Source organism: Suillus clintonianus (assembly GCF_016758775.1).
Source record: "Suillus clintonianus strain FC179 chromosome Unknown DEU56scaffold_98, whole genome shotgun sequence".
Taxonomy (NCBI): domain Eukaryota; kingdom Fungi; phylum Basidiomycota; class Agaricomycetes; order Boletales; family Suillaceae; genus Suillus; species Suillus clintonianus.
The window spans coordinates 5,775-75,719 of record NW_024539322.1 but is presented as its reverse complement, the minus strand read 5'-3'; the positions used below and the strand labels follow the sequence as shown (position 1 = coordinate 75,719).

Sequence of the window (69,945 nt, the reverse complement as noted above, 5' to 3'; positions counted from 1 at the left end):
GGCTCTCAACTCTATATATGCGGTTGATGTGTATACGCTCCCAAAAAGATTACATGTCCTCCTCTACAACCTCCACACCCAACATGTGCTCCACTTCATCTAATTCTTGCCACAGCTGGATCAGGAAGTCCCATTTTCCCTCCACCATCAGTTTCATGAGACACCTATCCTGACATGACATTTGAATGGGGGGATGGGGCAAAGCAGTACATGTGGCTGCAATTGTGCATGCTCATGATTATCCTGTGTGACCTGATGTGCATGATTCTACAGAGCCTGACAAACATTGTGGTTAGAACTCAACTGGTTCCCATTGCAGACACTGTCACTTTTAAGACCGTGCTCAAGGGGCAGATCTGAAGGGCTTGGCTTCAGCTCGTGTGCTGCGCCCCTTACCCGAGTATGTGCCCTTAATTTCCGAAGGTTAGAAACAAAGCCCGGTGGGCTTCAAAGGGAAAGTCTAGCAGGAAACAGAGGGTTGGTCTGGTGGAAAATGGGGGATTAGTCCAGCGGGAAATAGGGGATGGATCCACCAGCAATACAGAGGGGAAGGCTGGTGGAAAACTGAGGATTAGTCTGCCAGAAAATAGGGGATTAGTCTGACAGAACTACAGAGGGAAAGGTCAATGGAAAAACAGGGGATTAGTCTGCTGGACAGGAGGAGATTCTCCTGGCAGAAGATAGAGGATTAGTCCGCCGGAAAATAGGGGCTTAGTCAGCCAAAAAAATGGGGGATTGGTCCGCCGGAAAATAGGGGCTTTAGTCCGGTGAAAATGGCGGACAGAACAGACAGATGGAAAAACAGAAAGACTGAAAGTGTTAAGACCGTGTTCAACGGGTCGGACCGGAGGGGCTTAGCTTCAGCTTGTGCGCTGCACTCTTTACCCGAGTACGTGCCCCTAATTTACGGGGGGTAGATATTGTCGGCCGAGGGGTATGGATAGGCCAGACAAGAGAGGGAAGGCTACTTGAGACTTTGTCCGGGTAGAAACTAACAAGGGACAGACTACCTGAAGGTAGAGGCGGAGGGGTTTAGCCTTGGGGATATAATCCTGAGGCTCGGAGGGTCGGACTAGGATGACAATCCTAAGAGCCGAGGGAACACAAGGAATGAACTGAGTCTAAGATGATATTCGAACTGAGGAAATACTACGGGTTACAAAGGGTTTATATACTGTAGTGTATCCGACGGGTATCCGGCCAAAGTGCAGTCTTCGGATCATAGGGCTATGTAGGAAATGTACTAATGGACATGAACTGCTGCGGACAATCGAGAATGGAGCTGGATATTAAATGAAACAAAGGGGACGAGTTAAATGAAAAGGAAATGAATAGACTAATGGAAGGATCAGAATGAACCCGGACATTAACTGTCAGAAGGATCCGGGCATATAGGGGCTGCAAGAAGCATATACAAATGGGGACATGGGGAAAGGAATTCTAGAATGGATCCGAGAGAACAGATGGACCGGACCGGACGAGAAGCTTCAGGTACAGAATATGACAGAAAGACTGAAAGGCAAGAAGGTGGAAGCTAGAGGTAAGACTACACTAGACAATGTCTGGAGTAGAAACTGACGGAGGTAGACTACCACAAGGTAGAGGCAGTGATATAGCACAGGGAATCAATCCGAGAACTCAGAGTTTGGACAGGGAAGTGGACCCGGGCCCATGGAAATGGATCTGGATCTGAGGAAACAGCAATGAGGATAATCTAAGGTGATGTCATATCCCGTTCCTGAACCTTATTGTCCAGCCCAATCAACACAGTTCCTCAGACCCAGTCCAGATTTCATATCTGTCTCTGTTTCTACTTCCATTACCCCATTTGTATGTTCCCTTTATTCTTACCCCTATATGCCTGGATCAGTTTGACAGTTAATGTCCAGCTCCATTCTCAATCATATCTCATATACCCAGATCTCATTGACAGCAAATATCCAACTCCATTTCTGATCACCCCTATAGTATTCTCCTTGCACCTGTCAACTTAACCTTTCCATATGTTCCTCGTGTTGACCGGGAACTCTGCTACCTATGTCCTGTCGGATATCGCTATGGTATATAAACCTGTGTAACATGTAGTATATCCTCAGTTCGAATATTGCATTAGATTCTGCTTGCTATCCTCTGTCCTACTCTATGTCTCGGGATTGATTCCTGGTAAGACTATCTCTGGTTCACTTCAGCTTGTGCACTGCGCCCCTTACCCGAGTACTTGCACTTGAATTTCCTAGGGTTAATATAAGTGTCCGGCCAGCCGAGGTATATGGGATCCAGTGGGAGATGGGTCGGGAATGTATGTAACAAGGTAGGGCTACACTAGGCGGAGCCTAGAGTAGAATCGGCCGAGGTGAACTACCCAAAGGTAGAACCAGAAATAGTCTTACCAGGAATCAATTCCGAGACTTAGAGTAGGACAGAGGATAGCGAGCAGAGTCTAATGTGATATTTGAACTGAGGATATACTACATGCTACACGGGTTTATGTACTATAGCGATATCCGACAGGGACATAGGTAGCAGAGTTCCCGGTCAACACGAGGAACATATAGAAAGGTTAAGTTGACAGGCACAAGGAAAATGCTATAGGGGTGATCGGAAATGGAGTTGGATATTAGTCAATGAGATCCGGGTATAGGAGGTATGATTGGGGGGATCCCCATCAAGAACAAGTGTAAAAGTGTGTTGTTCAGAAAAATAACTTCAAACTCATCCTCAGGTAAAGTCAGGGAATCAGGTACAAGGATAGGGTTTTCATCAAGACACCAAGGAATGCCTTGGGCACCCTTTGTGTGAAGTAGCTGTAATATCATACTCTCGCTTAAATCCTGGAGATGGGCTATCTGTGAGAAGAAGCAGAGCTATTTCACATGCAGACAATTCATGTGGAACATATATCAGATACTTCCACACTCTCCTAGATCCCCCCTACTGCCAGGATGACAGAAGTCATAGACATCAACCTACCCCAGCCTCTTGTATCATTCAACCTCTCCCATCACATCACCTTTGCCCGCCCATGCTGCTGCTGCAGTGCATGTTTCCTAACAACTTCATTTTCCCTCCAACTCTTTGTGTTACAGACAGGTCTACTGCTTCCACATCAAACCACCAATGCTTGCTGTTAATACTGTGCTTGACAGGTGGATCCAGAGGGCTTGGCTTCAGCTCGTACACTGTGCCCCTTACCTGAGTGCTTTCCCTTAACTTCGGATGGAAAGGTTAAACTGACAGGCACAAAGGAAAATAATACAGAAACGATCGAGAATAAATATGGAAATAAAGTGTTGAGTGAATCTGGGCATAGGGGTTACAATCTAGAATGAATCCGGATATCAACTGTCAAGCGAATCTGGGCATATAAGAATTAATGGAAGCCTATCTTATTATTCATAAATTGAACATTGTTGTCCTTAATAGAGAGGCTGAGGCAGATTGGTGGAACATAGTTTCTGTGGTGGAGATGGAAAAATAGCATGAATGCTTAGGACAGGCAAGCCTGGGGCTGGCTGGCTGAATGTGCAAAGACCTTGTTCAGTATTCAGCATGACCTACAGTACATCTTCTCTGCTGTCACTGCTAACATGTCTTATTGATCTCCTGTTAGCTAAGACATCCTGATGTGTATCAAGAGGGATGAGTTTAGCTATTCGGCATTTGATCACAAAGAAAAACTGTATCCACAGCAGTGGATATTTGCAGCTCAGGCTGTCTGACTCCACAAGCAAGGGTTATGTAGTTTAGTAATCATTCCTCACATGGTTGCCAGCTGTTTCAACAATATGAAAAAGCTTTTGTTTATGTTTTTTCTTTGCCTGACATGGCAAAGCTGACAAACATGCAGGTCGTGGTATCTGGATCACAGCTTGTTAGTTATTGCAATCAATCTTTGTACCCACAGATCTGATGTTCTTTTCACCACCAACATACTATCTATTATCTTTTCAAATGGAAAGCAGGAATAATCATTGATCAGCTTCAGCGACTAAATGTGTTTGTTTGGCTTCTGTCAGACTCCTAGGCCCAAACCACTGCATGGCCTCTAGTTACCTTGCTTGATAAGGTTTATGTCATCCCATTAGTAGGTCAAAAATTTTGCTGTCATTTTTGGTTGTGGTTTGTGATTGGTGGAAAACCACATTAGTGCAAGCATCTCGCATCTCAAACTCTAAATTTAGTGTCATGATGCAACACACAGTGTACATATTCATTCTCGCTTTTAACATATATTCATGATTCAGGTCTCTATTTTGTGAGTTGTTTTATAAGTCACTTTTCACCATAAATAGACTGTAACCAATAGTAGTCTGCCTTTTTCTGCAGGCCGCTCACTGACATTATGATAAATGTCCGAGTCAACACTGGTTAAGCTTATAGTGAGGAAAACTCTCATAAGACAAGTCTATCAGGTTTTGTAATTTTCCTTCTGGTGCATGCTAAAGTGTTCGCTACTTTCTACTGATGTTTCATCTTCTACTACTTGGATATTGTTGTTCCAGTCACTCAGCTCACTCAGAAAGATCCTCAGATGGGATGCCCAATGTCCCAATTGTTGTGGACACAGATGCCTTAGATTATGCCATCGCTGGAATAATTTCTATTGTATATTGTTTGCATGGATACAAACTTTGTCTAGTTGCTTTCTATTCTAGAATGCTCACAGCTTCCAAGCTTAATTATAACACCCATAACAAAAAACTGCTTACCATTCACAAAGCTTTCTAGTCCTAATGGCATTACCTTGAAGGCTCAGCAGAGCCAGTTGATGTTGTTACAGACCACAAAACCTCAAGTACTTCGCTAATACAAAACTTCTTTTCCGCTGGCAAGCCCACTGATTAGAATTACCAGGATCTTGGAGACATTGTAGATGGTAGTGGACATATATGTAGAGGCAGGGACAATGGTAGATAAATTGGATGAGGCAGCAGAGTGGACACAGAGGAGGGCTAGCCACCTGCCTTGCTCACCAGACTGAGTGGGTGCCTGTCTAGTCTTGTGGCAACTTACTCTGGACTCAGATCCATCCAGCACTGACATGGTGCTTCTCACCATCATCACAGGAGTACCCTGCAAACAGGTCACCACGGTCATTGTCAGTGTGGGTGGATATTTCAATAATAATATGTTTCCAAACAAACAAATTCTTGAGGGCCTTGATCATTTGACCGATCATTTTGAGGTAAGCACCCGGCTCAGAGATAATGTCATATGCAATCTCGTGGTATTTGATACCTCCACTTGTGAAGTATGGCTGAAGGAATGAATGAGCAAAAGAGAAGGGGCTGCCAGTAGTTTCGAAGTTGATGAGGACAAGATGGATGAATAAGATGGGAGCAGCAGAAATTTTGGCGTGTGATGAGAGTTCGAGGGAAGTGTGGATCCATAGAAAAGACTAGAGGACTATTGTGCTGTCAGCATAGTAGAAACCCTGATGTACCATTAGTTGTGAATGAACAAAGAATGAAAATAAAATAAAACCTCACACAGTATATAGTGCACCCTGCTCTTCCATAGTCATATGGTAACATATACACCTGAAAGACATGTCCTCACTGAGGATCATGTCTTCAGTGCCCAGTGGGAGCTCCATGCACAGCTGGAACATCAATCCGGGGCAATGATTACACATAAAGAGAGTATTCTCTTTGAATGATGCAGAGCCATCCCGGCAGAGGATACAGAACTGTTGGAGGGAAGGGGCCATATTAGTTGCAAATATAGGTATACTACATGAACAATATGTGCTCGTCCCACTGGTGTGCCTGCCACTCTAGAAAACACAGAATTAGTTGCATTTCCTCTAAAAAAAATGATTTGAAAGGTGAAAGAGAACACTGGTGTTTGATGCCCTTTGCTACTCACTATCCAATCATGGACTTATTGCTGCCAGCACACACAATGAGTAGTTCCTTTGTCTAACAAGATTATAGCATAAGAATAAAGCACATACCTTGCACAGTAAAACATTTGTGAATTTGCTTGGCCTCTTAGTGTTCTTCTGCAGTGTTGTAGAGCTTGGGTCAGGGCATTGCAAGCAGGGACAAAATATAATTGTGAGGTAGAAGTTGAGCAGAGTTTAGCAAGGTGCCTGTCATGCATTGTTTGTGGGACTTTTATAGCACCAATTCAAAACTAGATTTACAGTATATGTGAAGATTGTTTATCTTGCTATAGCTAATCTTGATATCTATCATTAGTATGACATGTATCTAAAATGTCTCTGCTAAATGAAATATGTTTTCCATGCATTATGTGTTCAATTAGACTCGTAACCACCACTTGAGTATCCATAGACCATAGTGTATATGGTGCTGATTCAGACTAGGCCTGTGGTGACTCTAGGCTTGTAACTAGCCCACATATACTACCATGGATACTTGAGTGGTGTAGCGGTGACTTTGCACACAGAAAACAAACTAGAGGTCATGTGATAAATAGACATTAAGGCTTTCAACTTTTAAGGCACTGGTAAGGGGTAATACAGGCACCTCCTCAGATTCACCATAGTGCCTGCTATAGGATCAAAAAAAGCTATTGGTTAGTCTTTTCCGACCTCTTTGTATACTAATTGTCTCTTACTTACAGTGATGTGGGGCATGTCATAGATGCGCCCAAAGTCAGTGTCTCCTTATTTCTTCAAGCAATTGACTTTTCTTAAAACTTTTGTGTACTTTTCTGGCCATCCATGTTCAAAGAGACTGCTACCTTGAATTTTGAGCTCTGGGAGCTTTCAAGTTTGCTTTGTATTGTACTGACTTACATATTCTCTAGCTTTCTATAACACATTTTCTGTGGTGCACCTGTTTTCTGTTCTGTTTTCAAGTTTACTCTGTACTAACAACATGATGCTTAATCTATACAACTCATTTTCCGCAGTGCTGACCTGTTTTTTTTCCAGTTTTCAAGTATATTCTGTACTAACAATGTTTATTTTTCTAGTGTTCTATAACACATTGTCTATCACACTGTATCTGCCTTTTGTTCAGGTAGGCATCAGTTTAACATTGAAGATCATACTGACTTACTGTGAAGGGGTACAAATGAAGAGGTCACAAAAAATTGTCACATTGTCACAGCCTGAGATATGACATCAACCTGTGTGTTAAGGGCCCAAAAAGAAACAGATACACCAGGACAAGTCAGAAGAAGTCCCGCGGAAGAAGTTACACATGGTGTTGATGTTTGATAAGCCAGAGTAACAGAATCTTGTGTATTAAGCATAGATAGGGGAACAATGACAAAAAGATTGCTTGAAAACCACGCCGTGACAAATAACAGGGGCTTCAGAAATATGTATAAAAACATAGAAAAGAAAAGAAAAGTTCATAGAAACCTGTCTTTCTATTTCTCCTTCTCTAGCAATGACAAACTGTGCGCACCAACATACCGCTGTTGACAGGGGAAAAGCAAGGAAGATCAACATTCACCACAAAAGAAGGCTCGCATTACGAACCAGTCAGAAAACGCAATGGATGATACTCCTCGCAATGACACTTCCAAAGCCAGCATGTACATGACATTATGAATTCGAGAAAAAGAAATAATGTACATCATTCAGTACACCCGTGGAATCTGTCTCTGACAATGCAAATTCTGAACAAGAAGGGAGTTTGATAGAGTGAGTAAACCAACATGAAAACATACTGTGGTTTGATGCTAAACAAATGCCTATTGTTTTAAGCATGAATAAAAAACTTCCTAAAAAAAGGAACTAGTTGGGCGTGGTGCATCAAAGGCGACTGTGACTGTTAAAATTATAATCCCCAATCCCACAATGACACTAATTGACGCGGATGAGGTAGAGCAATATGGAGAAGAGTTAAAATTGTACGTGAAAAACACACAACATAATTGAAAACTAACCTTGTGAAAGGCGCATCAAGAAACTGTCCAACTACAGCAACAGTAAAGCAAATGTGTATGCACTCGGTCACCTTCTGCCAAACATGATGTGGGGTCCATATAAAGCCATAGGGGATCGAAGCAAGATCTTATGTGACCCTGTAATAGGCGAACCTCTCACAGTCTGGATCCTCGGTCACACAATGAAGAAGTGGTTTACGAAGAATGGACAGCCAGATAACCAGGCCTCAATCACAATGATTCCCCTGTCTCAAATACTGGCACAACAGAGTGCAGTATTGTTGACGAAATTGGGGCATCCGGCTGGTGGTAAGTGACAAACGTAAATGAATAAAACCACATGTACTGATTGAGTGGTAGCGTTATCCAATCAAGAGATATGTGACATCTGTGCTGTTAAATGGCAAAGCAGCAGGATAAACAAGGAATCAACCACTGTAAGATTCATTTAATTATGTCAAGCTGTCAGTACTCACATGTGATAGCCTCTGTTATTCGACACTGTGTACAATGCAAGGAAAGAAGGCTCGTTAAAAAATTACTGTAATCGTCCTTTATGGGACCTTGCCAACTTGAAAGCCGGTGATCTCATTTTGCTTGAAGCGAGAATCACGTGTTATTCTGTGAAAAACACAGACAAGAGAACATTCATCACATACAGGCAACATCCGAGGAAAAGCATATCCATCATTCCAAACATAGAGATAGAACCAGATCACCTGTACACTCTATTTGTCGAAGGAGAAAGTGCCTGCCCTCCACCATATTCATTAATGGAAGGCATTGTCGAACCTGGAAGGAAATATACGCAGCACCAAGGAAATCTACTGGTTATCAAAAGTAATTGAAAGGATAAGAACAGAATAAGCAACATCACGAAGGCAGATATTTTGCTGACAACCAACCTGATAAAGGCGTGAGTGCAATCATTTAATCAAGAGCGTATCCAACTAACAACACAGAAGTGTGTTAGAAGACCAATGCGGAAGCAAGGGATCAAAATACATGCCAGTAAACAGAAAAGAAAAACAATGATGAGAGACAAATAATGGTTGATGAGGGCATCTGGTATTCAAATGAACAATGATTTATTTGTACATTGATACGGACACGTCAAACATGAGAAATCAAAAGAAAATCAGATATGAAAACAGTTTAAAGATGGGAGCAACAGCAAGACAATGAGAACAGATAAATAACAGGTCCAGGAGTGCCCAAAGGGCTGTGCTATTTAATGTAGAGCTCAGCACAAATGTATTACCTTTTATGGGCATTTTCTGGTCATGTGATGCTTAAATCTTTGCCCAATTTTTGAGTCACATGATGTGTCAGTCATGTGAATAATTGACTACTCACCAATGGGGATGCACATGAACGGACTGGATATAGAGATAAGGGGTACCTAAAGGGTATTGGGTGGTCTGATGTGCGGGAAAGTAGCAGGTCTGAAGGTGCAGGGTATTGAGTTGGTCAGGTTATCATTGGGTTCAATGTGGGTGATGTTGGGTATAGCAAGAAATAGATGAGAAGTGTGCTAGTGTTAAAAACCATCAAATAGCCCATTTTGAGGCTAGCGCCAAAATGTTTGTCACATTGAATTGGGGTTTCCCCTTCTAGTAATAATTTTTTGTGGGATAATTAATGTGTCTGCAGACTTTGCACCTCTCTTTCTTGTGGTTCCTTCTATTCTCTAGCTTATTTTTAATCTTCTGCTTCATGCTGTTCTTCTTGGCCTTAGCATTGTTTTTCTTGCAGTGCTTGAACTCATAAATTATGATTGACATAAGCTCCTGGGCAGTATAGCCTTTGATCTTGTCAGACTCCATACCCTTATTAGCATGCGCACCTAAGTAGAATGAAGTCCAATTTTTCCATAATATAGGTAATAACATTAAGAACATAGCCTTCAACTTGTGATTGTGAATTTCACATCCTATGATGTCAAGTTCATTTCTTTTATTAATTATATTGATGATGTGTATTCCAAGATCTTCTTCTTTGGCTTTCAAGGAATAGAAGGTATACTTTGTAATCTGTGCATTTGACTGACTCCTTGTTTCATGAATAGTTGTCAGATTTTCCCTGGCTTCTTGAACTATTTTTACTCAGGACACATGGACAACTTGGTCATCTTTAATATTGATCAATATGTGTTCTCATGATATAATTTTTTTTTCCCACTGCTCACTCATTTCTTCAACCTCAGTGAGGTCTCTCAGCAAGGGGCACAGAGCACCTTCCAGCGGGTTTTTGCGGGTATGTAAAGTAATTTGACTCACCTTGCTGAGTCCTGACCTTGGACAACAGAGTACATCCAAGTCTGGGTCAAATGAGGCACAACCTTACATAGTACTACAGATTTGGCAGAGACACGAAACATCTAGCTTCTTAGTATATACAATAATTCAACAATGACATCTTGATTCTCTACTGAGTCCTGACACTGGATGACAGAGTTTGACAATCTTCAGACCAAGAGATCCAGACGGACCAGCAGAGTTACACCTAAGACAATAGATGGTGGACTGTTGCTGGCCACCCCAACGGACTGTTCATCCATAGTGAGTCCAGTCTGAAGTCTGATTAGCATACCTGACTAGTGGCGTGGAATTTCTTAGTCTTATATTTCATGACCTGGATAAATTTCACCCAATTACAACAGACACTAATGACTGAAGAAGCCTGGAAGGGGTACCTTACACATTTAAAACAGACACCATACATGTTTGCTTGGTTTGTGATTGTTTTCGCTGCCTTGATATATTATTAATATTTATATTTATATTAGCTTTGGTCTTGGCAGCTGCGTGCATTTCCGAACATACAAGTCAAAGTTAAGCCATCACAAGATGCAGGTAAGTAATGTTATTTATGCCAAATTATCTTTCTGATCCAATTGGCAGGACTTATCACAATCAATGATCACATGGACAGTGTTCTACTCCACAATTACTATTCCCACCATCCTGGCAGATGTCTGCACTATTATCCACATAATTGCACCAGTCATTGCCATACCACACCCGTCTGTTCGCCCACTTCCTTGGAAAATCAGCTACATGGCAGTACCTACAACAATTTTCCTACTGTTCCTTTTCATTAACTTATTCCTCCATGGAGGTGTAGGATTGTCTCAATTCTCTCTTTCTACACCATCCAATTTTTATTGGTGAGTTGGTTAGTTTTATATGATATAAGTGATCTGAGACTGATAGATGAGTGCGTGGTGCCTAGACTCTAATATATAGATAGAGACAACATATTTGTCCAATAGTCGGATTAGACATATTTTTAGTACAGGGGTTTAATAATGTGTAGCATTGTCATGCATAATATGTGCTTCATATCATGACATAAATAAAAGGAGTATACTAAGGAGATTATCAGGAGAGTGTACAAGGATATACTTCTCACTATCATAAGCTAAGTTTTCTGTTGTTTAGTTGTATTTGTAGTTTTCTATCAGTTTCTGTCTCTTTCCATTTTTCTAAGCTGATTCAGCCACTCAGATATGTTTGTCAGCATATCATATAACTGGCAAAAATATGTATGATGAATGGGAAGCTAACTAAACTTTTCCCAGACACATTCTTGCTGACTTAATCAAAGCAAGGAAGCAACTGATCTAGACCAACAAAAACACTAGATAACTTAGTTAGGCTGACTAAATGGCCACTAACAATAGTAAAGAATGCACAAGACTAAGATTATATCTAATCTTAGTATTAAGGTCAAACTGGGTCTGCATTTTAGATGATTAAAGAGTAATAGATGTAAAGTGGGAAATTTTTAGGTAAGGCAGAGTTATGTAAACTGGCTAATGCAGTGCTTCATATGGCAAAATGTTTTTTCTTTGTGTGCTCCTTAACTAGACCCACTTAAGCTTGATACTATCTACATGGAACACTATGGTATATCATCTACATATGGCAAGTCTGTTATTTCACATTGCTTCTTAGTTTGCCTAATGATTTCCAAAACATGTCAAAGTGTATGAGGCAAACTTCAAACATGATTCAATGTGTTCTTAATCTTCCATTTTCTCAGAACAAACCAGTTCTATTTTGCCCTTTTAGGGTGCTGTTTTTCTTTAATAATATGTATGCTATTCTGAAGGTGTTAAGACCATGTTTAAAAGGCATATCTACAGAAGTCTAGACTTTGCACCAATGAACCAAGGGAAGCAGGGTAGATCCTACTGAGGATATGTCTAGTAGAATGGAAACTGAGTTGCAGGGTTATCCTGCTGAGAGGTAGGAATAGCTAGGCTACCTTTCAGAGGTACAGAGATTATGATTAGAATAAATAAAATATAATTTAATACTAATTTGCTGAGTTCTGTATATAGTATATGATGTCATAACATTAGTCCAAAACTTAGTCAGCAGATCTAAACAATATACAAGAACCATATCTCAACTCACTCAATCTCGCTAACACCTCCAGCCTCAGTCGATACTGGGATGTAATATATCCGGCAACCAGCCTACACCAGTCACAAACACTTATGCTGGTCAACTAACACATATCAAAGAACAACTGGCATGCTGTCCCAATACAGTCCACAAATGTCATGGCCATAGAACTCATCAATCCCCAGGGCAAAGTACATGTATATAACATTCATAATCCTTGTGAAAATGATGCCACCCTCCACTTTCTGGAGCAGCACATGTGAAGTGAGCAAAATGCTCAAGGTGAACAGGCAGAAAACAAATATATAATATGGTTGGGCGACTTTAATCATCACCACCCCATGTGGGAACTCCCAGATGACACACATCCATTTACTGTAGCCAATCTAGATGCTGCGGGTGTACTGATCAACCTCCTTGCCTTGTACAATCTAACACAGGTACTACCACCCGGGCTAGCTACACTAGAAGTGTCTAGTACCAGAAATCATATGAGACCGGACAATGTGTTCTGCTCGGAAGAGTTAGAACACATGTTTACCCAATGCGAAGTTAAGTACCATATGCGGCCAGTCATAACTGATCAATATCCTATTATCAGCTCCATCGACTTCTACCCAGAGCACATCAACTCAATCCAAGGCCAAACTATAGGGAAGTAGATTGGGACTAATTCAACGAGGCTTTATCACAAAGACTCAACACAATCGCCCCCCCAAACAACATCACAACCCCAGAACAATTCCATCAGACATTCATGGAAATCATGGAAATAATAGCCGACACTGTAAGCGACAAAATCCCCAAGATCAAACTGTCTCTGTACTCCAAAAGATGATGGTCTAAAGATTGAGACGAAGACCGCAAAACAGTACACCAACTAGGGAAGAAGGCGCACAAGAAAACCGCACAGCGCAATCATCCCATACACAAAGAGTATTGAGTCACCCAGAACCAATTTTCGGAGCAGATCAAAAAGGCCAAAGAGGAGCACTATATGGAATGGATGGAAAAACTAACCTCAACAGATGTATGGAACTTTCACTGCTATGTGGCAAACAATCCAGCGGATGAAGTGCACACCAGAATCACGACACTCCAAGACCCCAGAGAAAACCCAAACGGTGGAGCCACGCAAGACAACACCTGAAAAAGTGAACTCCTATATGAGACATTTTTCAGACCACCACTGTTACAGTAACATGGCACCCCTATCTTTTTCTGACCCTTTCACCCCTTCACCTCGTCACCTCATCACACCTTCACCTCTTCACGATTCACCATGATGCTTGACGCACTTCTTGATCCCCGCCGTCCCTGACCTTCTGTGACAGAAGCTAGACGCTTCCCTTGGACCCTTGATTTATGGCCTCATGGCCTGTACTTATATTTCCCTTGATGTTCCCATTGATCCCCATCCCTGACCTCATGGACTCCTGCCTGGTCCTGCCTACCCGATATATCATTTCTTGACCCTTGTACGATTACCAGACCTGCCCTGAACACTGTGATCTTTACCTATATATAGTCGATCCACTTGTACTATTATTCCTTAACTTGATCCTACTGGGTTTTACCTTGACTTGTATATTCTCTCGAGTTAACTCTCTTGAGTCTGATCACGAACCCGCTATACTCTTGGATCGCTATCCTTGAGTCAATACCTCTTTTCTCTCAGACTGTTTGTCTTTGAGTCGATACCAATCCCTCGTCTAGACTTAACCGTCGAACACGAAACCCTTCTTCGGCTCTCGCCTTAGAAGCTTACCTCCCCTTCCGTTCTGTCACAACCTGACGGCTTAGGCTACCAGGTATATTGATGTTCAACCGATACACGACACGATAGCTTAGGACCGTCGTCCTTCGCTTACCCATCCCAGTCCAACTATGACCATTGTCATAACAACCACCAGAAGATGATTATGTGGACCCTAACTACATCTATGAACCCTGTATGCGACTTCAAGCCGATTACTGACCAACAGATAACATGCACAATCGTCATGCTCGTACCACACAAGGCACCGGGACCCAATGGGATCAGCAACCAGCCACACAGCTAGCCGACTCTCCGAACCTAAATGCCTTCAGAAGGCGCTTACCATCCTTGCCCACTCCTGGACCAATACCAAAGTTATCATCGCTCCAAGCAAACAGTATATAGAAATTAGAGTAAACTACCACATGTAATGTCTATCATAGGGCTACACCCCAATGAACAGTAAACAATGATTCAAAAAAAAACAAAGTCCTCTAGATATGTAGGTAGCTACCCCACACTCTCAGGGTGCAGAAGCGTAAGGGAAGCGGATAGGCTTCACGGAAGCGCAAGTGAAGCGGATATGTATGTAACACTATGTGTAAGAGACCCTGGATGTGGTCAGTGACAGTAATAACAGTGGAAATATGCACCAATGGAACCAGACAGACAAGACAGGACATGGGAGGATATGCTGAGTAGAGCACTGGTATGTGGAAGGGTGCGCATGCAGCACGTGTCTCTATAGGACTGCGCCTACTTATGGATGGTGATGATGTTGATGTAGAAATGTGGGGATACGAGACTGTGGAGATATCACTCTCTACAATGTGTAGGACCCCATTAGCATTTGAGACTATGTTGGCCAAGGGATGAAGGCCGTGCTAGAAAATAAATAAGTAATGTAGAGGCAGGATAGATTGCACTCATAACAATAGTATCATAGGCCTGATCTGGTCATGCATGTACTAGGTGTCTGGCACCAGTATGCTCAGATGCAACAGTATGGTCTTAAAGCTCCTACATATGTCATCTTCATGTGGGTCTTCTGAGTCCTGGCTGCCGTCTTCCTGGCCATGGTGTCCATCCTGGGGCTTTTATGGATGTTTATATGGTGGAGGGGGGGGGGGGGGTTGTACAGTTACCATGGCCTTTACAAGTATTCTATCCTATCATCTGCAGTAAGTTGCCTGTTATCTAACAGAATTACTAAAAACTTACCTGGATAGCATCAAAATATACAGTTTTGCCCTCTTGAGCTGCCTGATCAAAATAATCAAAGGATCCCCTCATAGACAAGGAACTGTTAGGCCCAGGAATATAGTAATTGTAAGCAAAGGGGCCCTGTAAGATTGGTGATTAAATCTATAAGACATACCAATATTTCTTGCTAATATTGATTCACCAATTTTGGAGCAGGCCCAGCACACCTTTGGGCAAAATACACCACCAAGAGCCAATCATGTTCATCAAGGAGCATTCCCAAAGCTCTGTTGCTTGCCCAACCTCTATGAAGTCTTGAAGTCAGACACCCTTCATACGGTAGGCGAGAATGTTGTCTTTCTAATGTTTTGCATCATATGTAGCATCTCGGTGGTAACACTTGGCCCATTGATTTTTGGAGAGTGTTCAGTGAAGGGATACCAGTACTTTTATTCAAGAAGGTCTTGTCTTTGCCAGTAAGCTTGGAGGCTGCTTGCGACACTACACACAGACTACATGTTTTCACACTAGCACCTGTACTTAGCACCAGCCACTTCAGCACCTTTACACCAACATATGCCACCATATGCTGATGCTCTCTCACCTGCACCCCTGTTTTCACCGCTGATCGAACACTTTGCCAGACCACATCACCAGCGCCAATAATAACACTTACTCCATCTGTAGCCCAACCTCATACCTACACTGTATCACTCACACACGCATTATACTGTTTGCAACCTGACATGCTACACACTTGTCCCAATATAATATACAATCACCCTCAAATGTCCAGCACACTGACAATTGAATACAAGGAAGGTAGACGATTGCAGGCTCACAACAGAAAGGTTTTCCTTTATTCATCTATCCTTGACCTTTGACTATCACCTCATCTCCTTTCTTATTGTATGCTATCTGTCTTATTTTATTAAATGGGAGTTCTCTGACTCCACAGGTTCAAAATGGCCTTGTAGTATTATAATTAATAGTGTATTGCTCAATGCTAGACAATTAATGATGGAACTCCAAGTGCCTGAATCCAAAGTAAATGGTGTAAATGAGTATCTGGATGTGTCTGGATTAGGAAAGGATCTATTTGATACTGAAAGTGCTGCATTTGTTCTGCTTTGAATGGGCAATATGCATCTGGGACCTCAATATGAGATAGCTGTGTAGGTTGGTTGGAAACAAATGGATTTGTACAATACTTGTCTGGTATATTGTGAGCATCATGATGAGAGTGCAAATAACTGTTGTCAGTGTCATCCCAGTCTATTCCATTCTCTATTATTCCTTGGACCAACATGTATTATTGTAAATGCTGAGGTTCACCTTGGCAACCGAGGACATGAGAATCTCATGCTCCAGCCCATTGACCTGCATCATTGTTTGACCATGGGTAAAAGAGAAAATGCAGTCTTGCAATGGGAACTTAATAGGCCACTTAACGAGGCTACTATGTGACCAATGAAGACTAGGACTAGAGTCCAGAGTAAGTTGCCAATTTATAGAAGTATAGTAAAGGTATATAGTACTTAAATGAACTGAGTTTTATTTGTGTGCATTTGATTACTGACACCTTTTAACTTAAAGTTCTCAGAAATTATTCTCCGTCCATGGCAGTCTCTCCTCAACTGTGCCCAGGAAACTTACCTGCGGCTTTTGCATTGTGGCTCCATTATCAACAATAGTGATGTGTTTGCAGGGTTGCAACATGCAGTAGTCTAGTAAGTTCATTTAAATTAGATGTCTTATCTTATCTTACCTGTGAACAGCCACAAGCTCTCCACCACCATTATTTTTAATGTCTGGTGTTTCCAGCCATCCTTTGCATCTCATTTGCTCCTGGCATTCACAAAGGAAGTCCTTGTGGAATGTTGCCCCATCTGCTGTGCCTTTGGTGACACACTGCTTGAGGCTAGCCTCCAGATCTTCAAGTTCACATGAGGTGATATAAAGTTCCGGCCTTAGAGTAGCTTCCTGCCAATCTAATGCCCAAACTGTAGGTGTACTAATTCTTAGTGTTCAGCCTATGCCAGGGCCAGTGGGGTCAAGACCTATGTCTTTAAGTACAAGAATACCACCTGTGACTAGAGTTTCAAGTTCAATTAGCTTAAAGGCGCCACCATGTTGTCAGCAGGTAGGAAGAAGGGGTGTTCATGGATGGAGGTACCTGTAGAACCATTGTTGACTTGATCATGTACATTTCTAACTTTTACTACTCAAATTTTGTCACTTCATACATGTTTTCACTCTATGCAATAATGTTTGGTTGTCAGTTAATGAAACTTTGTTAGATGAACTGTGAATGTTGGTGAATTTCAGTAAATATAGTGTAACTTGTAAACACACATGTCACATGACCATGTTTGTCACATGACCATGTTTGTCACATGACTGTGTTTTTGATCATGTGACATAATAGTTGAGCTTTCAAACACAATCAAGTCTTGGCTGATCCTACATTCCGCAAACTCTTATTGGCCTGCATCCATGTCATTTTATGATATAATAGCCAGCTGGACTCTCATTTTCATCAATGTGTTGAATCAGCACAAATATTCCTTTGTTGCAGCTAAAGGAAATTCTCCTATCATGGCTTGCATCCTCAAAATAATCAAAGACACTATAGGGAGCAGTGAAGCAGTCCAAGACCCTTGTATCATACTTCCAGAGAAAAATCTTCAAAATGTGAGCCTTCAAAATTCTATCCTATACTAATCTAATTCATACAGGCTGTTCGTATATATTATTTTGACTTCCTGGAGGATCACAAGGATCACAAGGCAAAGAAAGAAATTATTGAGGGAGAGCATAAAGATAGATCTGCTGTAGATGCTATGACTATAGAGATGGTGAGAGAATGGGAAAATGATAAGCCTAAGGAAGCTGGGAAGTACAAGACAGAATGTTCTGGTTTTGATGATGTCCAAAAATTATTCAATGACAAGATGCACCATGATATCTCCAACCAAATGTCTATGGGTCAGAAGACAAAGTTGGCCCAGGCATGATACCAGGCTACGTCCTCTGAGATGAAACAGGAACTTGTCCAGGTTGCTGGAAAATGTAATTGAGAAGGGCCTCCTGCAGGTTCCAAGGATAGATATTTTTTGTTAACATTCTATCAGCACACATGTTACATAACTTAATGATATATCAACAGATATCATACTCTTTACCAGAAAACAAATCATGGAGGACTTTATGGGCATGGGTTGGAGAACTATGAGGTTGCATGTCGTCATTCTCTGGGTCCAATGATCCAATAGAAGGTTGGACTGGATAGGGGCTAGAACATAGATATGACACATCCATTGATAAATATTCAAACACGGAGATTGGAGAACCCTTTGTTGTGGCTGATCTATCATGATTAAAGATAGGTGAGTAGAACTTTGCATTCTTGATTAGAGGACTCACCAAATATCTTCACAAATCTTAGCTCGTCATCAGTCTGTGGGGCAGCATCTGCAAGGTTGCTGTCAAAATTGGTGATGTAGCAGCGCCACCTGGACAGAAGACGTGCCGCCCTCTAGCGCTGCCAAATGGGATAATGGTCTGCATTTTCTCATAATGCTCTCACCCTCTGTTGCAGAATGGACGCATGAGGTTGTTTGCCTAACAGAAGTTAGCGCTCAAATCACATTTGAAAATTTGTGACTGGTCAGTAATATACAAAGAAAATTACACAACTTTCAATGCCAAAGACAGATCCTTGAGCAGTGTTGATCTTCGTTGCCAGTCTGCTGAAAACCACAGCAAAAACAACAAACCAAACAACAATAGTGCACAGCGGGCAGGTGGGGATGGCTGTTTCGCTTGTGGTGAAGCTGTAGAACATCATCTGGCCTATGTTCCATGGACTTCAGAAAGAGAATGTTAGCAGACTCCAGAGAACCAAATAATATATACCTTGATAGAAGCATCATTGTTGCTGGACCCCTCAGCTGCTAGAAGCTTGTCTGCCATGTTATATTCTTCATCACGTGAGCGCTGAAACTCAAAATCAGTTGGAAGAGCAATGGTGACACGAGGATGAGAAGGCATGACTTCCTTTGAAAAACCTGTCTCACATTCAGCATAATCATAATGGCAATAGTGAATTACTTACCGGGATGTGTGGTAAGGCACCCATGGGCTGCTCCCCAGCCAATTTCCGAGCCTTGGTCTTCAAGATCTTCTTCATTATTGCGGTCTTCACTACTTCCATTATTGTCCTCAGTGGACATCTCTGAACTTTCATATACAGCATCTTGTAATCTCAAATGTATGTCACCAGCTGGCAGCAGAGCAGGATCCAAGTTCTTGTAGAATTCAGCATCAGATTGTCACATAACTGACATAGACTGTGTTAAGACCATGTTCAACAGATCGGATCTGAGACAGTAACAGAATATGACAGACTGTGAAGATGGCATTGCTTGTGCTAAAGTGTTATTTCTCTAGGTAGTGATAGCAGCTGGAAGATGTTCAGGGGGATCCAAGGAAGCTGACAGAGCATGATGGTTCTTAGCGGCAGCTATAATGGGATTATCGAGTGCTTTGCGAGTCATTCTCTATGCCAGGGGGGACAATGGAATGTGTAAAGCCAAACTGAGCACCAGCTTCATAGTGAGAAAGGCCAGGTGGAATGTTCTATACCTCTGAGCTGGAGGTAGGCATATGTATGGGTTTTGAAAACCCGTGTGGGTGGTGGGTGGGGGTACCCCTCGGGTGTGGGTGTGGGTCTGACCTTGCACCACCCATACCCTTACCCATACCCTCGGCTCAGGTTGACACATGAAATTGTGAGGCACTAGTACTAATCTGAACGAATCTGAATGAAACATAAACTCCGCGAAGCACAACTGTAATACAGTCTGTCAAACTAAACCTTAACACACTACAGTATCCTCAAAAAAAACCACCACATGCATCTAAATATGTTCTCACAAACGGCCCGCCGAGTTTCCAAGCTGACTGATAAGGCCAAGGCAGCCATCGAGGAGAAGCTCACTGACTCATTGAAGAAAAGGAAGACTAATATGCAGATCAGGTGGGTACGGCACCCGGTCAATCAAAAAGGGTAAAACCTACCCGATCGAATGGGCCTGCCGAGGATATACAGTCAGAAAACATAGTGCCTCCATCCCCTGCCATACCGAAGCCTCCGTTGCAGGCACATCGCACTGTTGTTCAAATTGAAGAAGCAAAAGCACGTCAGAATGTAACCATGGTTGAGGACACAAGTGAAGATGAAGACAATATACCAGAGCGGGAATCAAGTCCAGATGTCGAGACTCCAGAAGACGAGCTAAGTAAGATGAATCATTAATTTAAATCACATTGTTAACAAAAGCATAGAACAACTAATGAAAGAATGGACCTCACCGGTATATGCCTTCTTTAACCCTACTCCTCGTATTGTTGAAATTAATGGGCACCGCGCACATGAATTTAAATGTGATGCACATGGATGCAAAACAACCATTCGAAGGTTCCTTGACAAAAAAGATGCGAGGTTGACGGGCAACATGCGGAAGCATGTCAAGTCCTGCTGGGGGGATGCTGCACTGACTGCTGCCGACGATGCAAAGGTTGCAAAGGAGGTCCGGACAAAAATCGTTACCGGTATCCTATGAGACGGGTCAATCACAGAGTCTTTCGAACGTAAGGGGAAGGGGAAGGTCACATACGCTCACCGTCAGCATACATGCACCGAGACAAGGTGTGTAATTGAGCTTGCGATAGAAACCGAGAGGGAACTGACAATGTTGCAGAGCCAAACTAGTCCACTGGGTGTCAGAAAGCCTGCGGCCATTCAAGATCGTGAAAGACAGAGCTTTTCAGTCATTGATGAAGACTGGAAGGCCAGAATACTACATACCTTCCCCCACAACTGTTGCACATGATGTCAAACTCGTGTTCGCGCAGGTTAGTTTCTTCACAATCGCAATTGATCATACTAACCCAACTCACAAGGAATATGACGGTAAAATGAACTTTACCACTGATGGATGGACATTGTGTCGGTAGGGGTTGGCCAGGTCCTAGGCCAGGGGTCTGCCAGAGGTGCCAGGGGTCTTGCCTGGGCCTCGAGGCACTAGATACATACATATAGCGCATGTCAGTAGGATAGTCCTTACGCATTCCATGACCTCCATCCCACTGTCTGGTCTGAGTCCCATGGCTCATTAGCCATGGTCTTCCTTAGTCGCACCGACTCAATGTCGATGAACCACCATGCATTCGTGGCATTCTCAGTCCACCTGGAGCACCAAGGTGTCTCACTAAGCTTCCCATTAGATATTATTGAGGTCGCGACAGTACGGAAATGACTTACTCAGACCGTGCATATATTGACATGTTAATGCATACAGTCACATACTGGCGAGGAGCTCGCAACTGTTTTTGCGAGCATGCTAGAGGAATTTGGGGTATCAGAAAAGGTAGCAATCTAAAAATAACAAAAGGACTTACAAGCTAATGTCGTGAGCCATAGATCCTGAGTGTTATGTGCGACAACGCATCTAACAACAATGTTATGATCGCGAATCTCGCCACATTGGTGCCCGAGTTCGCAGGGAGTGCAAGTCATACAAGGTGCTTTCTGCATACCGTCAATCTCGTAGTGAAGTCCCTCATTCGCGAGTTTGATGTGGCGCAAAAAGAAGCCAACAGAGCCTTGGATGGCGAGGATGCAGAGGTAGTGAATGAAATCAATGAGCTGAGGAATGATGATGAGAATGAATACGTAATCACTTCCCAAGACTTGGACGATGAATTGACAGACAATGACGACGGCTGGGTGGATGACATCGGATTGTTGCCAGCAGACGAGCACAACGAACTGCAAAAAAACACATGATCGGTCAAATTGGTACTCCTGAAGGTAAGTATACCAAACCATACATGCACACCTTTAAACTAAAGAATCCATCAAGCTGCGCAAGCTTGGATATAAGCTTATAAATTCCACAACAATCCTGCTCCCGGCCTGGCATGAGATCCTTGGCGACTTGCACATGACAAAGACTAATATGCCACGAGATGTGTCGACCCGGTGGAACTCGACTTTCGACATGCTCGAGTATTCTCTTGGACATCGGAAGGCTATTGACACAGTGACACAGTGCCGAGAGTTAGGTTTGCACAAGTTCGAGCTCACAGACTTGCGCGATGTAGTGAAGGTGCATCTTTGTCTTTGTTTGAGTTCATTTCATTTGCTTGGCTAAGCAGGTACCACTGGCAGATTCTGAAAGATGCAACTTTGTTTTTCTCGCGCTCGACCCCAAACCTTGCTACAGTCATTCCTGCAATGGAGTGAATCGACGAGCAACTTACCATGTATTCCCACAGCAAGAAGTACCTGCCATCCATTCACGCAGCTGTACGACTAGCCAAGCTAACCCTCAATCGCTACTATCAAATGACGGACAAATCCGAAGTATATCATATTGCTATGGGTGAGTGGTGTTTTAATTGTTTCTTGTTTGAAACCACTGACCATTTTGTTTTTCTACATAGTGCTACACCCACATCACAAGTTATCCTATTTCAAGACAGCTCATTGGCCGGAGCAGTGGATCGAGACAGCGGAAACCCTGGTGCGCACAGAATTCAACCGTTCCTATCTGGAGTTGGAGATCATCGACGACGACACATTGATGGATGCTGGACCAACCGTCAACGACTCGCAGACGGTTCGTTCACTTTAAGAATCTCCACCTTTCATTCACTAACCATATCCTAGAACATTTTCGATAGTATTCCAGCACTTGCGGCACCCAAGGCCAACTCAACTAATGAGCTGGACCGCTATCTCGGCATGGACATTGAACATGTTATTGACCCCATATCTCCTGGTGGTACGAGCGCCGTGATACTTATCCACGTCTGTCACGGATGGCATTGGATTATCTTACTATTCCTGGTGAGTCCAATTCTTGTTGCCAATTGTTCTGAGCTTCTGACATTGTTTTGTAGCTACCTCGGTCGATGTCGAGCGGTTGTTCAGTCGCGGTCGCCTCTTACTATCTCACATTCGTTCTCGCCTCACTGCAGAGTCGACTTGCACACTATTATGCCTTAACTACTGGAGTCAGCTCAACCTCATCAAGACCAAAGACATTGTCAAAGTTAGCTCTTTACCTGATGCTGAAGGTGACGAGGACGAGCTTGAGGCCAGGTGGGATAGAATCCAATTGTCTTAAGTAGACAGTTCATAGTTTTTTTTTGTACCCTGCCATATGTCATTCTACCCGTGGGTACACCCACGATGGGTTGTACCCATGGTGCTTATCCCTTTACCCATGATAAAACCCATACCCACGCTGAGGGTATGGGTATACCTCGGGGTACGGGTGCGGGTGAGAGCGCCGCTACTCCGGGGTTTACCCATGCGGATCCCTAGCTGGAGGTAGGAGTGAGAGTGTTCTTTGTCACCTTACATTTCTTCACTGGTGGTTTAGAAGTTGCAGAATCTTCAACTGGTTCAGAGGTGCCATATGGTGGAGGCAGCTTCTGCATGATATATTCAACCTTACTGTCTATGACTAAAGTGACCATAGGAATAGCCATGGTAACAGGTCAGCATTGGAGAGCGTGGAGGCTCATCCCAGGCTGGCAAACACTAAACACTAGATGTATGATGAGATATCACCTGGGCGGAAGCCATTGGCTTTGAGCATCTTGTTTGATCCCTCTCTTCTCTCCCAGAGCTCAGCAGCACACTCATGGTCTACAGAGACAACATTGGGGTGGTCAAAGGATGGTGGAGGGGAAGAAGTCAGAGTGTTGAGGTTAACAATGTTTTCATATGAATCCATGAACACATCTGCCTTGTACCCAAGTGTTTTGCAATCCAAACTACATATGTCACTAGTGAGCACAATCTTGCAGGCAGCCCCTCACAAGGCATCTATTCTCCTACCAAGCTTCTACTCCCTCCCATCAGTATTCCCCCTGCTATTCAACAATTCATCATCAATTTCACTCTTCCCTCCACCTCTGCCGAGCTTGAGCTTTTGCACCATGGGAAATACCCCCTGCTGCTGCCAAGATCATCAATAGAGCTCCCATCCAAGCTGAAGGCACTGAGTGTGACAAGGTCCACTGTGAGGAAGAAGATGAGCTTCTTAGCAAAACCATCTACGAGCTCACCAAATAGTGCACCTTCTCAATTTGAATCCACACTCCCCAGTAGTATTCCAACCCCCACTTTGACCCTACAGCGCTATAAACGTAATCTCACACCAATGCCCTCCCCTCTCTGTCCCAATTGTCTAGCCCATGACAGAATGCGGCTCTGGCTACCTCCTGGTGAAGGCCTACGGAAAACCATTTCTGCAGGTGACCAAAACATCACCCTCATCTCCGAAGATCAACTCAACCACATCCTAGAAGTGATGGGTTCATCATTGGCAAAGTTACCTAGGTAAACTGGTCATGTGACTTATGAACGACATGTAACAATGACCAACACATGATGCTTATCTAGTATGTAATTATATTGTATGTTCTTTTGATCTATTGTAATACAATTATGTACTTTCATCACTGACAGTTGATAGTGCGGATGCGATAAAACATCATGTTTGATGTTTCCCTTTCCCATGTTGTTGGACTCCTCTGCTGTGATGAATTCTCTTGTCTCTCTCAACCAAGGCAATTCTCCATCAGGCAGATGAATGATGCACCCTCACACTCAACGACATTGAGCACCCTGTGGTCGTTGAACTGGACTTGGTACTGGAGACTATCGCAAGAATCGCAGAGGTTTTTGATGTGTGCCTCAAAGCGTTCTTGAAAGGTGCGTGTATCGATCTGTCTGGCCGCTGTATCCATGAACTCATCTTCCACTTCTTCGTTTTCCCTTTCAAACATATGTCCCTCTACTCCAGTTGGGTTCTTGTGGGCATCCTCCTCTCCTCTCACCAAGTATTGTAATGTCTGCTGTACCGTGGAATTGGGAGGACGGCTGGCTTTCCATTATCAGTGTTGTCTTTAGTCTCGGTACCTCCATTGGTGCAACTCCTCATGCCCAAAGCTCCCACTGGCCACGTCAATACCAATTCTCCCATAGGTAATTGATATACACGAACATCCATCTTCCAGGTCACCACATGGTCACTTTCAATCCAAGTGAATCCACAGACAACATTATCGCATAGCAGCCACTGAGAAAACAACTCTCACTGGCATGTTTGCAATAAACTCTAATCCGGAGTTTGCACACATTTCACACCAACTCATGTACCAGGAGTTCCCACAATATTCTGTGTGGAAACAGGCAGAACATCAATGGACATTGTGAAAACAAGGATGGGCATTGGGTCGAATGTATTATGTTTCACCAACAGCTGGGGAACATTTCCACCTTCGCACATTATTGACCGTTGTGCGAGGACCAACAACATCTTTTGAGGACCTATGAACATTCAATGGGGTTGTTCATCCCACCTTTCGTGATGCATGCCTTGCACGAGGACTGCTTGAAGATGATGGAGAGTGGCGCATTTGTCTCCTTCAGGCATCTGCCATGCAAACTGGACCTGACCTCCGAGATCTGTTTGTCACAATGCTCCTGTTCTGTCACCCATCACAACCTGACATACTGTGGCAAGAATTTCGTCATCACATTTGCGATGATTTGGCTCACTGACTTCGTGCTATGGGGAGAGAACATGTTGGCGAAGAGGATATTTTTGATTATGGATTGATTGTTCCTTCTGAAAAAAATCCTACAGCGAACCAGACAATCTCTCTCTGATTTTCCCCCAATGCCCTCTCCTCAATATGACTGGAACCCGCAAGCTGAAAATGGGCTTATTGCAGAGCAGTTGAACTATGACCGGAATCAAGAACAGCAACATGCCATGGAAAGGTTCTCACAACTCAACATGGAGCAAGCTGCTGCTTGCAATTGCATTCTCGAATCAGTTGAACAGAACCTTGGAAAGGATGTAGAAACCATTGTATTTCTTGGAAATTCGCTGATAGCCCCGCGAACTGCATCTCGCACACCTGGTAGGTGAAAAATTCTTTATTATCTGCATTGAAACACGGTCTCATATAACCTTCTACAGCCAAGGACTGCTCCACAACAAAAAAGTGGAAATATACCTTTGACAATACAGACAAGGAGAACAACAACACTTCAATGCCACTCAAGAGAAAATTGTTGGTTGCATCTGATGTGTCACTGACGCCAATAACTTCTGTGGGCTGAGGTGTTGCCTCATACACCAAGGTGTGGTAATGACACCCCCACACCATGACTCAGAAGGCCAAAACACATTTGTAACTGGAAAGATTGGTCTAAAAATGTGGGTACCCTTGCGCCATATGAATGGGGACAATCTGAAAGAACTGGCTCGGGATGATCTATTGCACATTTCTCAATGTCCTTTAGGTGGTTACCGTGTCATAAGGATTGATTTGAAACTGCCAATAATGTCCCTGTATTGAATGTCCCCACCACTATCATGGAGGTCTCCAGTCAGTCACAGATTTGCATTGGCCCAGTTCTTGTTTTACGCTTCATCCTGAAGTCCCTTGAACATTTCGCTGCATGGCGTAGGGCAGACCGCAAAGACCTTATAGCCTTAATTCACATCTTCAACCACCAGGCATCAGACAAAACAAAGAGAAAGATGTATGTGAAAAATGTGTATCATCTTACATTTGTCATTCTGTACACATTTCACTGAGTACTGAGTACTGAATCTTGGGTCTGGGGCCTCGGTCTTGGCACTCAGTACTCAGTGCTCGTCCCACCATGCTGTTGACGTCCGAGAGATCCGAGATGAAGAAAGCCGAAGGATCTGAGATAGACGAGGAGGGAGAGTGATAGGTCCAAGCCCAAGCCAAAAGGAGTGCAGGCGAGCGACGTGCAATAAGATACTCGCTACACAATTTCAATCCCTATATTCGGCATCTTCATCCTTGCCACTCCATAATCGCCGATGCTAGTCATGACATCATGTTGCAATGGGAACTGAATGGGCCGCTTCTAGAGGCTCCTGAGTGACCAAAGATGATCAGGACTAGAGTCCAGAGTAAGTTGCCAATGTATTCAAGTATAGTAAAGGTATACAGTACCTAGAGTCCAGAGTAAGTTGCCAAAGAGGCAGGGAGCACTGGACTCTGGGATATGGGCGATGTATGGTAAACAAATGTAAACAGACAAGCCATAACACAAAGGTAAGGGATAACTCGACCTAGACAAGTCCTAGGGAGGTCAGGAAAGTGAGTGAATGGTCAGAGAAATATAGGTAATGAATATGTACGTATAGAGACCATGAAAAGGATAGAAAAGAGCATACTGTAGAGGTGAATGATCATATAACTAACATGAACTCCGCTCAAATATAGCCGGGGGGCTGGCACACCCCCAGACAGGACCCAGACAAGTCTATCATAGACTGTACCTAGAGTTTCCCACTTTCACAGCGTGCCAATACTATCATGATGACGACCCAGCATCAGAAATAACTTAACTTCTCGGTTACAATGAATCAAACATGCACAAATAAAGTCAAATTCATCCGACAGTACTGGAACACGACCATAGTACCATAAGTACACTGCTGCAGCCAAATTCACCTCTGAGCATCGGTGTCCAAATCCTTGCAGCAATTTCAAGTCTAAGTGGTGAATTTGAGTATCGAGGACAAAAAGTTGCTGATTAAAGACTCGTCCAAGAGATCCGAGACGAAGAAAGCCGAAGGATCTGATGCTTTAGCGCTACTGTTAAGACTGTGTTCAACGGGTCGAACTGGAGGGGCCTGGGTTACAAAGGATTTGTATACTGTAGTGTATCCAATGGGTATCCAGCCGAAGCACAGTCCTCGGAACATAAGGCTATGTGGAAAATGTACTAGCAGACACAACATACTGTGGACAATTGAGAATGGAGTCGGATATTAAATGGAACAACAGGAACGAGTTAAATGAAAAGGAAATGAATAGACTAATGGAAAGATCAGAATGAACCCGGACATTAACTGTCAGAAGGATCCGGACATATAGGGGCTGCAAGAATCATATACAAATGGGGACTCAGGGAAATGAATTCTAGAACGGACCCGAGAAAGTGGATGGACCGGACTGGACGAGAAGCTTCAGGTACGGGATATGACAGCTACAAAGCCAGAGTCCAGTGGACTATTCATGTATCTGCACTACACACACGCACAGATTCCTGTGTAGGAGCAGCAGGAGCGCGCACGCCAGGAGCCTTCTTAACATCTATCCAAGCATAAGAATAAGGACTGGGAGGACATTGAGCCAGTTTGGCAGGAGTATGTGTGGGACTAATATTTTGACATGTCTTACGTGGATTCGAGACTTCTGCCCGTGCTTGAGGAAGTTCACAACAATATGCAAGGCATAGTGAGGATGTTCGTAATTGAGGAGTACAACCTCCAGTTTGACTACACAGTTGGTGCGCGCCTCGCATATTGCTGCGTGCGCAAACCGAGTTGATGGTCTGGTAGCCAATGACACAACTCTTTGTAAGTACACAAGTTTGGCACATTTTCAAAAATATGGTTAACATTGATGGTGTTGTCGCCGTCGCATTTGCCAACCCTGCCATCATCGCAGTGGTCATGCCACTTGTTGTACAATAGTGCATGTCAGTATCACAATTAAATTATATTAGTGGGAGCTACAACTTCAAACCATTGATTATGATGGTAGAAACTTTTTGCCAATGGGTGCTGCTGGAACACAAGTCAGGTTTGTATGTGGCAAGTAAATTGTTTGCAATCCAAAATGAAGTTCACTATTCCTGCTACATTTTGTCATTTGACGCTGTGACACCATTGGAGGTAGCTGCCCTTACACGACTATTTACCAATGGCTATGCACTCGCTTCCTCCGAATCCCACTGAATGATTGTAAATTCCTTTCAATGCTAATACTATATGTCCTCTTCATCTTTGGCAGGAACTGCGTTGCTAATTTGTTTTACTTGGTCATACAGTCTTTCATGGCTCTGTCACTTACAATACCTATGTTACTCACTGTGCGCTTCCGTGTTGATCTCATACTGGTTTTGCTTCTGAGTCATCCAAGTTGTTCTCAAGATTTGTCACCATCAATGTGAACTTTCACTAACAAATAACAAAGGTTATGGGTGAAAACCCGCAGGGTTTTCTGGCCCAAAATGCTGGCCCAAACCTGGGTGCAAAAGGTGAGCTATGAGTCCCAAGTTTTTGGGGGTGTAGCAACGTGCACAGTGTAGCATGTGGCCACAGGAAGGAAGGAGGTGTATTCACTTTCACTCTTGTGGATCAATGCACAGGAGGCATCATGAGGTGGATGAAATTTTTGAGTGCTGGGGAAGCTTGTATGTATGGCACTATGACAAAAGCATGATAACAGAGGTATTTAGTGAAGGTGTCACTCAACCACCTTCCCATTGCTTTGACAACATCAAATGGAACTCCGCGAAGGAGGTACTCTAGAGTGCCTCCGATGCAGATGCCATGGCCCTTGAGGTTGGGTAAATTCACCATGGAGGAAATCTGGCTTGTGCATTTGATTAATAAAGTGGGTGAAGACCATTGGGGGGCTTCCAGGCAAAGAGATGTGTGATTCTGAGATGGTCATCAAGGGCTGCTTTAGGGTCTGATAAGCCTTCTTGAGTGGACCAGTGTGTTTCTTCGCCTTGTAGAGGTGAAGACTTTGTGCTCGGCAGGTAAAAGGATATGACGGGGAGGTTGTTTCAGTCTGTTTTCTCCATGATGTGTGTGTCAGTTGTATACTTCATTGCATCAAAGCTTTTTAGCAATGGTACCGTAACATCCCTGGGGCTGTTGAGATCTAAGTGCTCATGAATTCTGATAATGATGTCTGGTGTGAAGGGATTGCACTCGTTTTGCTTGGATGAGGGGGGGGGGGCTAGAGCTACCAAGAGTAGCTTTGAGTTCCCTGGCATTGATGAGCCAGGGTTGACCATGAAGTACGTGCCACATTTTAAGTCCAGTAGCATAATGAGCCAGCACTGAGCCTGAGTAGTTCCTTGAAGGGTGCCAATGAAGCTGTCCCAGCTCAACCGCCCCCCAACAGGTCACGTGACTTCACATGATCAACATTGTGTGATGCCTACCAAAAAGTGTGATACTGTAGTACCTACATGAACCAAGACTCACCATCTGACCAAAGGATATGCTCAAAATCAAAATGCAAGAGAGTGCTACCCCATGACAACCCAAAGATGACTTGTCAAAAGTGTCAGGATGCAGACAGACTTAGTACTGCTGCCTGGAGGAAGAGGAAGTGAGAACAGGAACAAGAAGCTCCCCATCCTGTTCCATCTCCTCCCGTCGGCAATATAGCTGAAGGCATGAGTCAAGCAGCAGACACAGAGTCTAATGATGAATCTACCCTAGTCAGTATTCAAGATGGGTTCAAGGAAAAGGGTACTTACATGCTATCACAGTATGAGAATGCTCAGTGTCTATTTGCAGCCCTACAAACCTCATTTACAAGCTCGAGTGATGTCCAATTTCACGGAAGTTATCTTGTACCCAAGGATCCAATAACAACTGAAAAGGAGAGGGTCCAAATGGCAGCACTTGAGGTTTGGAGGACAATCAGATATTGTTTCAGGGGGGTACTCTTAAACTGACTGTCTGCAGTCAGTCCTCCAAGCGCAAAATGGACTGAGCGCTTGGTATCGGATGTTGTGAGTGAGCCGGCACCAGAAAGAAACATGTCGCTGTTGCAATGGGAACTGAATGGGCCGCTTCTAGAGGAGATTAAGTTGCCAAAGAGGCAGGGAGCACTGGACTCTGGGATATGGGCGATGTATGGTAAACAAATGTAAACAGACAAGCCATAACACAAAGGTCAGGAATAACTCGACCTAGACAAGTCCTAGGGAGGTCAGGAAAGTGAGTGAATGGTCAGGGAAATATAGGTAATGAATATGTACATATAGAGACCATGAACAGGATAGAAAAGTGTACTGTAGAGGTGATCCCAAGTGAAGCACTCTTACTTGTTCGCTAAAAGTAAGTACTGAGCTCTTTTGTGTGGCTGGTGTACTTCGTTTTCATGAAGCTGTCCCCATCTCCTAAATCCTCATTGTCATTGTGCCTGCATGAAATGTATTGAGATTTAAGATCTGCAATGACCGACAAAATTGGCTTACATCCTGAACAGCACCTCTCCCTGTTCATTTCATTCTTCCAAGCCAACATCACAACAGCACCTCTCCCTGTTCATTTCATTCTTCCAAGCCAACATCACAAACACTCTCTCATCTCGCATTGCCTTCACATCTCCTTCGAAAAGTGCTCCATATATGCAGGTCCCTTCTTACGAGTGACTTGTGCTTGTATTTCGGGATGAGGAAAGTTGTTTGACCATTCTTTGGCTGTTTCCTTTGCCTTCTCCAACTTGTTGTTGGATAATCAGCCATGACTCGCTTTACAGCCACCTGATAATGTTTGAACATACCGGGACCTCCTGGCTTTGCCCCAGACTTGTCCTCAATCCTCTTTAGCACCTCTTCCCACCTCCGATACTTTATCATGTCCTTCCTTTCCTTCTTTTTCATGTTGTGAGTGTTGATTGAAGAATAAGATGTTGAACTTTTAGTTTTTCAACATAGCAAGGATGAATCACCTGCTTCCTCTTCTTCCATTGTGCTTGGTTGACCTTGGGAGCAAATAACCTGGCAGCCCTAGCTATGGCAGTGAAAACTGCCGGCTTCTCATTCCTTTTTGCTGAAGTCCACTCAGGAAGGTAGTTCTTCAACTCCAAGATTTCGTTTTCCACCATATGTGCTCTATGCTCGTTGTTTTCCCTCTTATATCATTATTAGGCCCAGTGGACTGGACTCACAATCAGACATGATATTCATTGTGTGCTCATGCACATGGAAGCAGGGATAAAGCTATATAGTACAAGCGCACTTTGGCGCGAATTCAGGATCCAAGTATGGTACTGATATAAACAAGGAGGGAGAGTGATAGGTCCGAGCCCAAGCCAAAGGAGTGCAGGTGAGCAACATGTTGACGTCGGCTTGCGTGCTGCAATCCCCCTGGCACTTCAATTTTCCCTCCAAACATTTTGACTACACGAAGGGGAGGTGCAATGAAGAGGCCACTGTGCTCAATGTCCCATGTTGCTCCCCGTATCAGTCCTGTCAACACAACCATCAGTGATGAAGTGCTGCACATCGGCATCACTCACCGGAACCAAATGCAAGGAAATAATCGAGGGAAAAAGTAGAGGAAGCCAGTCAAAAGTCACATAGAGTGACATTGCAAAGACTATCACAGCCAGAAATAAACGGTGCAACGCACATGCTACCAATGCTGGCTCAATCCAAGCATGGTATCTTGATGCTCAAATACCCCATTAAGCAGTTGACGCTGAAGATGGTGTTGACGTGTGTCTCTGTGCACTGGGAGAGACACCAATAGCAGGAGTGAGAGAAGACTGTTCACATGACACCCTTCCATTCACCACGCTCACGCTGGGCATAAGTCATAGCTATCCAGTCGGTAGTTGATGTGCGGTGAGTGCACCCACCCCTGGATGTGTCTGGCGCAATGACCTTGACACGTGTTGCAGTTTCCCACTTCTGGGAGTGAACTCTGCGCCCATCGAACTCTGCCATACCTCCACGGGGTGTGCCCAGATTCCGACGGCTACACACGACATGGTGGTCACAACGATCTCCCTCGCCGACGTGACCCTCCTGTGCCACCAATCGCAGCATGAGGATGACCAAAACCGTGACCCGGACATTGAGGAGGTCCTCAAGTGCCCTGTGTGCCTCCTAGCCAGTGGCGTCCCCTTTACGAGCGCCGCCGGGTATAACAAGGCAGAGTGAGTTGTCCCTTTGCGCACCTTTATGGACACTAGGAACACTCAAGACCATCACCGGTGTCGCTTGCTACGTCGCCACCCCCACTATTGAGTATTCAAATTGATTCAAGCATTTCTCGCGTGTTCAGATGCAGAATGAGTCAATACATACTGAGTGTTGAGCAGTTTTCATGTCTAGGGCTACAGCTGCACCTGTTATTATAAGTCACTCTTTATCCAAGAGATATTGAAGGAGGGCTGCAAACACTGTAAGTCTGTCATTTTAGACGTGCTAGCCCTATCTAATGTGTTTGATTTCAATGATATTGTGTGCGTATCCATCACACTCGTTTGTACTAGTCCTGCAAGTCATCATATCTGGAGGGTAACAAATGACAACAGTGCAGTGTTATTCGAGACTGTTACAACGGTACAATACGGTGATGCCTAAGGTACAATACTGGATAACAATACAATATGAAGGTACTATTAGAGCTTGAATGAAGAGTGGTTTGGTGCAGACCAAGACACAATCGTGGACTGCTGTTCCCACGGGCCTCAAGACAGTGCTGGACCTGTGCAACCCAACCTTTGTCCTCGTCAGAGTAATCAACATTGTCGGGTGAGTGGACGCCTCACAGGATACTTCAGACCGCTAATCAAGAATTACGCCAGAATAGCAGCTCCACTCACAGACCTTGTACGGAAGTTAGGCTTTGACAGCTCACCATATATCCAATGTGGCGTACTTTGGTCAGACGCTGCCCGGCATAGCGTGTCTCATTTACATCACACCTTCAATTCTGTCAGTACTCCAACTTGCAAAAACCGAGTCAGAGTAGAATTCACACTTTTCCGGTTTGGCATATTGGCAATGCTTTCGGAGCCAGTGCAAAACTTCGAGGACATGTTGTGTATGGGATGAGAGGTCAAGGGAGTAAATGTGGTCATTGGGATCAACTTGTATCTTGGTGAGCTGATCAAGAGTGATATGGCATGTACATTTGGGGTGATGGCAATGGTCCCCAAACTCCAGATATGATGCTGTGGCGTCCAAAGCGACACTGCAACAAAGAAACACTGATGAGCGACTCGCACCACACGCAAGATGTTCTTTGACAAAGTCAATCTGAGTTGCAATCCATGTGAGACCTCAAGACTCACCGACTCGTCTATGTATGTACCTCAAGATTAGGGTCATTCTGGAAATCCTTGGGAGCATCTTTGGAAAGCTTGTCAGGTGCAAAGTCACTCCCGTTTTTCACTCCGGACACATCTTGGAGGAGTGCCCAGACCGGTGGCGATATGTTGGGTGATGCAACAGACGGCTCACCGATCACAAGGCATGACCAGGTGCCATCCACTACCACCACGATCATCCTGTCACTGACCATGAAGGCATCCGGTCCGTCTGTTCCTCCAGTTGGTACACAACCTGTGCAGTCTCCTACTCTACCGGTACCGTCCATGCCTTCCACCGGTACCCTAGATTCACTACTTTTCTCCACCTGTCCCATAGTACTTCATGGTGGTCTTGTTATGTGTAGAGACTGCTATACTGTTATTTCGGACCATCCAAGATGCTGCTATCATCCACACACGGTCCATAATCAATGTTGCATGTTTTGGTTGGAGTTTTATTCGTCATCTGATTGGCTGCTTAAGCCTCAGGACCCACTTTGTCAATTTACAAAAATCGGTTGACACACTACTCAACATTCCGGAGCACCACAAAGAGCTTGAAGACATGTTGCAAGGAAGCTCAGCAGCCGTTGGCTCGGGAAGGGGTTCCTACACATAGTGAAATAAATAATGGAAAAACAAACGGTCCAATTGTCCTGATTGCTTGGCCCAGTGCACACACATCCTCTCCTTCTAACAACATTTTTGTGCGGGGCAAGTGGAAATTCTTGGTGAGGAGGTTTTGTCGATCACAAACATCTGTCACGTTGGCGGGCTGGGATGATGAACCGGATCCAACAAAGGCCGATTCGGGAATACCTACAGGATTCTAATGAACTGCATGCAGATGTTGGACCATTCAGGTGCATTTTGTACTTGTGCTTGTACATGGGGATTCTGTGATGTCACTCCATTCTGCATGAGTTTGACTCTTGCTATGGTGAGGTTCTACTCTACAAACATGGCTGCCTATGGACTCTCGAGGACTCCGGACACCTGACCAAGACTTCTGACACCTCTCTCTGCTACCCCTGAGGCCACACCCTCCTACTACAGCAGAAATAAGTGACTATTCAAATGAACCAATGTGAGTGAGAGAATGGTCATCAAATAAGAGAATGGACCGACTTTGCTCAGTCTGCAGGCTTTGCCTACTTGTCGCACCAGGGTCACTCTCAGTAAGGAGGCCTGCGCTGCCCTTACTGCTCAGTGTCGTGAAAATACGCATCACTTCAGATCAGCTCTCAGTGATGCTTGGAATGGTCTCGATGAGACCATAAAGGAAATCACATCTTCTCACCACAAGAGTTTCCGTCATGTACAAAATGACTTATTTTTAGGTTGGGAGATGATGAGATTCAAGCGCTCAAAGTTGAATGCGTGGAACACATTCTGTTGGAAAAATAGCAGGATAATCAAGAGAATGGTACGTGGTTTGACAACACATGAACAATGTACTTACTGTGCCGTCAAGGGGCAACAAACAAGGACGTCCAACAAGAACTCGTCAAGAACTACCATGTGGAATATCAAGAGCTCACGGATGACAAGAAGGCTGAGATGTTGCTCGAGTACAGCAAGCACAAGGAGACACAAGCCATGGGCATCCAAATCTTAAAAAGTCAAAGGTTAATGATGTCACCCAGACCCTCAAGGCCGTTGAGAACAAGGTGAGTCCTCCACACATCTTCATTTTGGATTCACTGACACAGTTTATAGCTTAAAAATTTGAGGAGCTGTACTAGAGCTGAGGCGATCCTCTACATAATGTGTGGGTCTACGGGCCTCCCTCTTTGTGGTGTCACTTTTGCTACTGAAGGTGTGGACGAGTTTATGGCGTCTGTAATGAATGTCGACAATCAAGATTTAATTAGCAAGATGGAAGGATTTGCTATCCAGGGCATGAAAAGTATGTTTGCTCGTACCTTTGCTCAGCACACTAAATTTCATTACTCAACAGGTGCTGTGAAAAATCATTAAAAGTGTTGTTCTGATGTTCATGCAGCGATCTGCCATGAAATTCAGAAGGAACTTGGTGAGATTTTTTTCACACATTTTTCATACTACAATTCTAATTACTATTAATATGTAGTGGCAATCACTAAGGACAAAAATGTGAAGATGCACTGGGTTATATCTATTGATGTAGGATACTTCAGGGATTAAAATGAAGATGGGAATCTCCTCATATATACTCATAAACATGTTCTGAATGTCCTGGAACACTTCCCTACCAAAGGGGCAAAAATGCGAAAATGTTCTGTACCCTACCCCATGTTGAATTGCCCCTGAAGGAGGAGCAATCACACAAACAACCAAAAAAGTGGTCTATTATATTATATTATACATATATATAAAGGGGGAGCTATTGTGGTGTGGTGGCGAGGCTGCAATAATGTGGGAAGGGTGTGGGAATTATTATAAATGTGGAGGGTGTACCATATTGGGTGATGTTTTGGGTGTTGTGGAGTAATTCCCACAGGAGGTGGCTAAAAATGCGAAAATATGGAGTGTGGGAATAATGTGGGGAGTCCTGACATGAGGAGGTGACCAAAACAGGATGTGTTTTGTGAATTTCCGCTTTTGGAGGCCAAAATTGTGGAATAAAACATACCAAAACATAGCTGAGTTTCAGAAATCCAAAAAATGCAGCTGTGAAAGCCAAAACACCCAGCAAAATAGGGACCTGACAAGTGCCATGCAATAGGTTTAAAGAGCAAATTGGCAGTTGCCACTGAAAATGTCTGAGGTAAATATGGTAGTTGCCATAATACTTAGGTCTAATACTACAACTATGGCTGTTCAAGTGGAAGGCAGTGTTCGATAAACATGTCATGGCATGATCACCAAGGGAAGTCTGATTTTCAAGGGGACAATTAGTTCAATTCTTTCATAGTAGTCTCAATGCGACATTTGAAGTGAAACACAAGATTCTACCACACTGGTCACCCCCACATTGCATTATAGAACACTTGCACAATTCATATTGACTCGAGACACTGGGAGGTGCACCCATAAATGGAGAATTCCATGTATGTCGTCTAAGAGCCTTCACACCCGGAAACAGCACTCAGTTAGCAAAGGAGAAAGAACAGAAAGAAGCAGAAACAGGGGAACAAGAACAGACGGCAGAAAGAGAGGATGAAACCATAGTTGAAGAAACACCAGAAGAACAACTAAGGAACATAGATGGAGACAAAGACAAAGATGTAGAAATTGTATATGAAGAAAGTGCAAATAGCGAAGATTCAGACAAAGGAGAGACATAGCGACAAGAGTGTCGCTGTTTTTAAAGGGGGGCACATGGAGTGGGGGCCCCTAGGCAGGAGGTCAGGCAATGGGCAGAGTCAGCCAGTGTTTGTAGTGATAGCATAGAGCTCAGATGTAGTAGAGCAAATCATCATTCCTTCCATTTCATCCAGCCAGAGTGGACATAGCCACTCCAGCAGAAGAGCGTTAATAGCGGGGGAGTGTTAACAGCAGCAGGGGGAGCATTGACAGTGGGGGGAGTATTTATGGCAGGGGGAACATTGATGGCAGGGAAGGGTGAGCAGCTGGGGGGTTGGGGCTGAGGGAATTGTCATCAAAGTTGGCCTCCATCAATTCATCAACAGAGTCAATGTGATCAGAAGTGGGGAGGGCTTTGCCTTTGCCCTTGCCCTTTGAGGTAAGTGCCATCATGTCACCTGCGTGATCCATTCCCGGAGCAGATGAGAATTTCTTTAGGGCGAATGATGGGTTGTCCTTCCAAAGCTCATGGAGCGCGATGATATGGCTTACTTGGAATTTTCAAGCTCTCCTTCAAGTTGACTGAGGTTTGATCTTGAGAAGCTGATTATGGGCCTCCAAATTGGTATTATTCTCCTTCAACAAGTCATTCTATGACTTAAGTTTGTGCATATATGCTGAGTGATGGAAGCTTGAGTTGTCTCCTGTGAAGTAATGCTCACTTGGTGAATAATGTTCCTATAAGAATATTGAATTTTAAATAATATAGTAGGCAAAAGAAACCAGTACATCATGAATTTGACCATGTGGCCTATATCCCCCTAATGATTCTGGTGCATATAGAATCATTGAATCATCATCTCCACGACAATAACAATGATCATGGACACCATAACTCAAATGTGAGAAAACAACAGGAGTATAGTTTGGAGGCATAGGTAACATGGGTAGCTTGTCCTCTAATGCATTGCAATGCCTTGAGGACATTATGGTTTGTGGTAAAGGTCAAATGTACTATACCCTATGGTCTGCATTTGGTAGCTTCGCAAATTTACCAATGTCTCTATTGCCAATACCACTCATGACCATTTGTGAACTCTCCCATTAATTCAATCACTATGGAAAAAAATACTATCATTGACAATATTTTAAACACAGATACTGCTGGAAATGTTGTTCACATGAATATCTTTGGAGCTGTTTCATGGGACACTGTTTATGCAGTTCAGTATACCTTTCAGTCACTTGATGAGCAGGTAAGTAGTATTTTTACTAGAGACAGTGAGAGTTGATGCTTTGTCAGACACTTGTTATTCAAATATTCTATGAAATTCATGCAGAAACACCTGAAAATGAAGCTGATGACACCATAGTTGTTGCAGAGCAAGATAGATAAGTCTCTTCTTGACATGGATATATGCACTTTAAAATGGTTTTATTTTATCAGTTCCTTTCAGAAGGACTTACTAGAGGTAGTTGGCAACATCTACCATGCTGAAGAAGTCCATATTCTCATTGTTTGTAATCATCCCAGCCTATGGTACAGCAAGGGATGAAGAGCCAATGTGTTAAGACCGTGTTCAATGGGTCGGACTGGAGGGGCTTGGCTTCAGCTCGTGCGCTGCGCCCTTTACCCGAGTACGTGCCCCTAATTCATGGGAGGCGGTATGGTTAGGGCCGGATGAGAAAGGTAAGACTACCTGACACTATGTCTGGGTAGAAGCTAACAAGGTACGGACTACCCGAAGGTAGAGGTGGAGGGATTTAGCCTTGGTGATATAATCCCGAGGCTCGGAGGGTTGGACTAGGATGAAAATCCTAAGAGCCAAGGGAACACGAGGAATGAACTGAGTCTAAGATGATATTCAAACTAAGGAAATACTACGGGTTACAAAGGGTTCATATACTGTAGTGTATCCGACGGGTATCTGGCCGAAGCGCAGTCCTCAGAACATAAGGCTATGTGGAAAATGTACTAGTGGACAAAACATACTGCGGATGATTGAGAATGGAGCCGGATATTAAATGGAACAAAGTGAACAAGTTACATGAAAAGGAAATGAATTGACTAACGGAAAGATCAGAATGGAACCAGATATTAACTGTCAGAAGGATCCGGGCATATAGGGGCAGCAAGAAGCATATACAAATGGGGACTCAGGGGAAATCAACCTATGAAAGTCTGTTTCAACTTGTTTGTGTTCTCCTGTTTCGTGTCTCTCTAGCCATAAAAGAGAGAGGTAGTCATTAAGTATACGTGGAGCTTAGCTCAATAAAATAGTAATAGTGAGCAATCTAGTTAATCGTATAACTAGCAGTTACTTTGTTGAAATGATACTTGCACCCTCACTATGTCTTGCCTTAATCTCACTCTCAAATAGTGGGATAGGTTTAGAGTGGAAGTTTAACTTAAATTCGTACTTCACCGGCACTTTGACTATGTCTTGCCTTAATCTCACTCTCCAAATAGTGGGATAGGTTTAAAGTGGGAAGTTTCAATGTCTTCTAGGCACCAATGGCCTGCACTTATGTGTAAAGTGGGAAGCTATATTCACAGGGTGTAAAATGGGCTCCTTTTATACCTTTTTGGAGGCCAGATTACTAAGCATGATTCATCACATGGATTGGTAAGAATGTGCTTACAAACCATACCATTTGGTGTGCTGAGTCAGCTTGTTTACTAAATACATTATAAATACAGTGCTATCTTACAAAGCATGATCAGTCAAAGGCATGAGTCATCTCATGGATTGGTAAGATTGTGCTTACAAACCAAGCCTTTTGGTGAACTGAGTCATCCTGGTTACTAAGAAGATTATAAATACAGTTGCAAGTCTTACAAACCATGACGAATCAAGGACAAAACATGATGAGTCAGGCTGAATCCTTACAAATCACCTTATTTCCCAGTCACATGACCTGATTACAAACATAATCAGTCAGCTAGTGAGAAAGTCTGATGAATAAGCCAAGAAAAATAGAAAGAAATGGAAGGTCACTAGTGTTGCCGCCGAAGTGAAGTGACTTCGAGGTAAATTTGCTTCACTTCGAAAATGTGAGACTTTGGTTGACTTCATTGTTCCGAAGTTGGTCGAAGCGGCGCTTCGTCCACTTCGAGAGGTGAATCGAAGTTACCACATAGATTGATCATTATCACTGCACGTCTAAAGCCCTGTAGATTGTAGTATGTGCTTCCTGTCTCTATCATATTTTCATCATAAAACATCACTGTATTCAAGTTTCCTAAGTGTAAGCCTCTCGTACATGATCTCGAACATTCAAATCGGTTCCGTGATTGAATTGAATTTGTGAGAAAGACTACCAACAACATCTTCACTACTCCCCCGGTCCACGATGTACCATCCAACAGCAGGCTTTCTTCCTAGTAGCCGCTCGCAGTTTCCTTTGTACTTGCCTGCAACGAGGCCCACGAGCTCTGACAGTCCTGCACAAGTTTCACCATTAGTGACACCAAACGGTTCTTTCGAGACTTTGCGAAACTTCTCTCCACCTTTGCCTGCACCTCCCAGTAACCAGTATGCCCAGTATATGATGCCAATGCAGCATGTTGAGCTGCTACAGCAGATGTGGGGCCCTGCACAGCCTGCCACTTCGACTCCACCTATCTTGATGTCACAGCAAGACACAGGTACTATCCTGCGAGACTCGACTGCTCCTGTCGTTAACGCGGGAACGACAGCAAAAAAGGGTGGCCGCAAACATAAAACACCTGTTGAGGATACGGGTGGTCAAACCAACACTCGGAAGCAGAACAACAAGAAGAGAAAGACGAACACAGGTGCGGCAGCGCAGCCACCTGAAGCTGCAGCTATTTGCGGTGTTGGTCCAGTCTCCAATCCTGCACCTGCCGCAGCCCCACCAGCAGATGGAGTCCCTCCGCATGGTAACACTAACGAAGGCGGATCTCACCGTCCATGGGAGTCGAGAGCAGTTGCGACTGATGTTTGGTACTTTTTGTGGGCTTTGAATGACAAGGAGAGGCCAAATAAGATGCCGGAAAATCAACCACGATTGACAGCAAAACCGAACTGCAAATATGTGGCATGTCGTCTTTGTGGGTGAGTCCTACATACATTCCTTCAGTTATCAAAATTTTCAAACATTGTTGGGCAGCGATGACGAGAAAAACCCACGATGGAAGGTGTGGCAGCTTAGAGACGGGATGACCTCATGCTACCGCGAGCACTTCAACAGCCAGCATCACCAGCTTTGGAAGCAAATTTGCAAGAACATGTCACTTAAAACCAGGCACCGCGCACACCATTCTATAGGCGGAGACCAACAGGTCTTCTCGGTAGATATGTTCCATCACTTGTTGATGTGTTGGGTGGCTGTTGATGATCAGGTACATTTACGAGTTGACTCGAACATGTATACTGATCTTACAAGTTTTTTCGTGTGCAGAGCTTCAATGTCTTAGAATGTCCAGAGTTTTGGGAGCTTCTCCTGTACCTCGGTGATGGGAAAATTGATGACACCGAACTTCCTCACTGCACAAAAATAACACAGATGGTCTTGGATGAATACCGCAGGGAATACAACAGGGCAAAAGATGATATAAAGGTACCGTACCATGACTATTTTGATCCAGTTTGCCATTAATTATTTTTACCACTTATATAGAATGCTCTGGGATGCATCTCGATGACCACGGACCTGTGGAGTGACCCAAATTGTGATAGTTACATGGCAGTGACTGCCCACTTTATGACACGGGATGGGAAGGATGGACTCAAGTACAAGACTCGCCTTGTTGCTTTTCGGTATATTGGGGGTTCTCATAGTGGTGCTAATCTCGGTCAAGAGTTTTTGAAAATAACGGATGAACTCGAGGTCACAATCAAGGTAAATTTAATGACTCGTAATTTGTCATATCAAATGAATTCAAACTCGACTCTAGTTTGGCCAGATTACCATGGACAATGCATCCAACAATGATACATTTATGTTGGAGCTCGAGACAGAGCTGGATAAGAGGGGTATTCCCTTTGACCATGCTGGCAATCGTTTATGGTAAATCTGTTGCTTATTTTTGGCAGCGGCGAGCTAAATCATCACGATCCTTGGATTCAACAGATGTTTTCCTCACGTCATGAACCTCGCAGTGCAGGCAATTCTCAAAGAACTGAAGGACAATCCTATTGGACCTGTGTTGGAAGCACCTGCCAGTTTTTCCAACTCGACGGACCTTCACACTTATGCTAACAGCTTGTCAAATGAACCTGTCGGACAGTGTCGTGACATTGTTAATTCTTGCAGGCAATCAGGGCAGCGACGGCAGCGGCTCCAAGCTGTCATCGAACAAGGGAACAACAATGGATATTGGAAGGGTAAGCTTCCTGATGGCAAGGAGAAATTGCCCGTGCTTCGCCTTTTGCGAGATTGCTCAACTCGCTGGTCATCAACATTCAAAATGATTGATCGTGTTCTCACGTTGCATCCAGTAACGAGTTTTTTTTTTTTTTTTACCTCTAACTCTTCATTTGACATTTACTTCTTTCAATAGGCTATCCAGTCGTTCCTGCAAGAAATCCAAAATGCTGACATTGCCCACCTTTCCATGGACTCAAAAGACATTGATGTCCTCCGCGATATTCATCAAATTATCGAAGTCCCTCACGCAGCTCAAGAGCTTCTCGCAAGCGAGCGTACTCCGACCTTGTCAATGGCCCTTCCTGCATACGAACTCCTGCTAACAAAATGGACCGAACTGAAGGGAACCATTTGGGAACTTGCCCATTATATTGGAATTGGCCTCGACAAGCTCACTAACTACATTTGTCAAGGCAGGAAAACACGAATCTATGCACTAGCAATGAGTGAGTTTGAGATTATTTTCACGTTCGAAATTTTACTGAATTTGAGATAGTAATCAACCCGAGCTTGAAACTTGAATGGATGAAGGCCCACTGGGACGAGAATGATGTGAGAAGAGCACGGGAATGGGCATTAGAAGCAGTATGTTAAATTTCATTGTCGTTTTTCAGTAGGGCTAATGTTTGGTTTACAGATGACATCATACCGCACAGCGGTGCACTTGGAACAGGATACAGTGCCTACACCATGCGTATCAGCATCACAGCTTCCTTACCCCACTGATTCTACATCTGTGGCTGCATGGTCGTTAATGGCAGGATTTGGGCGCTTGACGAAGATCAATACCAGTGTTCGACGTTCAACAACCTCGTTGTTAACCACCACTCTCACTGCACCACCTCCAAGTTCTTCCACGTCATTTGACCAGTCACTTCCGACATTCACGCTGGAAGAGCAAGTGCAGTGAGATTTAGAGGAAGCCCGGAAAGATGCCGAGCGAGAAATGCAGTGCTACGAAGAAGCTGCACTTCTTGATTCCACGGCTGAATGCACAGCTGATATTGTTCGTTTTTGGGAGGTACGCGTGTTTTTTTTCAATCATTCATTGAATTAACATAATATATTATATTTGTAGCAAAAAGAACATATATTTCCACTGCTTTTCCGCGTCGCAATGGATGTCCTTCCCACGCAGGCCTCGTCTGTCCCTTCCGAACGAGTTTTCTCGTCCAGCAAAGAGACATGCACAGATCGGCATGCTAACCTCTCACCAACTGTTCTCGAAGCTTTACAAGTACTCAAGTTCTCTTATAAGCAAGACCGGCTGAACTTCGCATCCCATCTCATTGCAGAGGAAGTAGATTATTCTATTTCAGGGCCAGTATCTAGGAATGCCATAGATGAACTCATGGCAGCAGGCAAGCTTGATGAACTTGCTCAGCTGCTTGCAAACGAAAATGAGGACCATTTTTCGACTTAGATTATGTTGTAGCTACATTAGATTACTAATCTGTTCTACTTGCTTGTGACTTCGCGAAGTGTAACGAAGCGCACTTCGAATAACTTCGTTGACATCGAAGTCTACCGAAGTGTCTCAATTTTCCACTTCAATTCACTTCAGTTCGCTTCGCGGCAACACTAAAGGTCACAGAACAAAATAGAAATACATAGAAATCCCCGTGTATGATACGAGAAATGAAACACGAGAAACGAGGCTTCAGAAAACAGACTGATGAATCAATGGAAAATGATAGAATCACTTGGTGATATGGTAGAGTACAGTTCATTATACCTTTCTTATCTTTTGTATAGCACACATGTCATGGTATGAACTGCATACCATGCATGACACTGGTCGGGGATGCAGAAATGCAGCTCGAACAACTCGTTATGCGCGAGGGTCAGCGCATCAATAAATATGTAGTAGAGTTTCAACGACTCACTTCCCAGGTCCGCGGTTGGGGCGACGGAGCTTTACGCCGTCAGTTCTACAACGGACTTCCGGCCCGCATCAAGGACGAGATTTGTCGTCAGGGTAAACCTACAACCCTCGCTGATTTCAGATCCCTATCCCAGTCCATCGACGCCCGATACTGGGAACGCAAGGGCGAGACCTCCCGTGAGGTTAAGCCATCCACATCCGCACCTCCTACAAAACCATATGTACCTCCTACCCGATCCTTCACACCCGCTACTGACCGGACAACCTCGTCCGGAAGTAAACCCTCCAAGCCCTCCACCTCCTCACAGCAACTGGACTTGTCCTCGAAGTTGGGCAAGGACGGAAAGCTGACATCGGAGGAGTGCCAGAGGCGCATGGACATGAGGCTCTGCCTCTTCTGTGGTGGACCCGGCCATACGGCCCGGGACTGCTCCAAGTCGACCTCGCGCGCTGCCAAAGGCCGTGCAACTACAGTGGCCCCGGATGTAATTCCTGAGGCCCCTGTTGAGGCAAAAAACTAGTCCGTGACCCTCCTGACTCCGCGCGGGACGAGGGTCGCATTGACTCAACCCGCGCACTGGAGTTACGACTCAACGCTGTCACACTCACTAACCCATCATCGCTCCGTCCATCCGTATCCATATCCGCATATCCGAACATTGCCGCTTTTCCAGCCTTAATAGATTGCGGGTCCTCGCATTGTTTTATTGAAACCAGCTTCGTCCATAAGCACGGACTTAGTACCTATGCCATTCCTCCACTCTCGCTCCATCTGTTTGACGGTACTTCTAATGCTACTATTACTGAAGCTATAGATCTACCAATCCGATTCACATCTGGTGTAGTTACCTCCGATACATTTTATGTAACTCCGTTGGATTCATCCTGTTTAATCGTTCTTGGATATAGCTGGCTCTCCCGACACAATCCGTTGATTGACTGGGTTAAGGGCAGCATTGAGTTCCGTACAATTCCACATGGAATGCCAACACCTCCTCCGACGTCACCATCTCCGGTTCATCCGGATATCTCTCTACCAACTACCCCGGACCCATCTACTGATAAACCTGCACCCCATATATCTCTTGTCAATGCAGTAGCCTTTTGTCGGGCCTGTAAACTGGAGGGGGCGGTCCAGTTCAGCATCTACCTCCGTCCGACCGGTGTTGATTTGCACTCCGCATCACTCTCCTCGGATCCCCCAAACATGTCCGGGATCCCCGAGGAATATCACGAGTTTGCGGACATTTTCAACAAAGGCAAAGCCAGCCAACTTCCTCCTCATCGGCCTTACGACCTGAAGATCGATTTAGAGGATGGCTCTGCCCCACCCATCGGTACCATATATTCTCTTTCCCCGGTTGAGCTTGTAGCTCTCCGCAAATTCCTTGATGAGAACATTGCAACCGGTCTCCTCCGCTCCTCCTCCTCCCCGCACGGAGCTCCGGTCCTTTTTGTCAAGAAGAAGGATGGATCACTTCGGCTCTGTGTGGATTTCCGAGGCCTCAATAAAATCACCAAGAAAGACCACTACCCACTTCCCCTCATAGCCGACCTCCTAGACTCTCCGAGCCATGCAAAAGTCTACACCAAAATCGACCTGCGCTCGGCTTATCACCTCGTCTGCATGGCGGAAGGTGACGAGTGGAAAACCGCTTTCCGGACCCGTTACGGGTCCTATGAGTGGTTGGTTATGCCCGAGGGACTCACTAATGCCCCGGCGGCTTTCCAATGTTTTGTCAACACTATCTTTGCCGACTTAATGGATGTCTACATCATTGTATACCTTGACGACATCCTTATCTATTCTCACGACCTCGCATCCCACAAACAACATGTCCTTGAAGTCCTTCGTCGGCTCCGTAAGCATCGCCTATATGCCAAACCGGAGAAGTGCGAATTCCACTCCAACTCGGTTGAATACCTCGGCTACCTACTTTCCCCCACCGGCCTGACCATGTCGTCCGAGAAGATCCAATCCATCATCGACTGGCCCGAGCCACGGAAGGTAAAGGACATTCAGTCTTTCCTCGGGTTTGCTAATTTCTACCGACGGTTTATCTTTAATTACTTGGACATTGTTGTACCCCTCACCCGGCTGACTCGGAAAGATGCCCCATGGGATTTCTCTGATAAATGCCGGACGGCCTTCAACACCCTCAAAACCGCCTTTACGACGGCCCCGGTGCTTACGCACTGGATGCCCGATGTCCCAATTGTTGTGGAGACAGATGCCTCGGACTATGCCATCGCTGGAATACTTTCCATCATTTGCCCGGACACAGAACTTCGTCCGGTCGCATTCTATTCCAGGACGTTAACGGCTCCCGAGCTCAATTATGACACCCACGACAAAGAACTCCTCGCCATCTATGAAGCATTCCGGTCCTGGCGACATTACCTTGAAGGTTCGGCCGAGCCGATTGATGTTGTCACGGACCACAAAAACCTTGAGTACTTCGCTACTACCAAACTCCTCTTGCGCCGGCAAGCTCGCTGGTCGGAATTTCTCCACCAATTCAACCTTGTCATTCGTTTCCGTCCCGGAAAACTGGGTGTTAAGCCGGACTCCCTCACCCAACGTTGGGACGTCTACCCCAAAGAGGGGGATAAGGACTACGCTCAGATTAATCCACACAATTTCCGCCCTGTATTCGCTACGGAACAGATCGCTTCGTCCCTACGAGCCACCACGTTAGCCATCCCAGTACTAGGTGCGGCCGTATCAATGGACATAGATCAACTCCGAGCGGACATCCTATCAGCTCTGCCCGAAGATCCTATCGCTTCCAGCCATCTTCCTGAGCCTTCGGATCCGAGATGGACCGTAGATAATCATGGGTTCCTCCGTTGCGATAATCGCATATTTGTTCCCGAGTCCAATGATCTCCGTTTACGGGTCCTACGGAACACCCATGATCACCCCCTATCAGGTCACTTCGGTCAGAACCGGACCCTAGAACTAATCTGTCGGGAGTATAAGACCGCTTATCCAAGCAATCCATATTCATCCTGACCTACAACACCATAACCTCCCTGGACCTCACTCAGCTATTCCTCCTCCACGTATTTTCCAAGCACAGAGTTCCATCCCACATCACATCCGACCGAGGCACAGAGTTTGTCTCCCACTTCTTCCGTTCCCTCGGGAAAGCACTGGACATGACCTTACATTTCACCTCCAGTTATCACCCAGAAGGTGACGGTCAAACCGAGCGCGCCAACCAAACCCTGGAACAATACCTCCGGATCTACTGCAACTACCAACAAGATAACTGGTCCGAACTCTTGCCCTTGGCAGAATTCGCATACAACAATGCTCCTAGTGCTACCACGGGTGTTTCTCCCTTCTTCGCTAATAAAGGTTATCACCCGAACCTATCTATACATCCAGAATGAGACCTCTCATCCGCCCGGGCCCGAGAATACGCAATTGACCTAGATGAGCTCCATCAATTCCTTCGGGATGAGATGTCTTATGCGCAGGATAGATATCAGGGCCCGGCCGACGCTAGATGTACACCCGCACCGGATCTCCAAGTCGGACAACAAGTCTTTGTCAAAGCCAAGTACTTCCGCTCCACCCATCCGTCGAAGAAACTATCTGAAAAGAATCTCGGACCCTTCAATATCATCGCCCGCCCGGGCACTCATTCCTTCACCATACGCCACCCGGACACGATGTGATCCGTACATCCTGTCTTCCATGTTTCCCAGCTTGAACCCGCAACCCCGAACACCATCCCTAACCGAATCCAACCACCTCCCCCACCTGTCTCAGTCGATGGGGAACCTGAATACGAGATCTCCTAAATCCTCAACACAAAAATTGACCGAAGAAGACGTACATGTCAGTTGCTCTACTTGGTTAGGTGGGCCGGTTATCAGGGTACGGACGAAGAAACATTGTGGATTCTCGCTACCGAACTTGGAAACGCGTCCGAACTCATACAAGACTTTCATTCAGCATATCCGGACAAGCCAGGTCCTATTGCCATACAGTAAGGGACGAAAAGATACATTGTACATAGGGAAGAGACATCCGGACCATCTGGACCACCCTACTCCTCCATTTCAGCCTCATCTCCGGACCCTTCCTCCTCACCCTCCTCCTCAGTCCCTTCCTCAGTATCCAGCCCTTTCTCCACCTCACTCTCCCGATGGAAAAACATCCTCACCTCAGTCAGAAAGAGGGCCTGGAAAATCCTCTGCTGCTCTATGAGCCGGCCTATGGCAGCCGTGCTACCTTTGGCCGCTTCAACAGTCCTCTCAAGGAGACTGTTGGTCCGGGCCAACTCCGCGACCATGTCGTTGACGGCCGCCACCCAGGCCTGGTCGTCGTACTCCTGGAAGCCCGGCTCCTCGCTGATGATGCTGGGGCCGGGGCCGGGGACAATCTCAATAGAGTCGTCCGTGACATCCGGACTCCTCTGACGCCTCTTCGACTTACCCTTAGGGGATGGAGTCCCCACAGCACGGGGCCACTTCTTGCCCTTGCCCTTGTCAGTATCCGTCCGGGCAGGTGGCGCCCCACCATGGCACTTCATCCTCGCAGTGTGACAATGGTCACACACGTTGACCGGCTTCAAAATATCTGTAAAACTCACATCCAGACAAAAGAAGTCCACTCACCCGGCCCGAGGCTGACACGCCCGAGTAAACGCAGGCCCGCTGCTTATCGGAGCAGGGCTTACAGGGTCGTCCGACGTCCTTGGGTCCGACAGAAGCCTATGTCCATCAGGCAAAAACATCGGCCGAAGAAATTCACTACTCACTGCAGGCCCGGACGAAGCAGACTTAGCAGCAAGTCTCTTCCGGGTCTCCTCTATATCCTTCTTCTTCTGCTCCTCCCTCTGTTTCTCCTCCTGCAAACACTTCTTCTCCTCTTCCAACCTCTTGTTCTCAGCCTCGAGCCGGATTCGTTCGGCCTCTGCGCGCGGGATCTCTTCTGCCTTGACAAGTTCTTGCTGCATAGCAGCCATCCGGGCCCGGATGTCCGCAACTCGGGCATTGGTGTCCTTGGTAGAGTCGGATGGGGTCTGGGACATGATAATGGAGTTGGTGGGTGGTAAGAATCAAAGGGAATGGCGTCCCATCAAGACCCTCAACCCTTTTATCAAATTTTCGCTAAAATCCGGGTCCGTTCTCGCGCTCTTATCATTGGATCGGACATCCGACCTCGGCCTCGTGGGCTCGGCCTTAATGGGGGGATACTGTCATATTCCATACCTGAAGCTTCTCGTCTGGTCTGTTCTCTCGGGTCCGTTCTAGAATTCATTTCCCCGTGTCCCCATTTGTATATGCTTCTTGATGCCCCTATACACCCGGATCCTTCTGACAGTTAATATCCGGGTTCATTCTGATCTGTCCGTTAGTCTATTCGTTTCCCTTTCATTTAACTTGTCCCCCCTGTTTCATTTAATCTCCAGCTCCATTCTCGATCGTCCGCAGCAGTTCATATCTGTTAGTACATTTTCTACATAGCCCTCTGATCCGAAGACTGCACTTCGGCCGGAAACCCGTCGGATACACTACAGTATATAAACCCTTTGTAACCCGTAGTATTTCCTCAGTTCGAATATTAACTTAGACTCTGTTCAATCCTCGTGTCCTCTCGGCTCTTAGGATTATTATCCTAGTCCGATCCTCCGAGCCTCGGGATTATATCCCTAAGGCTAAATACCTCCGCCTCTACCTTCGGGTAGTCTTTACCTTGTTAGTTTCTACCTGGACGAAGTCTCGGGTAGTCTTCCCTCTTTTGTCCGGCCTGTCCATACCCCTCTCTCTCTCGTCCGGCCCGTCTATACCCTTCGGCCGACGATATCTAACCCCCTGTAAATTAGGGGCACGTACTCGGGTAAAGAGCGCAGCGCACGAGCTGAAGCTCAGCCCCTCCAGTCCGACCTGTTGAACACGGTCTTAACACACAGCTACTATACACAGAATTCACATCCACTGTCATATTCCGCGTTCCTGAACTCTATCTCCAATCTAATCTAATGGCCGGTCCTTCGGGCCCGTCCCTTATCTCAATTGTGCTTCTTACCCCATCAGTATAGTCCCTTTGTCTAAACCCCTATATGCTGGATCCGCTTGACAGTTAATGTCCGGTTACATTCTAGATCATAACCCCTAGGCCCGGATCCACTCAACCCTTCATCTCTGTTCCATTCCTCGATTGTTCCTGTAGTATTTTCTATACGCCTGTCAGTTTAGCCTTTCCATATGTTCCTCCCTTTGACCTGGATCTCCGCTGTTCCCGTCCCCATCGCATATGTCTATAATATATAATACCTTGTACACCTGTAGTAGTTTCCCCAGTTCGAATATCATCTTAGACTCTGCCCATTCTGTCCTCTATCCCTCTCCGTGTCTAAAGAGATTTATTCCCCGTACGACTATACATCCGGCTCTACCCTTGGGTAGTCTACCTCCGTTAGTTTCTACTATAGATCTGTCTACGGTAGTCCTCCTCTATTCTCTGACACCCGGACTAAGCTAACCCGCCGGTCCGGACCCCATAAACCCACCATCCAAAGTTAAGGGCAAGTACTCGGGTAAGGGGCACAGCGCATGAGCTGAAGCCAAGCCCTCCGGATCCGCCTTTCAAGCATAGTCTTAACATCCACCCAGTTCTGGATGCAGCAGAGACCTGATGAAAAATGAGTAGATTCATCATTCTTGAACATTTTTTCATTGTCTCGCACTTATACTTGTACCACTGCACTGGACTTGTCTCTTACACATGTGTAATGTGGTCCATAGAGAAAGCTTGTTTGATATAGTCGAAAGAACCTTCATGAATGGCAGAGGGCATTTCAAGGGTGAGTAAAGAATCATGCAGTAGATAAGTTAACCTAGCATAAAGGTAATATTGCTCAGCCTGCTGTTCAGAAATCACTGAGTACTCTATCTTCTCAATTAACTTCAATATCACTTCTTATTCCTCTAGACAGATTTCAGGGAACTCCTGGCATACATGAAAGCTGAATGAGTGCCGCTGTGCAAAATATAATCCCGACAACGGTATATGGAAAACTGCTACCAAGAAGGTAAGCCTACCAAATACCTATGTGGGTCTTGCTTAGCCTAAGGCTAGTTCGACCCTAAAGGGGCCTGCTGTCTGATATAAGAATGATAGTTAGTGTCTTTTCGGTCAAGAAAAGATAACCTGAAGGTAAAAATGTCGGGTCCTAAGTAAATCAGGTAGTCTGATGTGTGGGAACTGCGGACTCGACAGGTGATAATGGTACAGGACAGACAATGAGTGGATATCGTCGGGAACAGATGAGATGAATCAAAATAAAAGAATGGCAAAGGTTCGGACTATAAGGAGTGGGTAACTGGGTGTACTGGGCAAGGTGTTAAGGTGTCAAGGTGTCAAGGTGTCATGGACCAAATGTATTTGGGAACTCCCCTCTACAGAAAGGTAAGGTATTAGTGAGAGTCCCTTGGTCCTTATATAACTAGCTACGTAGAAACCCAGAGTCCTATAGGCGAAGATAGTGGGTAGTCCAAAGGTAGTATGTAAAAAGACATGAGGTACTGCGGACTATGGGAAGATATGTAATAGTGCTGTTTACAGTGTCAGTCATGAGAATAACTGACTACTCACCAATAGGGATGCACGGGAATGGACTGGACATAGGGATAGGGGGTATTGGGTAGTCCAAAGCATGGGAAAGTAGCGGGTCCTAAGGTGTGGGGTATCGGGTTCATCGGGTTGGGTGCGGCTGATGTCAGGCATAGTGGAAAATAGATGGAAAGTGCGATGGTGTTAAATACCATCAAAATAGCCAATTGTGAGGCTAGCACAAGGATGTTCGTTACACCACAACTCAGTGTCATTTTACTAATATACCAGCTACTGGATCTCAGGATCACTCTCTACAATGTACATCAGCACCTCTTTGCACTGATCTTAAAGTTCATAGTGTTTGGATGATTGATTTCAATAGAACATACCCGATGGAAAGTGATTTTAAGTCTCCTTGGAATATAGAGACAATCAACTTATTGGTGGTTGACTTTTAGGGAAAGATCAAGATAGGTAGTTATGCATTGATAATCTTTGACAAAGACACAATGAACCTTGATGACTTGTATGTGCTCTACATCAAAAAGCTTTGTTGAACTCACAGCATCCAGATAGACTTAACACTCACAAGCATGAGATAAGTGGGTTATACTATATCTGCAATCATGTTGTTCATGTCTTTTGTTCATGTCTTTTCAGACCCTTGAAAGGTGCCCAAAGGGAGGATTTCTATTGGTGGTTGTTAATACACTATATACTCTTCTCTAGTAGTCATTCATAACTCCTTCACTTCTTATGTGAAGTGCCCTTACCCATCTTATCAGCAGGGTTAGTATCCTTCACTCCTCTATTAGGGTTGATCTCCTTTATATTACTCATGTACACATCATCTGTTGGGGTAGATTCCATTCAAGCTAGAGCCTGACTAGAGCTACCAGTATCAGTATTAAGACTCCCTGCCAAATGTTTGGATGGACAGGAATCAGTGGGTGCAGTTTCAGATGTGGTTGGATAGTTGAGATGCTGGGTGTTTGAGATGCCTGATGGGACACTCAGTGTACTGAAGTTGTTGTTCCTGTGGGTCTGCCATGAACTTAAATTGCCTTAGTTACACGACAATGTTCTTGACTGCAAAGTCAAGATATCAATGAACAATATCATATGCATTGCCTACAAACAGTTATACAAATTAAGGAAGAATTATGTGCTATGGAGTGGTATTTTTACTTAGCCTTGCTAGGCTTCTTGCTCTTCTTTCTCTGCTGACCAAGTGCCCTGTGATGAGCATCAAGGTAGTGTGACCAAAGACCCAAGGATGTATGACCTATGGCCTCATGCTCAGCAAGGACATTGTGATTGGTCACTCACCACACCTTGTGACTGCTGTAGATGTGTGGCTCCCTCATGGAGCCGGCAATATATCATGTTAAAACTGGCACTGTCATCGAGCGCTGCAGCCATTGACCTGTGTGTGCATGTCAGTGGTCAGTCTCCTTAGGGAGCCACATACTCACAAGCCAGTAATTTGAGCCATGATACTCATGTTTATATTGAGCTCTGTGTCATCTAGTTGCACAAAAATGATGACCATCTCGTATGGTATCAACGTGTTGTTGATCTTCCTGTTGTCAATTGTCTTGGAGTCAACCGTCTATTGGATGACACACCCCACAGTAGCTACACTTGATCTTTGTGATCCAGTGGCTGGTCGCCATGCAAATATGGACCCTAGCTGCAGACTCAGCGTTGTTGGTTGAACTGCCAGCCATTAAATAGTGTTCGCAGCAGCATCACTTTTGTCTTCCTGCATCATTGTTCAATGTGCGGCACAAATTTGCTTGATGTGCTCTTTGTCACATTCATCACCTTCCTTACCCATGGAATATGGAATATGAGTCAACCGGCCCACATTGCAGAGGTCTTGAAATTGATTAAGTGAGTGTGTTCCAAGACAGTGTGAGACTTACCATTGGGCCCGTGTACAATGGAGTGCCTGATGCAAGTGGTTTCACCACTGATGCCTCAAGGGTCACGTAAAAACTAGCAGTGAGGTTCCACATCTCATGGACCTTGTCAATTGACACAGTGAGGAATTTCTGACCAGCCCACAGGTATTTGACTGTCTGATTATGTTTCTTCAGAGAATGTGTGTCATCAGATGCCTTATTGCTGTTGTGGCTAGTGACACCTTTGCGAGGGTCAAATACTTTCCTGCTTGTGCCCATGAGCTTGAATAAAGTGAGAACTTGCAGCTGAAGTGATGTGAGGAAACTCATAGAGTGATTGACCAAAATGATATGGTGAATTAATGGAGTTGCTAATGTTGCCAAAGGACTGTTGAAGAAATCTCCAAACTCATTCTCTACAGTGGGATGTATATCTCCTGAGTCTCACTAATACTGCCACCAACATCAAGGTCATCAATAAGTGGCAACAACACCACCACCAGCAACACCAACATCAATAGCTCGTAAGTCACCCATGGCTCCCTGAGGGGACCACCAAAGAAGACAGCACTCACCAAGGATTGGAGCTGGGCAAACATTTGTGAGATTAATGTTCGACATTACTCCATTAGGTCTCTCTCGACCAGCAGTGACTTCCTGAACCTAGAAGGGATTGATGACAAAGACAATGAAACCCATTGTGAAGGCTGTTTTATCAATGCCGACCTCATCTGCAACCAGCATCCCTGGAACCTCACCCTCCTTTTTGATCGCAGACCAGATCTTATTGATGATTGCCATGACACCAACACACTGATGCCACAACAGTGTCAATGACTCTATGTCCTTATTTTCTGTTACAAATTTTGACGACAAACTCTTATCCTAGGCGCACAAACTAATTGTCGACTGAAATTCGGCAAATAGCCTAGGTGTTCCACCTGAGAACTGCAGGAGGCAGTTCAACTGATCATTATCCATGTTTCACCATCTATCTCTTTGGACACTTGCCTCTTGCCTTTGCCACCACAACCACCACAACCTCCTTCAGAAACTCCTTGTACTCACCGACTTTCTCTTGTTCCTTAGGGAACCATTCCAATGCCAAGCTAAGGGCCTTGACAGCATTGGTAGCATCACACAGTAGCTTCATAGTGATAACTTCCATATCCTCAATTTCTGCCTACAAGTAAGTTTATCAATTCTATTTGTTGTACATGTTGACTAACCTTTGACCGCCATGCTCGCAGCAAGTTTCATGCTAGGCAAGATGTCTTTGACACATCTGAACTATTTGCAGTGACACTCCCAAACATGATGATTGATCCCTGTCCCTTTTCCTATTTAGTCATGAGCTCACCAGAATTAATGGCATCTTGAACCTGGTCTTGTGGTATGAACCTAAGTTCTTTTGGCTTTGTGGGTTAATATTTTCTGAATGACTTTAGTCATTGAGTATATAGCTGAATAGCCACTTCATTGGGATCTTAAATTTTGTGATATTGAACACATTCTCACATTCAATTACAGCCTGATGGTACAATGCTCAGTCCTAGAGGCAAGACAGATGGCCTAGCAAAACCTTACCACAGACAATTTAAAGGACCTGAAGATGTGTCAATTCATGTAGTGCAACTACAAGCTGCACTTCATAAACAACTTGCTCCTGCTCTGCTTGATCCTGATCATGTTGTACTTGTTCTCAATCCTGCTCTGGCCGTTCCAGGGCTTCCTGAGCCAGTGCAGATTGAATACTTTCAGCATCAAGCTGCTGCTGCAATTAGATGCTGTCCCCTATCTTCAACTGATTCTAATGCTCATCTAAAAAGAGATCACTAATGGATTGAATCATACCTTTTTCACCCTCTTATTCTTGGTGATATGCTATTCACTCAATTTCAATCTCATCTGATAGGCCACCATGACTAGATTGATAGAATTGTTCTTCCTAAGCTCAAGGAGGTCACAGAATTCTCTGGTTCGTACTTCTTTATTGCTTGATAACCAAGCTATCAAACCCTAGGTGTATGACCTACCCCAAGGTCAATGTGTATGAAGAGCAATTAAATTTGAGTAAATCATATTGGGATGTGTCCTGTAAGATGGAAATCTGTGTCAGGTTCATAAGGCTGTTGAGTGTGATTTTGCAGAAGGTGATATGGGTTGTTTTTCATGAATTTTTATAGGTCAGGCAATAGATTGTTTTATTTTTTCTTTAAATCCAGATTTATATCCATTGAGAGTGCTACTCTATATAGGACAATACTGTCAAGTCAAGGGGCCCGTGCCCCGTACTATGTCTTCAAATTCTCAAATGCATTGGTGTACGGTGTACCCCCACCAATCCGCTGTTCCCGCCGGCCATTTTAGATGAGTGATTTGTCGAAGATGTAGTGACTAAATAATATACTGTTGTGTGTTTTGACATGGCAAATGTAACATAACACATGACAATAGATGGTTGCTGGAGTTACGACCCTGTCAACTACAGGGATATCACCAGAGACTAGCTTCAAGACTGCACAAGAAGTATATCATGTAGCAGGAGATGGAAGTGAGGAAAATTACTACTCAACTCCAGCTCAGCTTTCTGTTCTGTAGTGACCCAGGTATATTGTATGTATTTAGTCTCAATCCCCATCTCTTGGTACCACCTCGAGTTTGATGACCATTTTTTCATGTTCATGATCGGCCTTGTATTTTACTTGTATAACACTTACAATGCTAAGTATGAAGCTATACATGCTCTCAGGGTGTAGAAGTGTGAGGGAAGTGCATTCATGCTTCTGAAGCAAATACTAATATCTGAACCGGTTCTCAAGGGCTCTAGATTCGAAAGAACCCCGTTTGTGGTCACCACCAATGGATGCAAGGATGGGTATGGTGCCATCTTGGCGCAGAAGCACACAACCACTCTACCATTGGGAAAAGTTGTCACTGCACTACACCCCATCACATACACCTTAAAGTGTACATCTCTGATGAAAGCTAAGTACAAACTGTATATACTAGAATTTGCTGCACTAAAGTTGATGTTAGATCAATTTTCAGATACAATATGGGGTGCACCGGTGGAAGTTGAAATGGACTGCCAAGCCCTTAGAGACACCCCATCAAACCAACATACAGTGACAGAGGAACTTGGGAAGATCTTGACCAAAGCATGCTGATATGTAACAATCAGCGAGCACACCATCGAGCACAAAACTTCCTACTTGAGGACAGTAAGTTGTGGCAAATAGCTAACATGTTTGCAAACAGAGTCCATAGCCGATTAGAATGTGTCACTCAGGATGAAGCACGCGAACTCGCATATCAAGAACACATTGAGTCAGTACGACTATGGAAGACCATGGCCAGTGGGCCATGGGACTCAGACCACACACAGGGAACAAGGTGGTGGAAAGGGTGAAGACTATCCTACTGACATGCACTATATGTACTATCTAGGTGCCTCAAGGCCCAGGCAAGACCCCTGGCACCTCTGGCAGACCCCTGGCCTAGGACCTGGCCAACCCCTACCGACACAACATGAAGAACGGTCATTGGGGAAGAGACCTCGTTAAACTCAGGCTCATGAATAAGATATTTCGTCCTTGTCTAGATTGAACAGTTACTGACACTATTCTGGACTGTGGTCACTGCAAGAACTTTGGAGCCACCCACCTACATGTGCTACTAGAACCTATCATCAGATGACACCCATTCGAGCTCCTAGTGGCAGACTATCTAGCGATGCCCAAAGGAAAAGGCAGCTACCATAACATTCTACTAATTATAGATGTATATTCCCAGTACGTTTGGGGGTTCAAACTCAAGGTACACGGAACCGCCAAAATGACCATCACAGGACTTGACAAGATCCGCCAAGAATTCACCACCCCAGAGAAATTCATGACCAACAGCGGCAGGCACTTCGACAATGGAGAAGTAACTGACTGGTGCGAAACGTACAATGTAGAACACCACATTACACCAGCATATTCACCATGGGTCAATGTATTTGTTGAGGGAGCTAACAGAATTCTATTAGGATGTCAAACGAGTATGCACCTCGAACCTGGGAGAAGACGAGCCACTCAATGTGACCCCAGAATCAATACCCAAAGAGTGGCCAGATCATTTCAATACTGCAATATCTCAACTCAATGAAAGAATTCTGCTGGCACTCAAGTTCTCCCCAAAGGAGTTGATGTTGGGATTTGTTGCGGACACACCACACACCCCGTTTAACCTCCTAAAAGAATCAGTCACTAACTCAGACGTACAGGTCCATGCAGCCTACGTGGCACAGCAGTGTACAGACACCTTAGCCAGCAATATTGCCAACACGATCTGACGAAAAGCTTCATTTGACTGGTAGGTACTGGCCTCAACAGTGGGAGAAATCACAATAAAAAAAGGGCAACTTGTCCAAACCTACACTAGCGACATTGACGGAAACTTCGCTACATTGTGGAAGATTCTACCCCAGTGGTCAGCACCTCAATGAGTCATCGCAAAATGAGCCAAATCCTACCAGCTCACCACACTAGAAGATTTTCCCATTGCGGGCTGAATTCACGCAAGGCAATTACACCTCTTCCTACCATGCATGGGATCCTTGTTAGACAAGATGGAAAAGGAAAGATTGGAGGAACTAGAGGAAGAAGAGCCGTGGGGACAAGGACTAGATGAGACAGACACTATAGAAGATGAGGACAAGTGGGAGGATGAAGAACAAGCACCGCACCGAGACACCAATGTTCACTGACTGCTTTGGGCATGTGACCCCAGGGTGTCGCAAGTTCAGGGGGGGTATTTGTGACAGATAGGTTTAATCGGTTCAGATTGGTCTGGTTTAGGCAAGAGTGGTTTGGGCAGAGGCAAGAGTAGCCAGGGTATGAGGACTCGAGATGAGGAAGCCAGAGTTGAGAAGACAGATAGGAGCTAATGGAGTTTGCCGGAGGCAAGCCAAAAGCAGTAGTCACGTGTAGTAGGACTTTAGGCTTGCAACCACCAAGTTCTTCAGAGAGAAGGTAGCCCGAGCTGGTCACCGTTCCAATGTACTTATATCAATACATATCCCCGATGACCCAGAACCCTACCACACATCCACACTTACTGGTCAAGAATGGGTCATTGAACTCATTATTGGCCACCCTGAACAAATTTGTTGTGAGCTTGATGTCCATGTAAACATATTTGAGGGTCTGGTCAAGGAGCTTCGTGTGCTTGGTCACACAGACTCACACCATGTCTCCCTAAAGTCGCTATTTTTCTCTATTCATGTGTCACAGGGCTTACTGTAAGACATGTTGGGGAGCACTTCCAGCATTCAAACAAAACTATTTCTCAGTCAGTTTATTCTATTTATTTGACATTGGCACCTAATTATTACTCATTTGTAGCTACTTTCTTGAGATTCTCGAGATCTTATTTCCCCCACCCCCTTTTACACAACATATGTTCACCTTCCCACAGATGATGCACTGATCTCCCCTCACATCCGTGACAACCCCAAGTGCTGGCCTTATTTCAAGGACATTGTTGGCGCCATTGATGGCAGCCACATCCATGTGTCCCCCCCCTCGTCCAAACACCATCTATACCAGAACTGTAAAGGTTTTGTGTTGCAAAACTGCCTTTTCAGCTGTGATTTCGACCTCAAGTTCACCTTTGCGCTTACTGGCTGGGAAGGATCAGCGATAGACGCGTGTCTCTGGGATGAAGCTCTTGATGGGGGCTTAAAGTTCGCACCTGGCAAGTATTTTCTTGCTGATGCTGTATTTCCTCGTGCCCTGACCTCCTAGTACCTTATTGTGGTGTCCGCTACCACCTTGCAGAGTGGGAGTGTGCCAGTGTTAGGTGAGACCACTGTTTTTTCAACATGGGATTGAACTAATGCTATTGTAAGACCAGCCAATAAGGAGGAATTATTTAACCTTCAACATGCCTCTGCACACAATGTGATTGAGCGTATTTTCGGTGTCTTGAATAGACACTTTTGTATTCTGCTGCTCTCACCAGAGTACAAAATGCAAATTCAAGTGTGCATCCCCGCTGCACTTTGTGCACTCCACAATTACATTACCATCAATGACCCAAATTAAGGCACCCTCCCACAAGCTGCCGTTGTCAATGACAACCCGTCACATCAGGGACATCCTGACGAAGCTGCTTCTGATGATATGGACATGGACGTGGTTGTGAACTCGAGCACAAATTCAAATACGCTGCGTGAGTGATGCAGATCTGGAATGACTACCAGATTTACATACAGGAATGAGACAAGGTAGACAATGACAATGACAATACATTAGATTTGTATGAGATGGACTCAGTTGAGGAATCAGACTTTGAGCACGATGTAGACTTAACCAGATAAGAACTTGTTATTCATGTACTGTATTACATACAGGAACTAAAGTTGATTTGAATGATGGTGCTATTGAGTATGAGTAAAAAAACAGTCAAACAAATGTGGTTTGGCTACAAGGTAATGACCTGTGCCACCTTCACAATGATTGAACATAAAAATGTTTGACACAGCTCCTGAAGGGTGATCTGCAAGTACGTACTACAAACTATTGGACTCCTCATGAACGCATGCATGAGAGCAAGCCTATCATCCGCCGAAAAACCCTCCTCCTGTTGCATGTTTTGCATAGCACGAGACCTTTTTTCAGAGATGTGACTCTCATCAGTGACAGTGAATGATGTTGTGATGGAGTCGGACATGTGGTTGATTGTACCTTGCAGGTTCATCAATGCCGTGGTGTTGGTGGCCTCCTTGATGGTCTTATTAGACATTACCCATGTTTTGGTGGTGCTGCCACCACCACCACCATGTCTTCCACCCTTTGCTGAAAGCTTCACCTTCTTCGAGTCTGATTGTGCTCATGGCACATCTGAATATGCTCGTGGCACCCCTGACATAGCTGTTTCTGACATCAGTGTGTAAGAGGTGACAGAGGGGGGTGTAGTATCAAAGACCATGTTGTGATGGGAGCACTTTCCAGAGTTTCCAGAGCTGGATATAGGGGGAGCAGCCATCACGGAGGTTGAGGCCACAAGGATAGGCACATGATGGAGTGGGATCTCCCATGAGAAATTGTCAGCGGTATCCATGCCATCAGCCATGCCCATGCCAACATCCCTGAGGTCAGCGTCAACATCCCTGGGGTCGGCACTGGTAGATGCACCCGCCCCACTGGTAGAGGAACTTGGCACTGGCTCATTCTCTGTGGTAGGGCCAGCCAGTGCAGCCAGATTGTAGGCTGCCACCCCATGTGCAGCACTGACATGCATCAAAATTTGCTGCATCTTCGCTAATACTTCCATGCATGTTTAAACAGCTTCATATCGGTGTTGGACTGTTGATAAATCAGTGGGCATCTGGAGATTGGGTATGATCACATACCTGCTTGCTAACATAGTCTGACCATGCCTCTTCAGTGGCAGTCCCCTGAATATTGGCCTCAAGTGTCGGATTCTAATGAACACCAGATTTTTGGAGGTATTGTTGATTTGGTTGTATACACCCTTCAACTGATTAAGATCAGTATGATGGTGCAGTGGCTGAGTGATATGAGGCCCTGACTCCATTCCATTTGGTCTTGCAGTGCACCCCTGTCTTCGCAGGGCCGTGTGTAAGCAACAACACACGATTTATAACTCCAACTACAATCCATTGTTTGAAGTTAAGAGTTACATAAAATTATGTTCTTCAAGGAGATGAGAATGTGCATGAATGCCTTCTATCATAAGACAAAGCACCAGGCTAGCAATGTGTTCTGTGATGAGCACTGTGACATGAGGGCCTACCCTGAAGTCCTCAATGAGGATGGGAAGTACCATTTCAACTTATCCATTGTGGAGCAAATGAACATTTGGTTTGATAGTTTTTATAATACATCCAACCAGGAATCTTCATCTTGTAGTTCTTCTTTATCTTCTGCTGGAGGTTGTCTTGATAATGCATCAGGACCTTTGAACCTCATAGCAAGTGAATGACAGTGACATAGAATAGCAATATTCCTTGGATCCAGTGATTGATAGTGGCATTGGGCTGGAGGTCTAGTTCATTAAGCATTCCCTTGATGTACTTTGTGTTGACTTTGACATGCAGATTTTGTACACCAATAATATGAAGTCAGAAATGCCTAAAAAGCACAAAATACTCCATAGAGCTCTAGCTTTGGTTGAGAATATCTAGATTCTACATCTCCCATTGGAAGCAAACTATAGTGTGCGGATCTTCGCTTTCCATTGTCGTTGATTTGAAAGAGTATAAATCTAACCACAATAAAGCTAGAGTCCACTGAAAGAACTACAGGATTGGGTGATGTGTAGTTGATACTACGCATGGCTTGGGCTGATAAAATTCTCTGTTTGAGAATAGTGAAAGCTTCATCTTCTTTGTCTCTCCAAATAAATTGTGTATCTTTCTTCCATAGACACATGATGGATTTTGCTCGTTTCAAAAAATCTAGGATCCATATGCATTAATCCAGAATCAGGAATCAATATTTTGTGATGTAGATGGACAAAAGGGACTACATGCCATCATTATCAAGCAGATCCAACATACTCCAAGTAATTGGTTATAAGCATAAGCAAATGTAATAATCTTATTTTTGTTTTATAAATAGAGAAGCTTATGTTGAACCAGAGAGTAGATAATGTTTCGGTTGGGGAATGGTAAAATGAGGATGGATTCAATAATGTCTGTCAGTTGAAGTTTGCCATGCAACTTGCAAACAGCATATAAAGCATTGAGGAGCTCGGTCTTGTTTCCATTGAAAAACAGATCAACCAAATTATGGTTATTATGATAGAATGAGTCTTCAACACAGGTTCCAAATACTCCTTTCTTGTTGCAGTCTCTTCACACATCCACATAGGTAGGCAGTCTTCAAGCAGTGCAAGAATTCCTTTGGCTTTAGCACAGTGCTCAATAAGTTCCTTGACTCATTCAGTCCAGTCATGTGACACACATGGTTTGGGTGATGCAACAACTAACTAACCCTAACTAACCCTAACAACTGAGTCACTAACAACTGAGACACTCAGATACTTGCTATCAGCTCCAGGAAACAAACATTGAGCTACCGTCTCTTGATCCCAATCACATGCACACAAGTCGCTATGTTCATCAGCATAGATAGACAGCACCAACATAAAGTCACAAAGTAAGGGTGTGTGAGTGTTGGAGGGTGTGGTAGGTCTGTAGTAAGGTAGTCCTCCATAATCTGCTCATTTGTTGAAGCAGGTAACACAATGGTTGAAGGATCGATGATAGGAGTTTCCGAAGGAATGGGAGTAGGAGATGGATGAGAGAACAAGACAGGACACACTGAGTCCATCCAGACTTCTGTAGACATTGAGTGTGAGGTATCGGGACTAAATTCCAATGTCATAGCTTCGTCAAGAGAAGACACAACATTGCATTGATATTAATCATAGGTGTTGGAAGAAATAGTAGTAGTATATATAGAACTACTATCTTCAAGGCCAGAGTAGGCATGAATATCAACATCATGCTCTCCAGACATGTTTACCTCAAAGGCTGGGTCTGAAGCAGTGTGAAAATCAACAACATTCCCATCATCCATATTTACCTTAAGGGTCTGAGGTTGAATGCAATGGAAATCAACGCCAAAGTGCTTAGACATGTTTATCTCAAAGGTCTGGAGGTGTTGTGGTGCTAGAAGAGTTACCAAAACCATGAGGTATGTTGACCTCAAATGTCTGGTCCTTCTCTACACTAGGTGTGGTGGAATAATAATGGTAGACAGTGGTACCCTTATTGTTATTAATACTAGGTTCCACATAAGACTCATCTCCTAGATACAGGAGATCCGGAAGATTGAAGAGATACATGTTACACACTAAAGTGTTGTTCAGAACATGAGTGAGATCTTTTGCCACTGAATGTATGAAACAAGACATACCATTCAACACACTAAGATTTCAGTCCCTCTCCTTGACAGTAGGAGTAGTGCTAACAGCAGGACCAGTGCAAGGTGTAGATGACACATTTGCAGACAAGAGATCCTCCGGCTCAGGGAGGTAAGAGTATGTGTTGGAGGTGTCTGTCTGAATTAGACTAATGAATAGAGTAGACACATTAGAAATGTTAAAGTTGTCTACTGGAAGTCAGTTGCCATAAGTGTAAACATTGGGAGTGTTGCAAGGTGTTGGTGTTGCGAATGACATAGATATCTTACATTGAGTCCTAACACTAGATGGAGAGAGTGAGAGGTTGAAGAGTCACAGGTAGTGGCACATAAATGCTGGTTGGCGGGGTGCCTTCCAACATATGATGCTTCCAAGGTGTGTGCAAGGTGGGTGGTGTGGTCAGTAGTGCAAGATATGTGAGCATCTCCAGGCTTGTGAGCTGTTAGAAATATGTTGTTGTCAAGGACAGATGTGCTAGAGGATGGTAATAAAGCCGTGCTAGTGGACAATAAGTCAGCACTAGGATCTGTGGTAGGCGTAAATGCAGATGTATGTGCAGTCAATGTGTCAAAGACATTGTGCACTGCATATGGTGAGAGTCTGGCTTGCGGGACAGAGTCACAAGATGTACCATTAGCCACTACAGACTCTACTCCTTTGTTGCTGATCTGTCCAGTATTATACTGATGGTGCTCCTTTCCATGACAAGTAGCCTTGAAACATTAATCAGTGATGTTGGCAACAGGAGAAGAATAAGATCCCTCCTATCCATGAACAATTACTCAAAGAACAAGAGAAAAAACTAGAAACAGAGGACTGAAAGAATGAGTAGGAGAGGGAGTTCTGGGTGTAGGGCTAATAGTAAACAAAAGCTCTGAGTTGGAACAATTGCACTTCAACTGGCATTGCCTGGACTTCCTATTTTGGAATATGAACAGACCCAGGAATGAATTTTGGAAGGGACCATCCATAGTCATGTGTGCTTTAGTATTAGGTAATGTAGCAAAACATTGTTTAGTACTGATTGTGCCAAATGAGGGCTAGGAGGGCACCATTTCATCTGCTGGGGACTGTCCATTTTCATAAAGTCTACAACATCCTGTTTTGCTAATGAATAATATTTGCAATTGGCTTAGCAGGAGTTGATCTGTGGACCCCATAATGATTTTGTATAGCCAATCTCACTACCAAATTTAGAATTTGGGTCTCATCCAGCAGTGATTGAATAGCTCAAAGGTCCTTTGTCATGATTTTTATGACTAAGTCCTTGAAATGATGTACAGATGGTTTAGTACATGTTTCTAGCTTGTTTGTCAGGGAAAAGATACCAGGTAACTTTCCTCCAAGCCAGGTAGCAGGTTTGAAAGACCAATCAGGGTCTGTTCCATCTGGTGTGCATAGTATTTCATATTGGACCGCAAATACTTGTACCATGGTCATCCGTATAGTAGACTGAAGGGAACATGGTCTCTAATATAGAGATTAGCCTGAGTTTGCACCCTGCTGCAAGTCAAGGGTACATTATGGACTAATCCACGTAATTTCTATCATCTGAAGTGCAGGTTCAGTATCAGCCTTACTACTTGTGTTATCTTTACTATTAAAGGCATTTAGTCACCCTGACCTTCTTTTCTAGTCCTTTGTTGGTCTAGAACTGCTGTTTCCTTGCTTTGATTAAGTCAGCGAGGATTTGTCTGGGAAAAGCTTAGTCAGCATCCCACATAATTTATATCTTATGTCTAAAAGTTATCTGGACAAAACACTCTTCAAAAGATTTTTTTGCTTTGATTACATCAGCAAGGATCTGTCTGGGAAAAGCTTAGTCAGCTCTCCATTTATCATACATTTGTCCCAGGATCATTCAGACAAATCTACCACAAGTTGTATCTTGTTTTGAGTAAGCTCAGCAAGGACTTGCTTGGCTAAAGCTTAGTCAGTTTCTCAAATCCCCACCAAGGACTTTTGCTCTATTCCAAAGGTCCCTTGTTCATCAAAGGATCCACACACTTCAGCCAAGTGTTGTGTAGTGCATCCACTCATATATTTGTCCAAGGACCATTCAGATAAACCATTTGTTAATGTAGTCTAGTCCATCTATTCTATGAAGAACATCATATCAGGCTTATTATCTAGGTCTATCTAGCCATCAAAAACAAACCCTCAAGTAGCCACTGCACTGAATGGTCGTGTAGGGTGGGCAACATTGTATTGAGCCATAATGTAGATGGAGTGTCTTGGTTCTTTTGCAATAAATCCAATGCCTCATTTACAATATCAGCATGTTGGGAGCACTTCACCACCAGCTTTAAGGGATGTTAAACTCCAATGTCACATGATTGTGCAATGCCTGTGTAGTTTTCAGGGACAAATTGATACTTGATTCATAGATACATGTCATTCAACCAAGTCCGAAAAGCGATGGACTTGTGAACTGATCAAATATTGAGCTGCAGAAGACATTCTTGATCTGGAGGTGCTCCTATAAGCTCCTTTTGGTATGTCTAGTATGGCACCAAGATGTCCAAGTTGCTGAACCTCCTTGTGCTAGACTGATATGGTTGTTGGGAGCAAGTGCTTTGTCTTCCCACAATATATGATCTGGAAAGGCAGAGGATCACTGGCTGCAGATATTCCAACGAGGGTAGTAAATGTTTGCTTCTCATCTTGCCCAAGTACATCAACCTGCTTTGAGCCCTTCACCTCATATGTTGAGGTATTGGCGGGCTGGTAGATAACATTTGTTTGGTTGATATTGACATAGAAGCTGAGATGAAAGATAGCACAATCATGAATGGTGAGTGCAAGCCACAAGAACTGTTCAAGGCAGCATTCATCAGTGTTTGCAGGGAGTTTTTGTGCAGCACGAGTGGCACAACAAAATGACCAGTGAAGATGTTCAAACAGAGACTTCTTAATCCATGACTCTGTGCAGCAAAAGGTTGAGCTATCCTTTGTAATGTGGTCAAAAATATGGGGAATAGCATTTTGGAGATGTGCAATAATGAAGCCGCAGCAGCGTGTGATATCCAACACAGTCCCAGCTTGTGAAGCATGCAGAGGTCCTTGACAATGATAGTGATGACGTCAGGATATGGAGTAAGGATGGGTTTCCCGGTGGTTGCGTCTTCTGGATGAGCACCACATTTAGCACAATCAAGGACTTTGTCAGTCCACCTTGGACATGTGCCAGTATGATTGATCCATTGGCCAATGACCTGCGGAGTAAATGCCTGAATTTCACTTTAGGATTGTATGCCACAACAGTGGGCTCTGCCAGTTGACCCTCATAGCAGGCTCCAGCTTTCAAGTTTGTTTTTAACCAACCTAATCTGTTGAGTTCCTTCTGATGTTTTCGCTTCAATTCATGAAAGGGACGAGAGGCTTCTGCAACATTCAACAATATAGCCTCTCCTTGATAGTGCAAATGTAGCATACAGTGGCTCAAAAAGTGTCTGAATGTTTGTGCAATTTTGAGTAATTGGATCATAGCAAGCCAGCACCTAAATATAACATATTGGTATAGGGATATGTCTGAATGCCCTACATCACGGCTCTCACATCATAGTACAGTAGATAGTCCAAGTGGTTCAATAGCAACTCTCGAGCAATTTTCAGGATCAGAGAGCATGTGTTTGTGTGCCACTGATGCAATGAGAGCATCAATGAAACATCCACTAATTTTAAAGTCAGCAAGTAGTGAAGCTAGTTTCAGATGACTAAACAGATCCCTCTGCATGAAAGCCCTTCAAGCAAACATTTCATGGAAGACGGCCAAGGACATTCGAAATCTCCATAATGACAGTAAAACCATCATCATCCACAGACTCCCTTCTCTTTTCAACCCAATCCCACACAGACCACCAAGTACATTGAGTTTCATAACCTGTGCCATGGAATACCAGTATGATAGCACCCAGAATGGAAGTGGAGTTGTCAGAAAGGCTTCATGAATAGTGAAACAATAGCCATCAAATCATGCTTGTCCAAAAAGTAGTCAGACGAAGCTGCAAAGCTAAGTGTGACATGGCCACACCCAAAAGGGCGCAAAGCTATGGTCGTAACTCTACAGTAGTCTCATTAGGCAATCTTCAAATAGGAGCTCCATTGGATCTCTAAAGTTGTCCTCGCTGATTCCTCGTGATCTTTTCTTAGGAAACTAACTTGTTTAATCTAACACAGTTGAGCATGGAGTGTCTCTTTTCTCCACACCCATAACAGATCTTCTCGAGTGAACCAGGAGCTATATAGAATTGCAAACCTGGTTGAGGGAAATTTCATCCTCCATCATTTTGTTGATTGTCAAAAGCTTGGTTTCCAGTGTTCCCAGTGGTCCCAGTCTGAGTAGTAGATGCTCCTCCATTTCACTGAAAGGTGGGTATACAATCTTCATGACAGTAAGATCCAACTTAGTTGCATGATAGTACGACAATCCATACTGAGGATCATCAAGAGTCATAGAATTGAGTTGCTTGATAAGCCCCTCAATCTCGTCGATGGGTTCCAAAGATGTATTTGAACTATCCTTGACCTTTGATGAAGGGTTCTTTAGATGTTTTAGAGCCAGAATGATTGCTTTTGTGTTCAGGGAGGGTGTCCTTGACATACAAGTGTTTCTTGTGGGATTTCTTTGTGGATTTGCGAGACTGCAACTCAAATTCTTCTTCTGAATTGCTTGATACAGTGCCAGAGCTAGTAGAGTCAGAAGAACTAGTCTCGGTTTCCAAAGATGAGATTTCAGTCTCATCCTCGGAGATGAGAAAATTGACATTAAAGTGGTCCTGGTGAAGTAACTTCTCTGCAGTTGAAGTAACCTTTTCAACAGGGAATGCCTTTGACAAACTGCACTCGTGTTGCGACCAATTATGTCAGCAAAGCCAGGCAAATGGCTACTGTGAGACACGATTCTAATGTCCCTCACCCTCACTGAACATTTATCGCTGATAACACTGCCGTCCACCTCAACTACAATCCATCTCGCATAGGAGTCAAAGTTGATGATGTCAGTACTGACTTTGACTCACCAGAACTGCATGTTGCACTTTCGGGCTTCTTACAGTGTGATGTGAGAGAGAAAGGAATAGTTCATGGGGTGGGGGGTAGACTGTCGATTGATCCTATTCAATTATGGAACACAGTTCACCTCCAGCAGACATCATTCCATAATCCCACTATTATGTTGCCGGCTCAAATTGTCCATGCCTCTCCTCCTGGCCCTGGGTGGCCAAAAGGTCGACACGACACAATCCTTGTCAATGTGGATACCGCATATAAATGGCCTAAATCAGGTCTATTGGGTGAGTCCTTTTAATCATATGTGTCAATGCATATAATTAACACACTTCCCAAGGTCATACTATCTGTGAACTATGCCTAACCATGTGCCCAATCCCTCATTGAGGTTCTCGTATTACTTGGCGAGATCAGTACCTTTGTTATGTGCGGTGTCTGAAAATTGGGTCCCGTTATCCTGCCACTGGGATGCATATGTTGAAGTGTGCCAAGCATGTAGATCCATCAGCAGCATCATTCCTCGCCTGGGGGATGTGGCGGATGTACAATTGACTTGGGCTACATCCACGCATGACTCCCAAGATTTTCTTTTGAACAAATATTTTGATAAGGACTTTTATTACGCACTTCACTATGCTGCTACCCCTGATAGCCAGATATCAATTCTTCAGATACCTATCCTACTGTTTGTATACTGTTTCAAATGCACGCTAAAGGCTCTCTGAAAGTAAACACTTGTTTTACATGAACACATGCTG

The 69,945-nt window shown here is 44.4% G+C and overlaps 17 protein-coding genes across 17 annotated transcripts; 8 read left to right on the top strand and 9 right to left on the bottom strand.

The window, feature by feature from the left end:
* Positions 1–7,780: 7,780 nt before the first annotated feature.
* On the top strand, positions 7,781–8,717 carry DEU56DRAFT_759720 (uncharacterized protein; the record flags this gene model as incomplete). The annotated part of the gene is made up of 4 exons (XM_041350345.1): positions 7,781–7,833; positions 7,880–8,178; positions 8,230–8,306; positions 8,355–8,717. 4 exons carry the CDS (start codon positions 7,781–7,783, stop codon positions 8,715–8,717), a joined length of 792 nt encoding a protein of 263 aa, XP_041204012.1.
* Positions 8,718–16,252: 7,535 nt separating this feature from the next.
* DEU56DRAFT_744661 (uncharacterized protein) lies at positions 16,253–16,555 on the bottom strand (the record flags this gene model as incomplete). Its single annotated transcript, XM_041349090.1, has 1 exon — positions 16,253–16,555. One exon carries the CDS (start codon positions 16,553–16,555, stop codon positions 16,253–16,255), a length of 303 nt encoding a protein of 100 aa, XP_041204011.1.
* A 1,853-nt stretch (positions 16,556–18,408) lies between these two features.
* On the bottom strand, positions 18,409–19,481 carry DEU56DRAFT_917053 (uncharacterized protein; the record flags this gene model as incomplete). The annotated part of the gene is made up of 5 exons (XM_041357936.1): positions 18,409–18,611; positions 18,673–18,761; positions 18,836–18,870; positions 19,165–19,316; positions 19,364–19,481. The coding sequence occupies 5 exons, from the start codon at positions 19,479–19,481 to the stop codon at positions 18,409–18,411; spliced, it is 597 nt and encodes a 198-aa protein (XP_041204010.1).
* A 6,531-nt stretch (positions 19,482–26,012) lies between these two features.
* DEU56DRAFT_917050 (uncharacterized protein) lies at positions 26,013–26,461 on the top strand (the record flags this gene model as incomplete). The annotated part of the gene is made up of 2 exons (XM_041357935.1): positions 26,013–26,259; positions 26,319–26,461. 2 exons carry the CDS (start codon positions 26,013–26,015, stop codon positions 26,459–26,461), a joined length of 390 nt encoding a protein of 129 aa, XP_041204009.1.
* A 3,610-nt stretch (positions 26,462–30,071) lies between these two features.
* DEU56DRAFT_744668 (uncharacterized protein) lies at positions 30,072–30,260 on the bottom strand (the record flags this gene model as incomplete). Its single annotated transcript, XM_041349093.1, has 1 exon — positions 30,072–30,260. A coding segment is annotated over one exon (189 nt), but the record flags the coding sequence as incomplete, so codon positions are not given.
* Positions 30,261–30,391: 131 nt separating this feature from the next.
* DEU56DRAFT_716918 (uncharacterized protein) lies at positions 30,392–30,850 on the top strand (the record flags this gene model as incomplete). The annotated part of the gene is made up of 2 exons (XM_041347603.1): positions 30,392–30,519; positions 30,592–30,850. Coding segments are annotated over 2 exons (387 nt in total), but the record flags the coding sequence as incomplete, so codon positions are not given.
* Positions 30,851–31,318: 468 nt separating this feature from the next.
* On the bottom strand, positions 31,319–32,028 carry DEU56DRAFT_759716 (uncharacterized protein; the record flags this gene model as incomplete). Its single annotated transcript, XM_041350344.1, has 4 exons — positions 31,319–31,341; positions 31,397–31,462; positions 31,705–31,792; positions 31,873–32,028. 4 exons carry the CDS (start codon positions 32,026–32,028, stop codon positions 31,319–31,321), a joined length of 333 nt encoding a protein of 110 aa, XP_041204006.1.
* Positions 32,029–32,364: 336 nt separating this feature from the next.
* Positions 32,365–33,514, top strand: DEU56DRAFT_759715 (uncharacterized protein; the record flags this gene model as incomplete). The annotated part of the gene is made up of 5 exons (XM_041350343.1): positions 32,365–32,477; positions 32,522–32,641; positions 32,827–33,084; positions 33,306–33,332; positions 33,424–33,514. The coding sequence occupies 5 exons, from the start codon at positions 32,365–32,367 to the stop codon at positions 33,512–33,514; spliced, it is 609 nt and encodes a 202-aa protein (XP_041204005.1).
* Positions 33,515–33,847: 333 nt separating this feature from the next.
* DEU56DRAFT_917049 (uncharacterized protein) lies at positions 33,848–34,457 on the bottom strand (the record flags this gene model as incomplete). Its single annotated transcript, XM_041357934.1, has 2 exons — positions 33,848–34,192; positions 34,248–34,457. 2 exons carry the CDS (start codon positions 34,455–34,457, stop codon positions 33,848–33,850), a joined length of 555 nt encoding a protein of 184 aa, XP_041204004.1.
* A 1,240-nt stretch (positions 34,458–35,697) lies between these two features.
* On the top strand, positions 35,698–36,411 carry DEU56DRAFT_759714 (uncharacterized protein; the record flags this gene model as incomplete). Its single annotated transcript, XM_041350342.1, has 4 exons — positions 35,698–35,915; positions 35,991–36,154; positions 36,251–36,280; positions 36,338–36,411. The coding sequence occupies 4 exons, from the start codon at positions 35,698–35,700 to the stop codon at positions 36,409–36,411; spliced, it is 486 nt and encodes a 161-aa protein (XP_041204003.1).
* Positions 36,412–41,937: 5,526 nt separating this feature from the next.
* On the top strand, positions 41,938–42,249 carry DEU56DRAFT_715269 (uncharacterized protein; the record flags this gene model as incomplete). The annotated part of the gene is made up of 2 exons (XM_041347575.1): positions 41,938–42,057; positions 42,118–42,249. Coding segments are annotated over 2 exons (252 nt in total), but the record flags the coding sequence as incomplete, so codon positions are not given.
* A 145-nt stretch (positions 42,250–42,394) lies between these two features.
* Positions 42,395–43,461, top strand: DEU56DRAFT_744665 (uncharacterized protein; the record flags this gene model as incomplete). Its single annotated transcript, XM_041349091.1, has 4 exons — positions 42,395–42,507; positions 42,664–42,937; positions 43,001–43,313; positions 43,364–43,461. Coding segments are annotated over 4 exons (798 nt in total), but the record flags the coding sequence as incomplete, so codon positions are not given.
* A 523-nt stretch (positions 43,462–43,984) lies between these two features.
* DEU56DRAFT_744692 (uncharacterized protein) lies at positions 43,985–44,290 on the top strand (the record flags this gene model as incomplete). Its single annotated transcript, XM_041349096.1, has 1 exon — positions 43,985–44,290. The coding sequence occupies one exon, from the start codon at positions 43,985–43,987 to the stop codon at positions 44,288–44,290; it is 306 nt and encodes a 101-aa protein (XP_041204000.1).
* Positions 44,291–53,525: 9,235 nt separating this feature from the next.
* Positions 53,526–55,495, bottom strand: DEU56DRAFT_759712 (uncharacterized protein; the record flags this gene model as incomplete). Its single annotated transcript, XM_041350341.1, has 9 exons — positions 53,526–53,564; positions 53,658–53,754; positions 53,804–53,911; positions 53,957–54,021; positions 54,257–54,651; positions 54,811–54,898; positions 54,962–55,089; positions 55,304–55,414; positions 55,465–55,495. 9 exons carry the CDS (start codon positions 55,493–55,495, stop codon positions 53,526–53,528), a joined length of 1,062 nt encoding a protein of 353 aa, XP_041203999.1.
* A 5,619-nt stretch (positions 55,496–61,114) lies between these two features.
* Positions 61,115–62,088, bottom strand: DEU56DRAFT_759711 (uncharacterized protein; the record flags this gene model as incomplete). Its single annotated transcript, XM_041350340.1, has 5 exons — positions 61,115–61,494; positions 61,520–61,551; positions 61,638–61,850; positions 61,883–61,897; positions 62,042–62,088. 5 exons carry the CDS (start codon positions 62,086–62,088, stop codon positions 61,115–61,117), a joined length of 687 nt encoding a protein of 228 aa, XP_041203998.1.
* A 4,224-nt stretch (positions 62,089–66,312) lies between these two features.
* DEU56DRAFT_744685 (uncharacterized protein) lies at positions 66,313–66,486 on the bottom strand (the record flags this gene model as incomplete). The annotated part of the gene is made up of 1 exon (XM_041349094.1): positions 66,313–66,486. A coding segment is annotated over one exon (174 nt), but the record flags the coding sequence as incomplete, so codon positions are not given.
* Positions 66,487–66,721: 235 nt separating this feature from the next.
* DEU56DRAFT_744653 (uncharacterized protein) lies at positions 66,722–67,180 on the bottom strand (the record flags this gene model as incomplete). The annotated part of the gene is made up of 1 exon (XM_041349089.1): positions 66,722–67,180. A coding segment is annotated over one exon (459 nt), but the record flags the coding sequence as incomplete, so codon positions are not given.
* Between the last annotated feature and the right edge of the window lie 2,765 nt (positions 67,181–69,945).